This window comes from Microchirus variegatus, assembly GCF_963457635.1.
Source record: "Microchirus variegatus genome assembly, chromosome: 8".
Classification (NCBI taxonomy): domain Eukaryota; kingdom Metazoa; phylum Chordata; class Actinopteri; order Pleuronectiformes; family Soleidae; genus Microchirus; species Microchirus variegatus.
Window position 1 is genome coordinate 29,121,699 of NC_139809.1, and position 72,089 is coordinate 29,193,787.

The window sequence follows — 72,089 nt, forward strand, 5'->3', positions numbered from 1 at the left end:
TCTGTGCACTTCGGCAGTGACTTAACTTTTTATTCAAAAAAGACCCCAAAAGTATCTTGGAATGTCTTGAAATTGTACACAGTCATAGTCAAGCATGCCCTGAACAAGAATCCGTTGAATATATTTGCATATCTCTTGAAGAATATTTTTAATGAATTTTTGAAAATCCGAAAAGCGATCCATGCACTTGGACATTCCAAGTATGTTGGAATGTCTTGAAATTGTACTCAGTCATAGTCAACGACGCCCTGAACAAGAATCAATTGAAAATATTTGCATATCTCTTAAGGAATATTTTTAATGAATTTTTGAAAATGAGGAAAGTCTGTGCCCCTTCGGCAGTGACTTAACTTTTTATTCAAAAAAGACCCCAAAAGTATCTTGGAATGTCTTGAAATTGTACACAGTCATAGTCAAGCATGCCCTGAACAAGAATCCGTTGAATATATTTGCATATCTCTTGAAGAATATTTTTAATGAACTTTTGAAAATCAGGAAAGCGATCCATGCACTTGGACATTCCAAGTATGTTGGAATGTCTTGAAATTGTACTCAGTCATAGTCAACGACGCCCTGAACAAGAATCCGTTGAAAATATTTGCATATCGCTTAAGGAATATTTTTAATGAATTTTTGAAAATCAGGAAAGCGATCCATGCACTTAGGCAGTGACTTAACTTTTTCGTCAAAAAAGACCCCAAAAGTATCTTGGAATGTCTTGAAATTGTACACAGTCATAGTCAAGCATGCCCTGAACAAGAATCCGTTGAATATATTTGCATATCTCTTGAAGAATATTTTTAATGAATTTTTGAAAATCCGGAAAGCGATCCATGCACTTGGACATTCCAAGTATGTTGGAATGTCTTGAAATTGTACTCGGTCATAGTCAACGACGCCCTGAACAAGAATCCATTGAAAATATTTGCATATCTCTTAAGGAATATTTTTAATGAATTTTTGAAAATGATGAAAGTCTGTGCACTTAGGCAGTGACTTAACTTTTTATTCAAAAAAGACCCCAAAGGTATCTTGGAATGTCTTGAAATTGTACACAGTCATAGTCAAGCATGCCCTGTACAAGAATCCGTTGAATATATTTGCATATCTCTTGAAGAATATTTTTAATGAACTTTTGAAAATCAGGAAAGCGATCCATGCACTTGGACATTCCAAGTATGTTGGAATGTCTTGAAATTGTACTCAGTCATAGTCAACGACGCCCTGAACAAGAATCCGTTGAAAATATTTGCATATCGCTTAAGGAATATTTTTAATGAATTTTTGAAAATCAGGAAAGCAATCCATGCACTTAGGCAGTGACTTAACTTTTTTGTCAAAAAAGACCCCAAAAGTATCTTGGAATGTCTTGAAATTGTACACAGTCATAGTCAAGCATGCCCTGAACAAGAATCCGTTGAATATATTTGCATATCTCTTGAAGAATATTTTTAATGAATTTTTGAAAATCCGAAAAGCGATCCATGCACTTGGACATTCCAAGTATGTTGGAATGTCTTGAAATTGTACTCAGTCATAGTCAACGACACCCTGAACAAGAATCAATTGAAAATATTTGCATATCTCTTAAGGAATATTTTTAATGAATTTTTGAAAATGAGGAAAGTCTGTGCACTTAGGCAGTGACTTAACTTTTTATTCAAAAAAGACCCCAAAAGTATCTTGGAATGTCTTGAAATTGTACACAGTCATACTCAAGCATGCCCTGAACAAGAATCCGTTGAATATATTTGCATATCTTTTGAAGAATATTTTTAATGAACTTTTGAAAATCAGGAAAGCGATCCATGCACTTTGACATTCCAAGTATGTTGGAATGTCTTGAAATTGTACTCAGTCATAGTCAACGACGCCCTGAACAAGAATCCGTTGAAAATATTTGCATATCGTTTAAGGAATATTTTTAAAGAATTTCTGAAAATCATGAAAGCGATCCATGCACTTAGGCAGTGACTTAACTTTTTCGTCAAAAAAGACCCCAAAAGTATCTTGGAATGTCTTGAAATTGTACACAGTCATAGTCAAGCATGCCCTGAACAAGAATCCGTTGAATATATTTGCATATCTCTTGAAGAATATTTTTAATGAATTTTTGAAAATCCGGAAAGCGATCCATGCACTTGAACATTCCAAGTATGTTGGAATGTCTTGAAATTGTACTCGGTCATAGTCAACGACGCCCTGCACAAGAATCCATTGAAAATATTTGCATATCTCTTAAGGAATATTTTTAATGAATTTTTGAAAATGATGAAAGTCTGTGCACTTAGGCAGTGACTTAACTTTTTATTCAAAAAAGACCCCAAAGGTATCTTGGAATGTCTTGAAATTGTACACAGTCATAGTCAAGCATGCCCTGAACAAGAATCCGTTGAATATATTTGCATATCTCTTGAAGAATATTTTTAATGAACTTTTGAAAATCAGGAAAGCGATCCATGCACTTGGACATTCCAAGTATGTTGGAATGTCTTGAAATTGTACTCAGTCATAGTCAACGACGCCCTGAACAAGAATCCGTTGAAAATATTTGCATATCTCTTAAGGAATATTTTTAATGAATTTTTGAAAATGAGGAAAGTCTGTGCCCCTTCGGCAGTGACTTAACTTTTTATTCAAAAAAGACCCCAAAAGTATCTTGGAATGTCTTGAAATTGTACACAGTCATAGTCAAGCATGCCCTGAACAAGAATCCGTTGAATATATTTGCATATCTCTTGAAGAATATTTTTAATGAACTTTTGAAAATCAGGAAAGCGATCCATGCACTTGGACATTCCAAGTATGTTGGAATGTCTTGAAATTGTACTCAGTCATAGTCAACGACGCCCTGAACAAGAATCCGTTGAAAATATTTGCATATCGCTTAAGGAATATTTTTAATGAATTTTTGAAAATCAGGAAAGCGATCCATGCACTTAGGCAGTGACTTAACTTTTTCGTCAAAAAAGACCCCAAAAGTATCTTGGAATGTCTTGAAATTGTACACAGTCATAGTCAAGCATGCCCTGAACAAGAATCCGTTGAATATATTTGCATATCTCTTGAAGAATATTTTTAATGAATTTTTGAAAATCCGGAAAGCGATCCATGCACTTGGACATTCCAAGTATGTTGGAATGTCTTGAAATTGTACTCGGTCATAGTCAACGACGCCCTGAACAAGAATCCATTGAAAATATTTGCATATCTCTTAAGGAATATTTTTAATGAATTTTTGAAAATGATGAAAGTCTGTGCACTTAGGCAGTGACTTAACTTTTTATTCAAAAAAGACCCCAAAGGTATCTTGGAATGTCTTGAAATTGTACACAGTCATAGTCAAGCATGCCCTGTACAAGAATCCGTTGAATATATTTGCATATCTCTTGAAGAATATTTTTAATGAACTTTTGAAAATCAGGAAAGCGATCCATGCACTTGGACATTCCAAGTATGTTGGAATGTCTTGAAATTGTACTCAGTCATAGTCAACGACGCCCTGAACAAGAATCCGTTGAAAATATTTGCATATCGCTTAAGGAATATTTTTAATGAATTTTTGAAAATCAGGAAAGCAATCCATGCACTTAGGCAGTGACTTAACTTTTTTGTCAAAAAAGACCCCAAAAGTATCTTGGAATGTCTTGAAATTGTACACAGTCATAGTCAAGCATGCCCTGAACAAGAATCCGTTGAATATATTTGCATATCTCTTGAAGAATATTTTTAATGAATTTTTGAAAATCCGAAAAGCGATCCATGCACTTGGACATTCCAAGTATGTTGGAATGTCTTGAAATTGTACTCAGTCATAGTCAACGACGCCCTGAACAAGAATCAATTGAAAATATTTGCATATCTCTTAAGGAATATTTTTAATGAATTTTTGAAAATGAGGAAAGTCTGTGCACTTAGGCAGTGACTTAACTTTTTATTCAAAAAAGACCCCAAAAGTATCTTGGAATGTCTTGAAATTGTACACAGTCATACTCAAGCATGCCCTGAACAAGAATCCGTTGAATATATTTGCATATCTTTTGAAGAATATTTTTAATGAACTTTTGAAAATCAGGAAAGCGATCCATGCACTTTGACATTCCAAGTATGTTGGAATGTCTTGAAATTGTACTCAGTCATAGTCAACGACGCCCTGAACAAGAATCCGTTGAAAATATTTGCATATCGTTTAAGGAATATTTTTAAAGAATTTCTGAAAATCATGAAAGCGATCCATGCACTTAGGCAGTGACTTAACTTTTTCGTCAAAAAAGACCCCAAAAGTATCTTGGAATGTCTTGAAATTGTACACAGTCATAGTCAAGCATGCCCTGAACAAGAATCCGTTGAATATATTTGCATATCTCTTGAAGAATATTTTTAATGAATTTTTGAAAATCCGGAAAGCGATCCATGCACTTGAACATTCCAAGTATGTTGGAATGTCTTGAAATTGTACTCGGTCATAGTCAACGACGCCCTGCACAAGAATCCATTGAAAATATTTGCATATCTCTTAAGGAATATTTTTAATGAATTTTTGAAAATGATGAAAGTCTGTGCACTTAGGCAGTGACTTAACTTTTTATTCAAAAAAGACCCCAAAGGTATCTTGGAATGTCTTGAAATTGTACACAGTCATAGTCAAGCATGCCCTGAACAAGAATCCGTTGAATATATTTGCATATCTCTTGAAGAATATTTTTAATGAACTTTTGAAAATCAGGAAAGCGATCCATGCACTTGGACATTCCAAGTATGTTGGAATGTCTTGAAATTGTACTCAGTCATAGTCAACGACGCCCTGAACAAGAATCCGTTGAAAATATTTGCATATCGCTTAAGGAATATTTTTAATGAATTTTTGAAAATCAGGAAAGCGATCCATGCACTTAGGCAGTGACTTAACTTTTTTGTCAAAAAAGACCCCAAAAGTATCTTGGAATGTCTTGAAATTGTACACAGTCATAGTCAAGCATGCCCTGAACAAGAATCCGTTGAATATATTTGCATATCTCTTGAAGAATATTTTTAATGAATTTTTGAAAATCCGAAAAGCGATCCATGCACTTGGGCATTCCAAGTATGTTGGAATGTCTTGAAATTGTACTCAGTCATAGTCAACGACGCCCTGAACAAGAATCAATTGAAAATATTTGCATATCTCTTAAGGAATATTTTTAATGAATTTTTGAAAATGAGGAAAGTCTGTGCACTTAGGCAGTGACTTAACTTTTTATTCAAAAAAGACCCCAAAGGTATCTTGGAATGTCTTGAAATTGTACACAGTCATAGTCAAGCATGCCCTGAACAAGAATCCGTTGAATATATTTGCATATCTCTTGAAGAATATTTTTAATGAACTTTTGAAAATCAGGAAAGCGATCCATGCACTTGGACATTCCAAGTATGTTGGAATATCTTGAAATTGTACTCAGTCATAGTCAACGACGCCCTGAACAAGAATCGGTTGAAAATATTTGCATATCGCTTAAGGAATATTTTTAATGAATTTTTGAAAATCAGGAAAGCGATCCATGCACTTAGGCAGTGACTTAACTTTTTTGTCAAAAAAGACCCCAAAAGTATCTTGGAATGTCTTGAAATTGTACACAGTCATAGTCAAGCATGCCCTGAACAAGAATCCGTTGAATATATTTGCATATCTCTTGAAGAATATTTTTAATGAATTTTTGAAAATCCGAAAAGCGATCCATGCACTTGGACATTCCAAGTATGTTGGAATGTCTTGAAATTGTACTCAGTCATAGTCAACGACGCCCTGAACAAGAATCAATTGAAAATATTTGCATATCTCTTATGGAATATTTTTAATGAATTTTTGAAAATGAGGAAAGTCTGTGCACTTAGGCAGTGACTTAACTTTTTATTCAAAAAAGACCCCAAAAGTATCTTGGAATGTCTTGAAATTGTACACAGTCATAGTCAAGCATGCCCTGAACAAGAATCCGTTGAATATATTTGCATATCTCTTGAAGAATATTTTTAATGAATTTTTGAAAATCCGAAAAGCGATCCATGCACTTGGGCATTCCAAGTATGTTGGAATGTCTTGAAATTGTACTCAGTCATAGTCAACGACGCCCTGAACAAGAATCAATTGAAAATATTTGCATATCTCTTAAGGAATATTTTTAATGAATTTTTGAAAATGAGGAAAGTCTGTGCACTTAGGCAGTGACTTAACTTTTTATTCAAAAAAGACCCCAAAAGTATCTTGGAATGTCTTGAAATTGTACACAGTCATAGTCAAGCATGCCCTGAACAAGAATCCGTTGAATATATTTGCATATCTCTTGAAGAATATTTTTAATGAACTTTTGAAAATCAGGAAAGCGATCCGTGCACTTGGACATTCCAAGTATGTTGGAATGTCTTGAAATTGTACTCAGTCATAGTCAACGACGCCCTGAACAAGAATCCGTTGAAAATATTTGCATATCGTTTAAGGAATATTTTTAAAGAATTTCTGAAAATCAGGAAAGCGATCCATGCACTTAGGCAGTGACTTAACTTTTTCGTCAAAAAAGACCCCAAAAGTATCTTGGAATGTCTTGAAATTGTACACAGTCATAGTCAAGCATGCCCTGAACAAGAATCCGTTGAATATATTTGCATATCTCTTGAAGAATATTTTTAATGAACTTTTGAAAATCAGGAAAGCGATCCATGCACTTGGACATTCCAAGTATGTTGGAATGTCTTGAAATTGTACTCAGTCATAGTCAACAACGCCCTGAACAAGAATCAATTGAAAATATTTGCATATCTCTTAAGGAATATTTTTAAAGAATTTCTGAAAATGAGGAAAGTCTGTGCACTTAGGCAGTGACTTAACTTTTTATTCAAAAAAGACCCCAAAAGTATCTTGGAATGTCTTGAAATTGTACACAGTCATAGTCAAGCATGCCCTGAACAAGAATCCGTTGAATATATTTGCATATCTCTTGAAGAATATTTTTAATGAACTTTTGAAAATCAGGAAAGCGATCCATGCACTTGGACATTCCAAGTATGTTGGAATGTCTTGAAATTGTACTCAGTCATAGTCAACGACGCCCTGAACAAGAATCAATTGAAAATATTTGCATATCTCTTAAGGAATATTTTTAATGAATTTTTGAAAATGAGGAAAGTCTGTGCACTTAGGCAGTGACTTAACTTTTTATTCAAAAAAGACCCCAAAAGTATCTTGGAATGTCTTGAAATTGTACACAGTCATAGTCAAGCATGCCCTGAACAAGAATCCGTTGAATATATTTGCATATCTCTTGAAGAATATTTTTAATGAACTTTTGAAAATCAGGAAAGCGATCCGTGCACTTGGACATTCCAAGTATGTTGGAATGTCTTGAAATTGTACTCAGTCATAGTCAACGACGCCCTGAACAAGAATCCGTTGAAAATATTTGCATATCGTTTAAGGAATATTTTTAAAGAATTTCTGAAAATCAGGAAAGCGATCCATGCACTTAGGCAGTGACTTAACTTTTTCGTCAAAAAAGACCCCAAAAGTATCTTGGAATGTCTTGAAATTGTACACAGTCATAGTCAAGCATGCCCTGAACAAGAATCCGTTGAATATATTTGCATATCTCTTGAAGAATATTTTTAATGAACTTTTGAAAATCAGGAAAGCGATCCATGCACTTGGACATTCCAAGTATGTTGGAATGTCTTGAAATTGTACTCAGTCATAGTCAACAACGCCCTGAACAAGAATCAATTGAAAATATTTGCATATCTCTTAAGGAATATTTTTAAAGAATTTCTGAAAATGAGGAAAGTCTGTGCACTTAGGCAGTGACTTAACTTTTTATTCAAAAAAGACCCCAAAAGTATCTTGGAATGTCTTGAAATTGTACACAGTCATAGTCAAGCATGCCCTGAACAAGAATCCGTTGAATATATTTGCATATCTCTTGAAGAATATTTTTAATGAACTTTTGAAAATCAGGAAAGCGATCCATGCACTTGGACATTCCAAGTATGTTGGAATGTCTTGAAATTGTACTCAGTCATAGTCAACGACGCCCTGAACAAGAATCCGTTGAAAATATTTGCATATCGCTTAAGGAATATTTTTAAAGAATTTCTGAAAATCAGGAAAGCGATCCATGCACTTAGGCAGTGACTTAACTTTTTCGTCAAAAAAGACCCCAAAAGTATCTTGGAATGTCTTGAAATTGTACACAGTCATAGTCAAGAATGCCCTGAACAAGAATCCATTGAATATATTTGCATATCTCTTGAAGAATATTTTTAATGAATTTTTGAAAATCCGGAAAGCGATCCATGCACTTGGACATTCCAAGTATGTTGGAATGTCTTGAAATTGTACTCGGTCATAGTCAACGACGCCCTGAACAAGAATCCATTGAAAATATTTGCATATCTCTTAAGGAGTATTTTTAATGAACTTTTGAAAATGATGAAAGTCTGTGCACTTAGGCAGTGACTTAACTTTTTATTCAAAAAAGACCCCAAAGGTATCTTGGAATGTCTTGAAATTGTACACAGTCATAGTCAAGCATGCCCTGAACAAGAATCCGTTGAATATATTTGCATATCTCTTGAAGAATATTTTTAATGAACTTTTGAAAATCAGGAAAGCGATCCATGCACTTGGACATTCCAAGTATGTTGGAATGTCTTGAAATTGTACTCAGTCATAGTCAACGACGCCCTGAACAAGAATCCGTTGAAAATATTTGCATATCGCTTAAGGAATATTTTTAATGAATTTTTGAAAATCAGGAAAGCGATCCATGCACTTAGGCAGTGACTTAACTTTTTTGTCAAAAAAGACCCCAAAAGTATCTTGGAATGTCTTGAAATTGTACACAGTCATAGTCAAGCATGCCCTGAACAAGAATCCGTTGAATATATTCGCATATCTCTTGAAGAATATTTTTAATGAATTTTTGAAAATCCAAAAAGCGATCCATGCACTTGGACATTCCAAGTATGTTGGAATGTCTTGAAATTGTACTCAGTCATAGTCAACGACGCCCTGAACAAGAATCAATTGAAAATATTTGCATATCTCTTAAGGAATATTTTTAATGAATTTTTGAAAATGAGGAAAGTCTGTGCACTTAGGCAGTGACTTAACTTTTTATTCAAAAAAGACCCCAAAAGTATCTTGGAATGTCTTGAAATTGTACACAGTCATAGTCAAGCATGCCCTGAACAAGAATCCGTTGAATATATTTGCATATCTCTTGAAGAATATTTTTAATGAACTTTTGAAAATCAGGAAAGCGATCCATGCACTTGGACATTCCAAGTATGTTGGAATGTCTTGAAATTGTACTCAGTCATAGTCAACAACGCCCTGAACAAGAATCAATTGAAAATATTTGCATATCTCTTAAGGAATATTTTTAAAGAATTTCTGAAAATGAGGAAAGTCTGTGCACTTAGGCAGTGACTTAACTTTTTATTCAAAAAAGACCCCAAAAGTATCTTGGAATGTCTTGAAATTGTACACAGTCATAGTCAAGCATGCCCTGAACAAGAATCCGTTGAATATATTTGCATATCTCTTGAAGAATATTTTTAATGAACTTTTGAAAATCAGGAAAGCGATCCATGCACTTGGACATTCCAAGTATGTTGGAATGTCTTGAAATTGTACTCAGTCATAGTCAACGACGCCCTGAACAAGAATCAATTGAAAATATTTGCATATCTCTTAAGGAATATTTTTAATGAATTTTTGAAAATGAGGAAAGTCTGTGCACTTAGGCAGTGACTTAACTTTTTATTCAAAAAAGACCCCAAAAGTATCTTGGAATGTCTTGAAATTGTACACAGTCATAGTCAAGCATGCCCTGAACAAGAATCCGTTGAATATATTTGCATATCTCTTGAAGAATATTTTTAATGAACTTTTGAAAATCAGGAAAGCGATCCGTGCACTTGGACATTCCAAGTATGTTGGAATGTCTTGAAATTGTACTCAGTCATAGTCAACGACGCCCTGAACAAGAATCCGTTGAAAATATTTGCATATCGTTTAAGGAATATTTTTAAAGAATTTCTGAAAATCAGGAAAGCGATCCATGCACTTAGGCAGTGACTTAACTTTTTCGTCAAAAAAGACCCCAAAAGTATCTTGGAATGTCTTGAAATTGTACACAGTCATAGTCAAGCATGCCCTGAACAAGAATCCGTTGAATATATTTGCATATCTCTTGAAGAATATTTTTAATGAACTTTTGAAAATCAGGAAAGCGATCCATGCACTTGGACATTCCAAGTATGTTGGAATGTCTTGAAATTGTACTCAGTCATAGTCAACAACGCCCTGAACAAGAATCAATTGAAAATATTTGCATATCTCTTAAGGAATATTTTTAAAGAATTTCTGAAAATGAGGAAAGTCTGTGCACTTAGGCAGTGACTTAACTTTTTATTCAAAAAAGACCCCAAAAGTATCTTGGAATGTCTTGAAATTGTACACAGTCATAGTCAAGCATGCCCTGAACAAGAATCCGTTGAATATATTTGCATATCTCTTGAAGAATATTTTTAATGAACTTTTGAAAATCAGGAAAGCGATCCATGCACTTGGACATTCCAAGTATGTTGGAATGTCTTGAAATTGTACTCAGTCATAGTCAACGACGCCCTGAACAAGAATCCGTTGAAAATATTTGCATATCGCTTAAGGAATATTTTTAAAGAATTTCTGAAAATCAGGAAAGCGATCCATGCACTTAGGCAGTGACTTAACTTTTTCGTCAAAAAAGACCCCAAAAGTATCTTGGAATGTCTTGAAATTGTACACAGTCATAGTCAAGAATGCCCTGAACAAGAATCCATTGAATATATTTGCATATCTCTTGAAGAATATTTTTAATGAATTTTTGAAAATCCGGAAAGCGATCCATGCACTTGGACATTCCAAGTATGTTGGAATGTCTTGAAATTGTACTCGGTCATAGTCAACGACGCCCTGAACAAGAATCCATTGAAAATATTTGCATATCTCTTAAGGAGTATTTTTAATGAACTTTTGAAAATGATGAAAGTCTGTGCACTTAGGCAGTGACTTAACTTTTTATTCAAAAAAGACCCCAAAGGTATCTTGGAATGTCTTGAAATTGTACACAGTCATAGTCAAGCATGCCCTGAACAAGAATCCGTTGAATATATTTGCATATCTCTTGAAGAATATTTTTAATGAACTTTTGAAAATCAGGAAAGCGATCCATGCACTTGGACATTCCAAGTATGTTGGAATGTCTTGAAATTGTACTCAGTCATAGTCAACGACGCCCTGAACAAGAATCCGTTGAAAATATTTGCATATCGCTTAAGGAATATTTTTAATGAATTTTTGAAAATCAGGAAAGCGATCCATGCACTTAGGCAGTGACTTAACTTTTTTGTCAAAAAAGACCCCAAAAGTATCTTGGAATGTCTTGAAATTGTACACAGTCATAGTCAAGCATGCCCTGAACAAGAATCCGTTGAATATATTTGCATATCTCTTGAAGAATATTTTTAATGAATTTTTGAAAATCCAAAAAGCGATCCATGCACTTGGACATTCCAAGTATGTTGGAATGTCTTGAAATTGTACTCAGTCATAGTCAACGACGCCCTGAACAAGAATCAATTGAAAATATTTGCATATCTCTTAAGGAATATTTTTAATGAATTTTTGAAAATGAGGAAAGTCTGTGCACTTAGGCAGTGACTTAACTTTTTATTCAAAAAAGACCCCAAAAGTATCTTGGAATGTCTTGAAATTGTACACAGTCATAGTCAAGCATGCCCTGAACAAGAATCCGTTGAATATATTTGCATATCTCTTGAAGAATATTTTTAATGAACTTTTGAAAATCAGGAAAGCGATCCATGCACTTGGACATTCCAAGTATGTTGGAATGTCTTGAAATTGTACTCAGTCATAGTCAACGACGCCCTGAACTAGAATCCGTTGAAAATATTTGCATATCGCTTAAGGAATATTTTTAATGAATTTTTGAAAATCAGGAAAGCGATCCATGCACTTAGGCAGTGACTTAACTTTTTTGTCAAAAAAGACCCCAAAAGTATCTTGGAATGTCTTGAAATTGTACACAGTCATAGTCAAGCATGCCCTGAACAAGAATCCGTTGAATATATTTGCATATCTCTTGAAGAATATTTTTAATGAATTTTTGAAAATCCGAAAAGCGATCCATGCACATGGACATTCCAAGTATGTTGGAATGTCTTTAAATTGTACTCAGTCATAGTCAACGACGCCCTGAACAAGAATCAATTGAAAATATTTGCATATCTCTTAAGGAATATTTTTAATGAATTTTTGAAAATGAGGAAAGTCTGTGCACTTAGGCAGTGACTTAACTTTTTATTCAAAAAAGACCCCAAAAGTATCTTGGAATGTCTTGAAATTGTACACAGTCATAGTCAAGCATGCCCTGAACAAGAATCCGTTGAATATATTTGCATATCTCTTGAAGAATATTTTTAATGAACTTTTGAAAATCAGGAAAGCGATCCATGCACTTGGACATTCCAAGTATGTTGGAATGTTTTGAAATTGTACTCAGTCATAGTCAACGACGCCCTGAACAAGAATCCGTTGAAAATATTTGCATATCGCTTAAGGAATATTTTTAATGAATTTTTGAAAATCAGGAAAGCGAACCATGCACAGAGGCAGTGACTTAACTTTTTATTCAAAAAAGACCCCAAAAGTATCTTGGAATGTCTTGAAATTGTACACAGTCTTAGTCAAGCATGCCCTGAACAAGAATCCGTTGAATATATTTGCATATCTCTTGAAGAATATTTTTAATGAATTTTTGAAAATCCGGAAAGCGATCCATGCACTTGGACATTCCAAGTATATTGGAATGTCTTTAAATTGTACTCAGTCATAGTCAACGACGCCCTGAACAAGAATCCGTTGAAAATATTTGCATATCGCTTAAGGAATATTTTTAATGAATTTTTGAAAATCAGGAAAGCGATCCATGCACTTGGACATTCCAAGTATGTTGGAATGTCTTGAAATTGTACTCAGTCATAGTCAACGACGCCCTGAACAAGAATCCGTTGAAAATATTTGCACATCGCTTAAGGAATATTTTTAATGAATTTTTGAAAATCAGGAAAGCGATCCATGCACTGAGGCAGTGACTTAACTTTTTTGTCAAAAAAGACCCCAAAAGTATCTTGGAATGTCTTGAAATTGTACACAGTCATAGTCAAGCATGCCCTGAACAATAATCCGTTGAATATATTTGCATATCTCTTGAAGAATATTTTTAATGAGTTTTTGAAAATCCGAAAAGCGATCCATGCACTTGGACATTCCAAGTATGTTGGAATGTCTTGAAATTGTACTCAGTCATAGTCAACGACGCCCTGAACAAGAATCAATTGAAAATATTTGCATATCTCTTAAGGAATATTTTTAATGAATTTTTGAAAATGAGGAAAGTCTGTGCACTTAGGCAGTGACTTAACTTTTTATTCAAAAAAGACCCCAAAAGTATCTTGGAATGTCTTGAAATTGTACACAGTCATAGTCAAGCATGCCCTGAACAAGAATCCGTTGAATATATTTGCATATCTCTTGAAGAATATTTTTAATGAACTTTTGAAAATCAGGAAAGCGATCCATGCACTTGGACATTCCAAATATGTTGGAATGTCTTGAAATTGTACTCAGTCATAGTCAACGACGCCCTGAACAAGAATCCGTTGAAAATATTTGCATATCGTTTAAGGAATATTTTTAAAGAATTTCTGAAAATCAGGAAAGCGATCCATGCACTTAGGCAGTGACTTAACTTTTTCGTCAAAAAAGACCCCAAAAGTATCTTGGAATGTCTTGAAATTGTACACAGTCATAGTCAAGAGTGCCCTGAACAAGAATCCGTTGAATATATTTGCATATCTCTTGAAGAATATTTTTAATGAATTTTTGAAAATCCGGAAAGCGATTCATGCACTTGGACATTCCAAGTATGTTGGAATGTCTTGAAATTGTACTCGGTCATAGTCAACGACGCCCTGAACAAGAATCCATTGAAAATATTTGCATATCTCTTAAGGAATATTTTTAATGAATTTTTGAAAATGATGAAAGTCTGTGCACTTAGGCAGTGACTTAACTTTTTATCCAAAAAAGACCCCAAAGGTATCTTTGAATGTCTTGAAATTGTACACAGTCATAGTCAAGCATGCCCTGAACAAGAATCCGTTGAATATATTTGCATATCTCTTGAAGAATATTTTTAATGAACTTTTGAAAATCAGGAAAGCGATCCATGCACTTGGACATTCCAAGTATGTTGGAATGTCTTGAAATTGTACTCAGTCATAGTCAACGACGCCCTGAACAAGAATCCGTTGAAAATATTTGCATATCGCTTAAGGAATATTTTTAATGAATTTTTGAAAATCAGGAAAGCGATCCATGCACTTAGGCAGTGACTTAACTTTTTTGTCAAAAAAGACCCCAAAAGTATCTTGGAATGTCTTGAAATTGTACACAGTCATAGTCAAGCATGCCCTGAACAAGAATCCGTTGAATATATTTGCATATCTCTTGAAGAATATTTTTAATGAATTTTTGAAAATCCGAAAAGCGATCCATGCACTTGGACATTCCAAGTATGTTGGAATGTCTTTAAATTGTACTCAGTCATAGTCAACGACGCCCTGAACAAGAATCAATTGAAAATATTTGCATATCTCTTAAGGAATATTTTTAATGAATTTTTGAAAATGAGGAAAGTCTGTGCACTTAGGCAGTGACTTAACTTTTTATTCAAAAAAGACCCCAAAAGTATCTTGGAATGTCTTGAAATTGTACACAGTCATAGTCAAGCATGCCCTGAACAAGAATCCGTTGAATATATTTGCATATCTCTTGAAGAATATTTTTAATGAACTTTTGAAAATCAGGAAAGCGATCCATGCACTTGGACATTCCAAGTATGTTGGAATGTCTTGAAATTGTACTCAGTCATAGTCAACGACGTCCTGAACAAGAATCCGTTGAAAATATTTGTATATCGTTTAAGGAATATTTTTAAAGAATTTCTGAAAATCAGGAAAGCGATCCATGCACTTAGGCAGTGACTTAACTTTTTATTCAAAAAAGACCCCAAAAGTATCTTGGAATGTCTTGAAATTGTACACAGTCATAGTCAAGCATGCCCTGAACAAGAATCCGTTGAATATATTTGCATATCTCTTGAAGAATATTTTTAATGAACTTTTGAAAATCAGGAAAGCGATCCATGCACTTGGACATTCCAAGTATGTTGGAATGTCTTGAAATTGTACTCAGTCATAGTCAATGACGCCCTGAACAAGAATCCGTTGAAAATATTTGCATATCGCTTAAGGAATATTTTTAATGAATTTTTGAAAATCAGGAAAGCGATCCATGCACTTAGGCAGTGACTTAACTTTTTCGTCAAAAAAGACCCCAAAAGTATCTTGGAATGTCTTGAAATTGTACACAGTCATAGTCAAGCATGCCCTGAACAAGAATCCGTTGAATATATTTGCATATCTCTTGAAGAATATTTTTAATGAATTTTTGAAAATCCGGAAAGCGATCCATGCACTTGGACATTCCAAGTATGTTGGAATGTCTTGAAATTGTACTCAGTCATAGTCAACGACGCCCTGAACAAGAATCCGTTGAAAATATTTGCATATCGCTTAAGGAATATTTTTAATGAATTTTTGAAAATCAGGAAAGCGGTCCATGCACTTAGGCAGTGACTTAACTTTTTTGTCAAAAAAGACCCCAAAAGTATCTTGGAATGTCTTGAAATTGTACACAGTCATAGTCAAGCATGCCCTGAACAAGAATCCGTTGATTATATTTGCATATCTCTGGAAGAATATTTTTAATGAATTTTTGAAAATCCGGAAAGCGATCCATGCACTTGGACATTCCAAGTATGTTGGAATGTCTTGAAATTGTACTCAGTCATAGTCAACAACGCCCTGAACAAGAATCGATTGAAGATATTTGCATATCTCTTAAGGAATATTTTTAATGAATTTTTGAAAATCAGGAAAGTCTGTGCACTTAGGCAGTGACTTAACTTTTTATTCAAAAAAGACCCCAAAAGTATCTTGGAATGTCTTGAAATTGTACACAGTCATAGTCAAGCATGCCCTGAACAAGAATCCGTTGAATATATTTGCATATCTCTTGAAGAATATTTTTAATGAACTTTTGAAAATCAGGAAAGCGATCCATGCACTTGGACATTCCAAGTATGTTGGAATGTCTTGAAATTGTACTCAGTCATAGTCAACGATGCCCTGAACAAGAATCCGTTGAAAATATTTGCATATCGCTTAAGGAATATTTTTAATGAATTTTTGAAAATCAGGAAAGCGATCCATGCACTTAGGCAGTGACTTAACTTTTTATTCAAAAAAGACCCCAAAAGTATCTTGGAATGTCTTGAAATTGTACACAGTCATAGTCAAGCATGCCCTGAACAAGAATCCGTTGAATATATTTGCATATCTCTTGAAGAATATTTTTAATGAATTTTTGAAAATCCGAAAAGCGATCCATGCACTTGGACATTCCAAGTATGTTGGAATGTCTTGAAATTGTACTCAGTCATAGTCAACGACGCCCTGAACAAGAATCAATTGAAAATATTTGCATATCTCTTAAGGAATATTTTTAATGAATTTTTGAAAATCAGGAAAGCGATCCATGCACTTAGGCAGTGACTTAACTTTTTCGTCAAAAAAGACCCCAAAAGTATCTTGGAATGTCTTGAAATTGTACACAGTCATAGTCAAGAATGCCCTGAACAAGAATCCGTTGAATATATTTGCATATCTCTTGAAGAATATTTTTAATGAATTTTTGAAAATCCGGAAAGCGATCCATGCACTTGGACATTCCAAGTATGTTGGAATGTCTTGAAATTGTACTCGGTCATAGTCAACGACGCCCTGAACAAGAATCCATTGAAAATATTTACATATCTCTTAAGGAATATTTTTAATGAATTTTTGAAAATGATGAAAGTCTGTGCACTTAGGCAGTGACTTAACTTTTTATTCAAAAAAGACCCCAAAGGTATCTTGGAATGTCTTGAAATTGTACACAGTCATAGTCAAGCATGCCCTGAACAAGAATCCGTTGAATATATTTGCATATCTCTTGAAGAATATTTTTAATGAACTTTTGAAAATCAGGAAAGCGATCCATGCACTTAGGCAGTGACTTAACTTTTTTGTCAAAAAAGACCCCAAAAGTATCTTGGAATGTCTTGAAATTGTACACAGTCATAGTCAAGCATGCCCTGAACAAGAATCCGTTGAATATATTTGCATATCTCTTGAAGAATATTTTTAATGAATTTTTGAAAATCCGAAAAGCGATCCATGCACTTGGACATTCCAAGTATGTTGGAATGTCTTGAAATTGTACTCAGTCATAGTCAACGATGCCCTGAACAAGAATCAATTGAAAATATTTGCATATCTCTTAAGGAATATTTTTAATGAATTTTTGAAAATGAGGAAAGTCTGTGCACTTAGGCAGTGACTTAACTTTTTATTCAAAAAAGACCCCAAAAGTATCTTGGAATGTCTTGAAATTGTACACAGTCATAGTCAAGCATGCCCTGAACAAGAATCCGTTGAATATATTTGCATATCTCTTGAAGAATATTTTTAATGAATTTTTGAAAATCAGGAAAGCGATCCATGCACTTAGGCAGTGACTTAACTTTTTTGTCAAAAAAGACCCCAAAAGTATCTTGGAATGTCTTGAAATTGTACACAGTCATAGTCAAGCATGTCCTGAACAAGAATCCGTTGAATATATTTGCATATCTCTTGAAGAATATTTTTAATGAATTTTTGAAAATCCGGAAAGCGATCCATGCACTTGGACATTCCAAGTATGTTGGAATGTCTTGAAATTGTACTCAGTCATAGTCAACAACGCCCTGAACAAGAATCCATTGAAAATATTTGCATATCTCTTAAGGAATATTTTTAATGAATTTTTGAAAATGAGGAAAGTCTGTGCACTTAGGCAGTGACTTAACTTTTTATTCAAAACAGACCCCAAAGGTATCTTGGAATGTCTTGAAATTGTACACAGTCATAGTCAAGCATGCCCTGAACAAGAATCCGTTGAATATATTTGCATATCTCTTGAAGAATATTTTTAATGAATTTTTGAAAATCAGGAAAGCAATCCATGCACTTAGGCAGTGACTTAACTTTTTATTCAAAAAAGACCCCAAAAGTATCTTGGAATGTCTTGAAATTGTACACAGTCATAGTCAAGCATGCCCTGAACAAGAATCCGTTGAATATATTTGCATATCTCTTGAAGAATATTTTTAATGAATTTTTGAAAATCAGGAAAGCGATCCATGCACTTAGGCAGTGACTTAACTTTTTTGTCAAAAAAGACCCCAAAAGTATCTTGGAATGTCTTGAAATTGTACACAGTCATAGTCAAGCATGTCCTGAACAAGAATCCGTTGAATATATTTGCATATCTCTTGAAGAATATTTTTAATGAATTTTTGAAAATCCGGAAAGCGATCCATGCACTTGGACATTCCAAGTATGTTGGAATGTCTTGAAATTGTACTCAGTCATAGTCAACAACGCCCTGAACAAGAATCCATTGAAAATATTTGCATATCTCTTAAGGAATATTTTTAATGAATTTTTGAAAATGAGGAAAGTCTGTGCACTTAGGCAGTGACTTAACTTTTTATTCAAAACAGACCCCAAAGGTATCTTGGAATGTCTTGAAATTGTACACAGTCATAGTCAAGCATGCCCTGAACAAGAATCCGTTGAATATATTTGCATATCTCTTGAAGAATATTTTTAATGAATTTTTGAAAATCCGGAAAGCGATCCATGCACTTGGACATTCCAAGTATGTTGGAATGTCTTGAAATTGTACTCAGTCATAGTCAACGACGCCCTGAACAAGAATCCGTTGAAAATATTTGAATATCGCTTAAGGAATATTTTTAATGAATTTTTGAAAATCAGGAAAGCGATCCATGCACTTAGGCAGTGACTTAACTTTTTTGTCAAAAAAGACCCCAAAAGTATCTTGGAATGTCTTGAAATTGTACACAGTCATAGTCAAGCATGCCCTGAACAAGAATCCGTTGAATATATTTGCATATCTCTTGAAGAATATTTTTAATGAATTTTTGAAAATCCGAAAAGCGATCCATGCACTTGGACATTCCAAGTATGTTGGAATGTCTTGAAATTGTACTCAGTCATAGTCAACGACGCCCTGAACAAGAATCAATTGAAAATATTTGCATATCTCTTAAGGAATATTTTTAATGAATTTTTGAAAATGAGGAAAGTCTGTGCACTTAGGCAGTGACTTAACTTTTTATTCAAAAAAGACCCCAAAAGTATCTTGGAATGTCTTGAAATTGTACACAGTCATAGTCAAGCATGCCCTGAACAAGAATCCGTTGAATATATTTGCATATCTCTTGAAGAATATTTTTAATGAACTTTTGAAAATCAGGAAAGCGATCCATGCACTTGGACATTCCAAGTATGTTGGAATGTCTTGAAATTGTACTCAGTCATAGTCAACGACGCCCTGAACAAGAATCCGTTGAAAATATTTGCATATCGTTTAAGGAATATTTTTAAAGAATTTCTGAAAATCAGGAAAGCGATCCATGCACTTAGGCAGTGACTTAACTTTTTCGTCAAAAAAGACCCCAAAAGTATCTTGGAATGTCTTGAAATTGTACACAGTCATAGTCAAGAATGCCCTGAACAAGAATCCGTTGAATATATTTGCATATCTCTTGAAGAATATTTTTAATGAATTTTTGAAAATCCGGAAAGCGATCCATGCACTTGGACATTCCAAGTATGTTGGAATGTCTTGAAATTGTACTCGGTCATAATCAACGACGCCCTGAACAAGAATCCATTGAAAATATTTGCATATCTCTTAAGGAATATTTTTAATGAATTTTTGAAAATGATGAAAGTCTGTGCACTTAGGCAGTGACTTAACTTTTTATTCAAAAAAGACCCCAAAGGTATCTTGGAATGTCTTGAAATTGTACTCAGTCATAGTCAACGACGCCCTGAACAAGAATCAATTGAAAATATTTGCATATCTCTTAAGGAATATTTTTAATGAATTTTTGAAAATGAGGAAAGTCTGTGCACTTAGGCAGTGACTTAACTTTTTATTCAAAAAAGACCCCAAAAGTATCTTGGAATGTCTTGAAATTGTACACAGTCATAGTCAAGCATGCCCTGAACAAGAATCCGTTGAATATATTTGCATATCTCTTGAAGAATATTTTTAATGAACTTTTGAAAATCAGGAAAGCGATCCATGCACTTGGACATTCCAAGTATGTTGGAATGTCTTGAAATTGTACTCAGTCATAGTCAACGACGCCCTGAACAAGAATCCGTTGAAAATATTTGCATATCGTTTAAGGAATATTTTTAAAGAATTTCTGAAAATCAGGAAAGCGATCCATGCACTTAGGCAGTGACTTAACTTTTTCGTCAAAAAAGACCCCAAAAGTATCTTGGAATGTCTTGAAATTGTACACAGTCATAGTCAAGAATGCCCTGAACAAGAATCCGTTGAATATATTTGCATATCTCTTGAAGAATATTTTTAATGAATTTTTGAAAATCCGGAAAGCGATCCATGCACTTGGACATTCCAAGTATGTTGGAATGTCTTGAAATTGTACTCAGTCATAGTCAACAACGCCCTGAACAAGAATCCATTGAAAATATTTGCATATCTCTTAAGGAATATTTTTAATGAATTTTTGAAAATGAGGAAAGTCTGTGCACTTAGGCAGTGACTTAACTTTTTATTCAAAACAGACCCCAAAGGTATCTTGGAATGTCTTGAAATTGTACACAGTCATAGTCAAGCATGCCCTGAACAAGAATCCGTTGAATATATTTGCATATCTCTTGAAGAATATTTTTAATGAATTTTTGAAAATCCGGAAAGCGATCCATGCACTTGGACATTCCAAGTATGTTGGAATGTCTTGAAATTGTACTCAGTCATAGTCAACGACGCCCTGAACAAGAATCCGTTGAAAATATTTGAATATCGCTTAAGGAATATTTTTAATGAATTTTTGAAAATCAGGAAAGCGATCCATGCACTTAGGCAGTGACTTAACTTTTTTGTCAAAAAAGACCCCAAAAGTATCTTGGAATGTCTTGAAATTGTACACAGTCATAGTCAAGCATGCCCTGAACAAGAATCCGTTGAATATATTTGCATATCTCTTGAAGAATATTTTTAATGAATTTTTGAAAATCCGAAAAGCGATCCATGCACTTGGACATTCCAAGTATGTTGGAATGTCTTGAAATTGTACTCAGTCATAGTCAACGACGCCCTGAACAAGAATCAATTGAAAATATTTGCATATCTCTTAAGGAATATTTTTAATGAATTTTTGAAAATGAGGAAAGTCTGTGCACTTAGGCAGTGACTTAACTTTTTATTCAAAAAAGACCCCAAAAGTATCTTGGAATGTCTTGAAATTGTACACAGTCATAGTCAAGCATGCCCTGAACAAGAATCCGTTGAATATATTTGCATATCTCTTGAAGAATATTTTTAATGAACTTTTGAAAATCAGGAAAGCGATCCATGCACTTGGACATTCCAAGTATGTTGGAATGTCTTGAAATTGTACTCAGTCATAGTCAACGACGCCCTGAACAAGAATCCGTTGAAAATATTTGCATATCGTTTAAGGAATATTTTTAAAGAATTTCTGAAAATCAGGAAAGCGATCCATGCACTTAGGCAGTGACTTAACTTTTTCGTCAAAAAAGAACCCAAAAGTATCTTGGAATGTCTTGAAATTGTACACAGTCATAGTCAAGAATGCCCTGAACAAGAATCCGTTGAATATATTTGCATATCTCTTGAAGAATATTTTTAATGAATTTTTGAAAATCCGGAAAGCGATCCATGCACTTGGACATTCCAAGTATGTTGGAATGTCTTGAAATTGTACTCGGTCATAGTCAACGACGCCCTGAACAAGAATCCATTGAAAATATTTGCATATCTCTTAAGGAATATTTTTAATGAATTTTTGAAAATGATGAAAGTCTGTGCACTTAGGCAGTGACTTAACTTTTTATTCAAAAAAGACCCCAAAGGTATCTTGGAATGTCTTGAAATTGTACTCAGTCATAGTCAACGACGCCCTGAACAAGAATCAATTGAAAATATTTGCATATCTCTTAAGGAATATTTTTAATGAATTTTTGAAAATGAGGAAAGTCTGTGCACTTAGGCAGTGACTTAACTTTTTATTCAAAAAAGACCCCAAAAGTATCTTGGAATGTCTTGAAATTGTACACAGTCATAGTCAAGCATGCCCTGAACAAGAATCCGTTGAATATATTTGCATATCTCTTGAAGAATATTTTTAATGAACTTTTGAAAATCAGGAAAGCGATCCATGCACTTGGACATTCCAAGTATGTTGGAATGTCTTGAAATTGTACTCAGTCATAGTCAACGACGCCCTGAACAAGAATCCGTTGAAAATATTTGCATATCGTTTAAGGAATATTTTTAAAGAATTTCTGAAAATCAGGAAAGCGATCCATGCACTTAGGCAGTGACTTAACTTTTTCGTCAAAAAAGACCCCAAAAGTATCTTGGAATGTCTTGAAATTGTACACAGTCATAGTCAAGAATGCCCTGAACAAGAATCCGTTGAATATATTTGCATATCTCTTGAAGAATATTTTTAATGAATTTTTGAAAATCCGGAAAGCGATCCATGCACTTGGACATTCCAAGTATGTTGGAATGTCTTGAAATTGTACTCGGTCATAGTCAACGACGCCCTGAACAAGAATCCGTTGAAAATATTTGCATATCGTTTAAGGAATATTTTTAAAGAATTTCTGAAAATCAGGAAAGCGATCCATGCACTTAGGCAGTGACTTAACTTTTTCGTCAAAAAAGACCCCAAAAGTATCTTGGAATGTCTTGAAATTGTACACAGTCATAGTCAAGAATGCCCTGAACAAGAATCCGTTGAATATATTTGCATATCTCTTGAAGAATATTTTTAATGAATTTTTGAAAATCCGGAAAGCGATCCATGCACTTGGACATTCCAAGTATGTTGGAATGTCTTGAAATTGTACTCGGTCATAGTCAACGACGCCCTGAACAAGAATCCATTGAAAATATTTGCATATCTCTTAAGGAATATTTTTAATGAATTTTTGAAAATGATGAAAGTCTGTGCACTTAGGCAGTGACTTAACTTTTTATTCAAAAAAGACCCCAAAGGTATCTTGGAATGTCTTGAAATTGTACACAGTCATAGTCAAGCATGCCCTGAACAAGAATCCGTTGAATATATTTGCATATCTCTTGAAGAATATTTTTAATGAACTTTTGAAAATCAGGAAAGCGATCCATGCACTTGGACATTCCAAGTATGTTGGAATGTCTTGAAATTGTACTCAGTCATAGTCAACGACGCCCTGAACAAGAATCCGTTGAAAATATTTGAATATCGCTTAAGGAATATTTTTAATGAATTTTTGAAAATCAGGAAAGCGATCCATGCACTTAGGCAGTGACTTAACTTTTTTGTCAAAAAAGACCCCAAAAGTATCTTGGAATGTCTTGAAATTGTACACAGTCATAGTCAAGCATGCCCTGAACAAGAATCCGTTGAATATATTTGCATATCTCTTGAAGAATATTTTTAATGAACTTTTGAAAATCAGGAAAGCGATCCATGCACTTGGACATTCCAAGTATGTTGGAATGTCTTGAAATTGTACTCAGTCATAGTCAACGACGCCCTGAACAAGAATCCGTTGAAAATATTTGCATATCGCTTAAGGAATATTTTTAATGAATTTTTGAAAATCAGGAAAGCGATCCATGCACTTAGGCAGTGACTTAACTTTTTCGTCAAAAAAGACCCCAAAAGTATCTTGGAATGTCTTGAAATTGTACTCGGTCATAGTCAACGACGCCCTGAACAAGAATCCGTTGATAATATTTGCATATCTCTTAAGGAATATTTTTAATGAATTTTTGGAAATGAGGAATTTCTGTGCACTTAGGCAGTGACTTAACTTTTTCGTCAAAAAAGACCCCAAAAGTATCTTGGAATGTATTGAAATTGTACACAGTCATAGTCAAGCATGCCCTGAACAAGAACCTGTTGAATATATTTGCATATCTCTTGAATAATATTTTTAATGAATTTTTGAAAATCCGGAAAGCGATCCATGCACTTAGGCAGTGACTTAACTTTTTCGTCAAAAAAGACCCCAAAAGTATCTTGGAATGTCTTGAAATTGTACACAGTCATAGTCAAGCATGCCCTGAACAAGAACCTGTTGAATATATTTGCATATCTCTTGAAGAATATTTTTAATGAATTTTTGAAAATCCGGAAAGCTATCCATGCACTTGGACATTCCAAGTAAGTTGGAATGTCTTGAAATTGTACTCAGTCATAGTCAACGACGCCCTGAACAAGAATCTATTGAAAATATTTGCATATCTCTTAAGGAATATTTTTAATGAATTTTTGAAAATGAGGAATTTCTGTGCACTGAGGCAGTGACTTAACTTTTTATTCAAAAAAGACCCCAAAAGTATCTTGGAATGTCTTGAAATTGTACAAAGTCATAGTCAAGCATGCTCTGAACAAGAATCCGTTGAATATATTTGCATATCGCTTAAGGAATATTTTTAATGAATTTTTGAAAATCAGGAAAGCGATCCATGCACTTGGACATTCCAAGTATGTTGGAATGTCTTGAAATTGTACTCAGTCATAGTCAACGACGCCCTGAACAAGAATCAATTGAAAATTTTTGCATATCTCTTAAGGAATATTTTTAATGAATTTTTGAAAATGAGGAAAGTCTGTGCACTTCGGCAGTGACTTAACTTTTTATTCAAAAAAGACCCCAAAAGTATCTTGGAATGTCTTGAAATTGTACACAGTCATAGTCAAGCATGCCCTGAACAAGAATCCGTTGAATATATTTGCATATCTCTTGAAGAATATTTTTAATGAACTTTTGAAAATCAGGAAAGCGATCCATGCACTTGGACATTCCAAGTATGTTGGAATGTCTTGAAATTGTACTCAGTCATAGTCAACGACGCCCTGAACAAGAATCCGTTGAAAATATTTGCATATCGCTTCAGGAATATTTTTAAATGAATTTTTGAAAATCATGAAAGCGATCCATGCACTTAGGCAGTGACTTAACTTTTTTGTCAAAAAAGACCCCAAAAGTATCTTGGAATGTCTTGAAATTGTACACAGTCATAGTCAAGCATGCCCTGAACAAGAATCCGTTGAATATATTTGCATATCTCTTGAAGAATATTTTTAATGAACTTTTGAAAATCAGGAAAGCGATCCATGCACTTGGACATTCCAAGTATGTTGGAATGTCTTGAAATTGTACTCAGTCATAGTCAACGACGCCCTGAACAAGAATCCGTTGAAAATATTTGCATATCTCTTAAGGAATATTTTTAATGAATTTTTGAAAATCAGGAAAGCGATCCATGCACTTAGGCAGTGACTTAACTTTTTCTTCAAAAAAGACCCCAAAAGTATCTTGGAATGTCTTGAAATTGTACACAGTCATAGTCAAGCATGCCCTGAACAAGAATCAGTTGAATATATTTGCATATCTCTTGAAGAATATTTTTAATGAATTTTTGAAAATCCGAAAAGTGATCCATGCACTTGGACATTCCAAGTATGTTGGAATGTCTTGAAATTGTACTCAGTCATAGTCAACGACGCCCCGAACAAGAATCAATTGAAAATATTTGCATATCTCTTAAGGAATATTTTTAATGAATTTTTGAAAATGAGGAAAGTCTGTGCACTTAGGCAGTGACTTAACTTTTTATTCAAAAAAGACCCCAAAAGTATCTTGGAATGTCTTGAAATTGTACACAGTCATAGTCAAGCATGCCCTGAACAAGAATTTGTTGAATATATTTGCATATCGCTTAAGGAATATTTTTAATGAATTTTTGAAAATCAGGAAAGCGATCCATGCACTTGGACATTCCAAGTATGTTGGAATGTCTTGAAATTGTACTCAGTCATAGTCAACGACGCCCTGAACAAGAATCAATTGAAAATTTTTGCATATCTCTTAAGGAATATTTTTAATGAATTTTTGAAAATGAGGAAAGTCTGTGCACTTCGGCAGTGACTTAACTTTTTATTCAAAAAAGACCCCAAAAGTATCTTGGAATGTCTTGAAATTGTACACAGTCATAGTCAAGCATGCCCTGAACAAGAATCCGTTGAATATATTTGCATATCTCTTGAAGAATATTTTTAATGAAATTTTGAAAATCAGGAAAGCGATCCATGCACTTGGACATTCCAAGTATGTTGGAATGTCTTGAAATTGTACTCAGTCATAGTCAACGACGCCCTGAACAAGAATCCGTTGAAAATATTTGCATATCGCTTCAGGAATATTTTAAATGAATTTTTGAAAATCAGGAAAGCGATCCATGCACTTAGGCAGTGACTTAACTTTTTTGTCAAAAAAGACCTCAAAAGTATCTTGGAATGTCTTGAAATTGTACACAGTCATAGTCAAGCATGCCCTGAACAAGAATCCGTTGAATATATTTGCATATCTCTTGAAGAATATTTTTAATGAACTTTTGAAAATCAGGAAAGCGATCCATGCACTTGGACATTCCAAGTATGTTGGAATGTCTTGAAATTGTACTCAGTCATAGTCAACGACGCCCTGAACAAGAATCCGTTGAAAATATTTGCATATCGCTTAAGGAATATTTTTAATGAATTTTTGAAAATCAGGAAAGCGATCCATGCACTTAGGCAGTGACTTAACTTTTTCGTCAAAAAAGACCCCAAAAGTATCTTGGAATGTCTTGAAATTGTACACAGTCATAGTCAAGCATGCCCTGAACAAGAATCCGTTGAATATATTTGCATATCTCTTGAAGAATATTTTTAATGAATTTTTGAAAATCCGAAAAGTGATCCATGCACTTGGACATTCCAAGTATGTTGGAATGTCTTGAAATTGTACTCAGTCATAGTCAACGACGATCTGAACAAGAATCAATTGAAAATATTTGCATATCTCTTAAGGAATATTTTTAATGAATTTTTGAAAATGAGGAAAGTCTGTGCACTTAGGCAGTGACTTAACTTTTTATTCAAAAAAGACCCCAAAAGTATCTTGGAATGTCTTGAAATTGTACACAGTCATAGTCAAGCATGCCCTGAACAAGAATCCGTTGAATATATTTGCATATCTCTTGAAGAATATTTTTAATGAACTTTTGAAAATCAGGAAAGCGATCCATGTACTTGGACATTCAAAGTATGTTGGAATGTCTTGAAATTGTACTCGGTCATAGTCAACGACGCCCTGAACAAGAATCCGTTGAAAATATTTGCATATCGCTTAAGGAATATTTTTAATGAATTTTTGAAAATCAGGAAAGCGATCCATGCACTTAGGCAGTGACTTAACTTTTTTGTCAAAAAAGACCCCAAAAGTATCTTGGAATGTCTTGAAATTGTACACAGTCATAGTCAAGCATGCCCTGAACAAGAATCCGTTGAATATATTTGCATATCTCTTGAAGAATATTTTTAATGAATTTTTGAAAATCCGGAAAGCGATCCATGCACTTGGACATTCCAAGTATGTTGGAATGTCTTGAAATTGTACTCGGTCATAGTCAACGACGCCCTGAACAAGAATCCATTGAAAATATTTGCATATCTCTTAAGGAATATTTTTAATGAATTTTTGAAAATGATGAAAGTCTGTGCACTTAGGCAGTGACTTAACTTTTTATTCAAAAAAGACCCCAAAGGTATCTTGGAATGTCTTGAAATTGTACACAGTCATAGTCAAGCATGCCCTGAACAAGAATCAGTTGAATATATTTGCATATCTCTTGAAGAATATTTTTAATGAACTTTTGAAAATCAGGAAAGCGATCCATGCACTTGGACATTCCAAGTATGTTGGAATGTCTTGAAATTGTACTCAGTCATAGTCAACGACGCCCTGAACAAGAATCGGTTGAAAATATTTGCATATCGTTTAAGGAATATTTTTAAAGAATTTCTGAAAATCAGGAAAGCGATCCATGCACTTAGGCAGTGACTTAACTTTTTCGTCAAAAAAGACCCCAAAAGTATCTTGGAATGTCTTGAAATTGTACACAGTCATAGTCAAGAATGCCCTGAACAAGAATCCGTTGAATATATTTGCATATCTCTTGAAGAATATTTTTAATGAATTTTTGAAAATCAGGAAAGCGATCCATGCACTTGGACATTCCAAGTATGTTGGAATGTCTTGAAATTGTACTCGGTCATAGTCAACGACGCCCTGAACAAGAATCCATTGAAAATATTTGCATATCTCTTAAGGAATATTTTTAATGAATTTTTGAAAATGATGAAAGTCTGTGCACTTAGGCAGTGACTTAACTTTTTATTCAAAAAAGACCCCAAAGGTATCTTGGAATGTCTTGAAATTGTACACAGTCATAGTCAAGCATGCCCTGAACAAGAATCCGTTGAATATATTTGCATATCTCTTGAAGAATATTTTTAATGAACTTTTGAAAATCAGGAAAGCGATCCATGCACTTGGACATTCCAAGTATGTTGGAATGTCTTGAAATTGTACTCAGTCATAGTCAACGACGCCCTGAACAAGAATCCGTTGAAAATATTTGCATATCGCTTAAGGAATATTTTTAATGAATTTTTGAAAATCAGGAAAGCGATCCATACACTTAGGCAGTGACTTAACTTTTTTGTCAAAAAAGACCCCAAAAGTATCTTGGAATGTCTTGAAATTGTACACAGTCATAGTCAAGCATGCCCTGAACAAGAATCCGTTGAATATATTTGCATATCTCTTGAAGAATATTTTTAATGAATTTTTGAAAATCCGAAAAGCGATCCATGCACTTGGACATTCCAAGTATGTTGGAATGTCTTTAATTTGTACTCAGTCATAGTCAACGACGCCCTGAACAAGAATCAATTGAAAATACTTGCATATCTCTTAAGGAATATTTTTAATGAATTTTTGAAAATGAGGAAAGTCTGTGCACTTAGGCAGTGACTTAACTTTTTATTCAAAAAAGACCCCAAAAGTATCTTGGAATGTCTTGAAATTGTACACAGTCATAGACAAGCATGCCCTGAACAAGAATCTGTTGAATATATTTGCATATCTCTTGAAGAATATTTTTAATGAACTTTTGAAAATCAGGAAAGCGATCCATGCACTTGGACATTCCAAGTATGTTGGAATGTCTTGAAATTGTACACAGTCATAGTCAAGCATGCCCTGAACAAGAATCCGTTGAATATATTTGCATATCTCTTGAAGAATATTTTTAATGAACTTTTGAAAATCAGGAAAGCGATCCATGCACTTGGACATTCCAAGTATGTTGGAATGTCTTGAAATTGTACTCAGTCATAGTCAACGACGCCCTGAACAAGAATCCGTTGAAAATATTTGCATATCGCTTAAGGAATATTTTTAATGAATTTTTGAAAATCAGGAAAGCGATCCATACACTTAGGCAGTGACTTAACTTTTTTGTCAAAAAAGACCCCAAAAGTATCTTGGAATGTCTTGAAATTGTACACAGTCATAGTCAAGCATGCCCTGAACAAGAATCCGTTGAATATATTTGCATATCTCTTGAAGAATATTTTTAATGAATTTTTGAAAATCCAAAAAGCGATCCATGCACTTGGACATTCCAAGTATGTTGGAATGTCTTGAAATTGTACTCAGTCATAGTCAACGACGCCCTGAACAAGAATCAATTGAAAATATTCGCATATCTCTTAAAGAATATTTTTAATGAATTTTTGAAAAAGAGGAAAGTCTGTGCACTTAGGCAGTGACTTAACTTTTTATTCAAAAAAGACCCCAAAAGTATCTTGGAATGTCTTGAAATTGTACACAGTCATAGTCAAGCATGCCCTGAACAAGAATCCGTTGAATATATTTGCATATCTCTTGAAGAATATTTTTAATGAACTTTTGAAAATCAGGAAAGCGATCCATGCACTTGGACATTCCAAGTATGTTGGAATGTTTTGAAATTGTACTCAGTCATAGTCAACGACGCCCTGAACAAGAATCCGTTGAAAATATTTGCATATCGCTTAAGGAATATTTTTAATGAATTTTTGAAAATCAGGAAAGCGATCCATGCACTTAGGCAGTGACTTAACTTTTTATTCAAAAAAGACCCCAAAAGTATCTTGGAATGTCTTGAAATTGTACACAGTCATAGTCAAGCATGCCCTGAACAAGAATCCGTTGAATATATTTGCATATCTCTTGAAGAATATTTTTAATGAACTTTTGAAAATCAGGAAATTGATCCATGCACTTGGACATTCCAAGTATGTTGGATTGTCTTGAAATTGTACTCGGTCATAGTCAACGACGCCCTGAACAAGAATCCATTGAAAATATTTGCATATCTCTTAAGGAATATTTTTAATGAATTTTTGAAAATGATGAAAGTCTGTGCACTTAGGCAGTGACTTAACTTTTTATTCAAAAAAGACCCCAAAGGTATCTTGGAATGTCTTGAAATTGTACACAGTCATAGTCAAGCATGCCCTGAACAAGAATCCGTTGAATATATTTGCATATCTCTTGAGGAATATTTTTAATGAACTTTTGAAAATCCGAAAGCGATCCATGCACTTGGACATTCCAAGTATGTTGGAATGTCTTGAAATTGTACTCAGTCATAGTCAACGACGCCCTGAACAAGAATCCGTTGAAAATATTTGCATATCGCTTAAGGAATATTTTTAATGAATTTTTGAAAATCAGGAAAGCGATCCATGCACTTAGGCAGTGACTTAACTTTTTTGTCAAAAAAGACCCCAAAAGTATCTTGGAATGTCTTGAAATTGTACACAGTCATAGTCAAGCATGCCCTGAACAAGAATCCGTTGAATATATTTGCATATCTCTTGAAGAATATTTTTAATGAATTTTTGAAAATCCGAAAAGCGATCCATGCACTTGGACATTCCAAGTATGTTGGAATGTCTTGAAATTGTACTCAGTCATAGTCAACGACGCCCTGAACAAGAATCCGTTGAAAATATTTGCATATCGTTTAAGGAATATTTTTAAAGAATTTCTGAAAATCAGGAAAGCGATCCATGCACTTAGGCAGTGACTTAACTTTTTCGTCAAAAAAGACCCCAAAAGTATCTTGGAATGTCTTGAAATTGTACACAGTCATAGTCAAGCATGCCCTGAACAAGAATCCGTTGAATATATTTGCATATCTCTTAAAGAATATTTTTAATGAACTTTTGAACATGACATAGTTTGGCATGGGTTAACCCATGTCATGACAAACATGACATGTTTGTCCACCAGAGGGCAGTCTGAAGAATCCAGCAGCCAAAAGTCAAATTTGACCTTACATGTAATGACACCTTTATCCACTAGAGGGCAGTCTGAAGAATTTAACAGCCATAAATCAGATTTGAGCTTACATGTAATGACACATTTGTCCACCAGAGGGCAGTCTGACCAATCCAGCAGCCATAAATCAGATTTGACCTTACTTGTAATGTCAAACTTGTCCACTAGAGGGCAGTTGAAATAATTTATCAGCTATAAATCAAATTTGAGCGTGCATGTAATGACATGTTTATCCACCAGAGGGCAGTCTGAAGAATCCAGCAGCCAAAAGTCAAATTTGACCTTACATGTAATGACATCTTTTTCCACTAGAGGGCAGTCTGAAGAATTTAGCAGCCATAAATCAGATTTGACCTTACATGTAATAACACATTTGTCCACCAGAGGGCAGTCTGACCAATCCAGCACCCATAAATCAGATTTGAACTTACTTGTGATGTCAAACTTGTCCACTAGAGGGCAGTTGAAATAATTAAGTATCCATACATCAAATTTGAGCTTACATGTAACGACATGTTTGTCCACTAGAGGGCAGTTTGAAGAACCCAGCAGCCATGAATCAGATTTGACCTTACTTGTAATGTCAAACTTGTCCACTAGAGGGCAGTTGAAATAATTAAGTATCCATACATCAAATTTGAGCTTACATGTAATGACATGTTTGTCCACTTGAGGCCTGTTTGAAGAACCCAGCAGCCATGAATCAGATTTGACCTTACTTGTAATGTCAAACTTGTCCAATAGAGGGCAGTTGAAATAATTAAGTATCCATACATCAAATTTGAGCTTACATGTAATGACACCTTTATCCACTAGAGGGCAATTTGAAGAACCCAGCAGCCATAAATCAGATTTGACCTTACATGTAATAACAACTTTGTCCACCAGAGAGCAGTCTGAATAATTCAGCAGCCATAAATCAAATGTGACCCTCCTTGTAAAAACACATTGGTTCACCAGGAAGCTGTTACACCATGTGAACCAATCCATTACCCATAATGCTTTGTGAAAACTTAAAAGTGAAGAAAACAGTGTCAGCCAATCGGCTTTTTCAGCCAATCAGCTGACGATCACAGAGAATACACATGGCTAATTATACGGAGAGAGAGAGAGACAGGGAGAGGGAGAGAGAGTGTGTCGAATGTCCAGCGTAGTGCAGTGTGTGTGTGTGCAGTGCGAAATTAAAGCGTGAATATCATCAAAGCAGTCATCATCAAAGCTTTATTTGACAAAGGAAGACAAAGAGAAAAGGACAATAAGTCTGTGGCTGAGCAGCTTCTTCACGGACAAGGACAGCGAACGTACAGAGACTGCTGTGTGTGGACTGTTAGCATTTTAAGCTAGCGATCTTTATGCTAACGTGTTAGCAGACTTCATCGTCACAAAAACAACAAACAGATGATTATTCCGCGGCTGAAAGAGAGCAGGACACACACGGTAGTTGTCTGAGATGATGACATGACGCCAGCACCGGCATAAGGATTGACTTTTGGAGGCGAACAGACGTAAAACTGCAACGAAAAGGGAGCAAGCCCGGACCTCTTATGATCAGAGGAACTGATGTTCTTATGGGGTGAGTTTTCCTTAACGTTGTTAATCGATGTTATGTTAGTGTTCATTCAAAGTCACATACAGACGCACATAGGGAAGCTGTCTTTTAATAATCCACTGTGCGTTTCATAACGCCGTTTGGCTACATTGTTATTAGCCATGCTTGCTTAGCTCGCTAGCTTAGCTCGCTAGCTCGGTACTGTATTATTACAATGAGAATGATGCGCACATCGAAACTTTTGTTCGGTCAGATGAGCGTATTATAAGCCGTAAGAGGAGCATGTCACGGCCCTCTTTGAGATTTTGTACACCCGCAGGTTCAGTTTGATAATTCAAATGCTTTGAGACGAAACTCCCGTGTTCGAAACCTAACATTGCATTGAATGATGTGTGAATGCCACACCTTTGCATGCATGAATCACACATGATTAACACAATGTGTGATGAACGTGTTAATTACACGTGCAATTCATGCACATAAAGGTGTGGCATTCACACATAATTCAAGCAATACTACTGATCAATCTATACTGATTCAGTGATTAAATGCCTTTTAACATGAACCATGATCTGAAATAAGTATTTTTTATTTTTTTTTCAGAATCCTGGGCATAAGGATTGGCATGTGAAGTTGCTGCCAACCCATATGTCCAAGGCCTCAGTGTGGCGTCAATACATGAGGTCGGCTAAGGCTCTTGGTATGTGTATAAATTGATTTCTATACAATAGCCAAATGCTTATATAGACTGCAATATGTAATGTGTAAAATGTGATTTTTTTGGAAAAATAAAATCATTATTTTCATTGTGGTTCTTGCTGTCAACAGGTAGTGGAACACAGCTCTGCTGAAAGTCGCCTCAATATTCCGCAGCTTGTTGGAACGGCAGATGGCAGAGTGATAGTAAAGACCATCGACTGGCAGACACATCTGAGTCCCTACTTTTAAAAGCTCCCACAGATCAAGAGTTATCAGAACTTTAGGTATTTATATTAAAAATTCTGCATTTTATGAATAAAAAAATCACGAATGAACATAATAGTGTTCCATGTGAACAGTGAGCCATGTTTTAAATATCCTGTTGTGTGCTTCTATTCTGTCACAGCTTTGATGCCAACAGACCAGGTGTGGTGCTTGCTCAAACTCACAGTGATGCAGAGCCTATCGAGTTTCAGCTACTGCGCAACCCAGGAGTTCTGCCCCCTGTTGACAGTCTCCCCGTCCTGGCCCCACCTGGACTGACCATGGACAGGCAGACGTATCTTTTTGAAAAAATCCGGCCTTTCTGTTCTGATGAGGCAAAATTCTTCACATGCCCAGCACCAAAGGTTACAGCACAGAAGAGGGTGCGTTTGTGATGTCATCATTTAGTCCGCATATCAACTGTGATGGACAGAGTGGGTACAGCCACATTGTGGGGGAGGAACTGGTATTGAAGATGATAATATAGTCCATGGTCTGGAAAATATTCCTTCACACACTTAGATATATTTTATTTCTTTATTTTAGTTCTATGCACCATATATCTGGAACAAACTCCCAGAAAACTGTAGGTCTGCTGAAACTCTCACCTCTTTTAAATCAAGAGTGAAGACTTTTCTGTTTGCCGCTGCATTTCAGTCATTTCCAATACTGCACTGTAACCTTTATTCCTTATATATACTCTTGATTTTATTTGTTATCTTTTTATTTTATTTGTATCTATTTTATTTTTTAATCTTAATCTTTAAATTTTACCTGCTTGTTTTTATTTTGATGTTATATCTGATTTTATAAATGTCTCTTTTCTATGCTTTTTAATGCTTTATGTAAAGCACTTTGAATTACCTTGTTGTTGAAATGTGCTATACAAATAAACTTGCCTTGCCTTGCCTTACATTGACATGAACTACATTCATTCCTTTTTTTTTTCCAAACTGCTACACTGTTACTGTCCTGTGGGCTAACAGACATCAGATGTCACTGACAGCTAGACTGGGTGGGGGGTTGTGACCATGTTAATGTCATGCAAATGAGCAGCTATTGGCCTGGCTCCTCAAGAGGGTCGAAATCTTTCAGGCTGAATTTCTCCCTAAAGCAGTTTGAGGAGTGTCTACATTCAAATGACCACATCTTCTTCAAAAATGATCAGATGGACATGGGTTTGACATTGTTGGAAAGCTTAGATATCACACTTTCGGAATCTGTAAATAACTCCAAATGTCCCGAAGTAGACATGTGAACCCGTTTGCCATGGCTGGACACATTTCTGTTCCAGAATCGAGACCCGACATGGACCTTGTGATGGAACGGTCACGCCTGGTGTATGTCCAGGACAACGTTGACGAACTCTGAACACCAGCTGTCAGAAGAGGATGAGTATTGTAAGTTGTTGTGTTTGCTGCGTTTGTCTCTGTTAATTTGTTTGTTGTTCCTAATCTGTTCCAGAATGGAGACCCAACATGGTCGACCTCGAGCCGGGGCTTGGTGGACGTTCTGGACAACTTCGACGAACTCTGAACACAGACTGTTGGAAGAGGATGAGTATGGTGATATTTTTGTTTGAGTTATTGTTGACCTCTACTTTCGTCTACAGTCGCCTCTTCCCTGATCTGGTCGGTGACTCCCACTGCACAAGAAGAACCTACAGTGGTGAGTATATCAGATTCCTTATGACATCAATGACAGTTTGATACTGCTTTTCAGTTTTGTTTTTCCTAATCTGTTTCAGAATGGAGACCCAAGGCTTGGTGGACTTCCTAGGTCCTTGACAACTTCAAACTCTAAACACTAGCTGTCGGAAGAGGATGAGTATTGTTAGTAGTTGTGTTTGCTGCTGCTTTTGTCTCTGTTAATTTGTTTGTTTTTCCTAATCTGTTCCAGAAGGGTGACCCAACATGGTCGACCTCAAGGTGGTGCTTGTTGGACGTTCTACCCTACAGTCGCATCTTCCCTGATCTCATCGGTGACTCCTACTGCACAAGAAGAACCTGCAGTGGTGAGTATATCAGATTCCTTTGGACATCAATGACAGTTTGATACTGCTTTTCAGTTTTGTTTTTCCTAATCTGTTCCAGAATGGAGACCCAACATGGTCGACCTCGAGGCGGTGCTTGGTGGACGTTCTGGACAACTTCGACGAACTCTGAACACAGATTGTCGGAAGAGGAGGAGAATGGTGATATTTATTTTTCTTTGCGTCATTGTTGTTGACTCAACTCAACTCAACTCAACTTTATTTATAGAGCGCTTTAGGCAGCTAAAGCTGGTACAAAGTGCTTAACAGTACAATAAATAAAACATGGCACATAAAACATAGGAGACAAAATAAAAACAATAAAACTATAAAACAGTAACAATGTTTAAATAATAAAAAAAACAATAAAACTATAAAACAATAAAAATGTTTAAACAATAAAACACTAAAACAAGAGCAGAGTCTCATGCTGAGTTGAACGCAGAAGAATAAAAATGTGTTTTAAGATGAGTTTTAAAAATGGACAGTGAGGGGGCCTGTCTAATATGAAGCGGGAGGGCGTTCCAAAGTTTGGGACCGGCAATGGAGAAAGCTCTTAACCCCTCTGAGCTTCCGTTTAGACCTCGGTACCTCCAGGAGCAGCTGGTCAGCTGACCTGAGGCACCGAGCAGGAGTGTAAGGATGGAGAAGCTCAGAGAGGTAAGGCGGGGCAAGACCATTTAAAGATTTAAAAACAAATAAAAGAATCTTAAAATGGACTCTAAAATGCACAGGCAGCCAGTGAAGGGAGGCCAAAATGGGAGTAATGTGCTCCCTCTTACGTGCTCCAGTTAAGAGGCGAGCAGCAGCGTTCTGGACCAACTGGAGACGTGAGAGGGAGGACTGGCTGACTCCAAGATAAAGAGCGTTACAGTAATCCAGCCGAGATGTAACAAAGGCATGGATTACTGTTTCAAAGTGCTTTTGTGAGAGAAAGGGCCTCACCTTTGCCAGCTGCCTGAGGTGAAAAAAGCTGGACTTTACTGTTGCCCCAATTTGCCGGTCCAATTTAAAATCACTGTCCATAATAAAACCTAAGTTTGTCACTAAAGGCTTCACATACGATGCCAAAGGGCCCAAATCAGCAGGGGGGGGTTCACTAGAGCCGCTAGGACCAAACATTATGACTTCCGTCTTCTTTTCATTAAATTTTAAAAAGTTCAGTGACATCCATGCTTTTATGTCATCAAGACATAATAGAAGTGGTTGCAGACAGGCATTTTTCTTACTCAGTGGGACATAAATCTCACTGTCGTCTGCATAAAAATGAAATGAGATGCCATGTTTTCTCAAGATGGAGCCCAGGGGAAGCAGATACAGGGAGAAGAGCAGGGGCCCTAAAATTGAGCCCTGTGGAACCCCATATGACAGTGGAGCAGAGCGGGACTCAGAGCCACCGAGGCGTACACACATAGATCTTCCCTCAAGATACGATCTAAACCACTTAAGGGCGCTACCACTAATGCCCACTAGGTGCTGCAAGCGTGCCACTAAAATATTGTGGTCCACAGTGTCAAACGCTGCAGTTAGGTCCAGCAGGACAAGGATCACAGAGTCTCCAGAATCAACCGTCAGGAGGATGTCATTGAACACTCTTAATAAAGCTGACTCTGTACTATGCCTTGTTTTAAAGCCAGACTGGAAAATCTCCAGAATATCATGCTCGTCCAGGAACGACTGCAACTGGGCGTGGACAACTTTTTCCAGGATCTTTGAAATAAAAGGCAGCTTGGAGATAGGTCTATAATTGGCTAGCATAACACGATCAAGGCCAGGTTTCTTAAGCAGGGGTTGTACAACAGCATGTTTAAAACATTGGGGGACAACACCAGAAGACAGACTGCTGTTAATAATGGCCAGGACTGACTGCCCTATACAAGGAAATACCTCTTTAAAAAAGTGAGGCGGGACAGTGTCACAGGGAGAGCCTGATGGCTTCATCTGGGCAACCACTTTTTCTAAGGCAATCAGAGACACGGGCTCAAACGAATCAAGCACAGCTGAGAAAAGCACACTGTCAGAGGGGTCAGACACAGGTGTGGTGATTAGAGCCCTTGTGGTAGCAACCTTATCAATGAAGAACTGCAGGAAGCTATTGCACATTTCAGGGGATTCCTCTGTGCACACAGGCTGAGGTGAGCCAAGAACAGACTCTATGGTTTTAAATAACACACGTGGGTTGTGAGAGTTTGATTCAATAATATTTGACAGGTGCTCTCTTCTGGACTCTTTGACAGTGCTCTGGTAGCAGCGCCAGCTGTCTTTTAGGATTTGGCGAGAAACCTGCAGCTTGTCCTTTTTCCACCTGCGTTCAGCTTTGCGGCAATCCTGTCTGGCTGCGCGAGTTCTCGCATTGAACCAGGGCTCAGGTTTAGCTTTGGGCTGCACGGTTTTAAATGGAGCCACAGAGTCCAATATGGTTCGGCAGGAGGAGTGAAACGAAGAACTGAGCACCTCCGTGTTTGGTAATAATTCAGAGGGGACACAGAGCTGGTTAAAGGCAGCAGAAAACTGGCCGGAAAACTGACCTCTACTTTTGTCTACAGTCGCCTCTTCCCTGATCTCATCGGTGACTCCCACTGCACAAGAAGAACCTACAGTGGTGAGTATATCAGATTCCTTTGAACATCAATGAAAGTTTGATGCTGCTTTTCAGTTTCGTTTTTCCTAATCTGTTTCAGAATGGAGACCCAAGGCTTGGTGGATTTCTGACGTCCAGGACAACTTTGAACATCTGAACACCAACTGTCAGAAGAAGATGAGTATTGTTGTTTTCTGCTGCTCTCGTCCCTTTTCATTATTTAGTTTTTTCCATTATTTTTTAAGTGTACAAAAATCACTATAGTCACAAAGCACTGAATACGATTCAAACACAGGTTGTTTTTTGATATATAAACAGACTCAGGGTTCAAGTTTGTTTCATTTTTGAAATGAAATGTTTGGTGTGGTTTAAGGAATATTTGGTTGTTATTAGACCCTGAGATGGGTCAGTGACTAGGAGAAACATTGATTTTGATGCATTATTACTTTTTTGTAGTAGCAGATCCAATGTAATCTTATTTTGTGATATATGATGGATTTTGAATCGGTCTCCGACTACAAGTAAAACATTTTTTTCCTACTAACCCAATTATAACCTGGTTTTGTTTTAAGATAAATAAACATACAATAATAGTTTGAACCTAAAAAAACATTTATTTTGCAAAGGACACTGAATGATGAACACTTAAATATGAACATTGAATATGAAACATGGGGCAGTTTGGTGTGTTGTTGGCGATGGGGAGAAGGGAAAAGATGGAGATGGTGAGTGAGTTCATCATGTGTGAATGTGAGAGTTCAGCTCAGGTGGAGCAGAGACTCCAAATCTCGCTCGTTCACTCGCAGTCACGCTCGCTCACTCTCGCTCGCTCACTCACTCACTCACAGTCACTCACTCACTCTCGCTCGCTCGCTCACTCGCTCACTCGCTCCCTCACTCCCTCACTCCCTCACTCAGTCACACATGATGCACTCACTCACCATCGCTCTTTTCCTTTCTCCCCATCTCCAACAACACACCCAACTGCCCCATGTTTCATATTCAATGTTTATATTTCAGTCTTCATCATTCAGGGTCGTCTTTGCAAAATAAATATTTGTTCAGGTTGAACCTATTCTTGTTTATTTATCTTAAAACAAAACAGGGTAATAATTATTTAGTAGGAAAAAAAGTTTGCTTATATAAGGAGACGATTCAAAATCCATCATATCACAAGATTATTAAATTGCATCTGCCACTACAGAAACTAACAATGCATCAAAATCAATGTTTCTTCCAATCACTGACCATCTCAGGGCCTGATAATAATAAATAGTCCTTGAAAGGTATTTTATGATTGATTGGAAAGGATTGTAGTTTTTTTGTTGATTTAAAGAGTTGCATAAACATTATAGCCTTTAAAGGGTTAGAATTTTTAAAAATATAATTTGATGAGTATATCTCAGTCTGAAGTAGCGTTAAAAGAGTGACAATTTAAAGTTGAAAAAAATATGAACAATATTTTTGTAGGATACTGTTTTTAGAAAAATCTGACATTGCAAAAAATAAGAATGCATCAGAATCAAAAGTTGTAGTTTTTTTTTCCCAATAAAAACAGTGTAGTTGCGTAAACAATATGGCCTTTAAAAGGTGAACCTTTAAAAAATAATATTTTTAAAAGGTTCACCTTTTAAAAATATTAATATTTGATATGCATATTTCAGGATGAATTAGCTTCAAAAGACTGACTCATTTAAAGTGGAAATAAATATTAAGATATTTTTACAGCAGTTTTTGGCAAGGGGCCGTTTTCTGCAACAAGGAACAAATGAGGGGGTTAGGGTTAGCTAACCTTAGTTAGTTATCCCCAAAACACCTGGTTCAGGTGCACAGGTTATCAGAGTTCTGCAGAGCTCGTTAACCACTTCCACTACACAAGAACCTACAGTGGTGAGTATATTAGACTCCTTTTGACATCAATGACACTTTGCTACTGCTTTTCAGTTTTGTTTTTCCTAATCTGTTCCAGAATTGAGACCCTAACACTTGGTGGACTTCTTACGTCCTGGACAACTTAGACGAACTCTGAACACCGGCTGTCAAAACAAGATGAGTGTTTTTTTGTTTGTGTCAATATGCACTTCTACTTTGGTCTGTCGTTTCATCTTCCTGTGTTGTCGTTGTTACACAAATGTGTACACTTAGCAAAACTTAGTTGACAGTAAACGGGTGCAGGTGTCGGAGGATTGATAACTCTGATTGGACGGAACTCTCCATACGTGACAGCAAAACAAAAATCTGCTCACAAGGATGGACAAACTGGAATCATGGCTTGGAAATGCAAAAGTAACTTTCTGGACAACTTTGTCAACACGATGATGCAGCAAATGGAGGAATTCATTCACCTCAGTGAATCTACTCTTGGAAAATGGATGGATCTGCATGATGATCTTTGAGGAAATGGGATCAGTGGATTCAAAACCTGGAGGAACGGAACACAAGAATCTGAAAAAAACCCAACATGAACTGCACAAAATGGCCTCCTTGTGGTCGTCCAACCAAAACCACTGACTAACAAAAGTTACCACCTCTTGTCCTTTCTGTTCCCCTCCCATTCCCCCCAACCGGTCGAGGCAGACGGCCGCACACTTTGAGTCTGGTTCTGCCAGAGATTTCTTCCTGTTAAAAGGGAGTTTTTTCTCTCCACTGTTGCCACGATTGCTTGCTCATTGTGTGAATTGTTGGGTTTCTCTTCTCTCTAATATTATGAATGATTTAAAAAAAAAAAAAAAAAAAAAAGGAGTGCAAGTCCGACTGTCACCTCCACGTGGTGCACTCTGGGTAACGCTAACGACGGCGGCAAACGATAAGTTTACCCGGACATTTGTGACTTATTTGAAAAGTTGATCTTTTTGAGTAAATGTTAATGTGTAGAATGTGTTTGAATGTTTGTCATTGTTGTGACGATAGTCAAGTTAATTTTCACTTCATGTGTTTTCATGTGTCCAGAAACGGCAGCAAAACATGGACTGGATTTCACCGACTGGACTTGATGTGGTTTCCCTGTGAGTCGACAAACTCATTTATTTCCTTGCTGTCCTTTTATTGCTTTCCTTTTCTCTTTCCTTCCATTCTTTTTCATGTCTTTCAGCCCTTTCTTTTTGCCATTTCCTCCATCCCTGTGTTCTCTCCTTCTCTAATGGACTTTATTGCTTCCTTCCTTTTTCTGATTAAATGAGGTTTTAGTCCAACCAGCAGGGGGCGTCACAGCCACTTCAGCCTCAGTGGGTGAAGCTGAGTCTTTTTTCTTTTCCATTTCTAATTCACAGTGTAAGTGGGGTTTAAAGCCAACAGGGTTTATGAAGAATAAGTTCTTGTTTTTATTGTTATTTAAAGCTAACTGTATTTTCTTCTCTGTATTGTTTTATTGCGTTGAAGAAAAGAGCCTGTGATTGTTTGACTTTAATTTCTACTTAACCTTTATATGTTTCTTTGATGCCGTTTTGTTTCTTTTCTGCTTTGTGTTGATGTTTTTTCCATCTTGAATCTTTTGTGTTAAATAAATAAATAAGTCACTTATTTGAAGTCTCTCGCTCTTTCACTCACACTCACTCTGCTGAACTGGCTGAACAAATGTGTGCCACAGTCTGGCCCTCGGTGAAACTCTGTATGGCCTGAACCCTGAATGTTTTCTCAAGTTATTTATGGGCTGGCAGTGACTTAAATTCAGCAGCTTTGAATACATTTTTCATCTACACGTAATGTCACCTTTGTCCACTGGAGGTCAGGTTTTTGCAGTTCTGTTTTATGATGAATTATTTATGGCCTGGCAGGGTCTTAAACATAAAAAAACTGTTTCCCTCACAAAAGTTACTATTTATTTCACCAGTTTAGCAGCTCTAAATCTCATGTGACCTTACATGTAATGTCAAACGTGTCCACCAGAGGGCAGTTTCAACATGTAAACACATTTCAAGATCCTCTTCACCACCTACAAATCCTTCTTACCTTCAGACCTCCTCCATCGCCCCATTCACTCACACCGAACACGCTACACCGTCAAACATCTGTGTAGCCCCAGTTAAGCCCCTCAAGCATTTTATTTTAGATTTTATAAAATATATAATATAGATATATGTTTTTTTGAAGTTTAACATTTAAAAAGTTCAAGTAGCCATTCTGTTCCAATCCAATCCCTGTGTGTGTGAGTAAGAGTGGAATAGGTGAGGGCGGGTCGCTACGGTAACTGTGGAGCTTCGGGCGCTGTCCGTGGTGCTGAAAGGCTGCTTTGTTGGATGAGTGTGTGACTTTGTTTTCTTTTTTTTCCCCTCTACATGTAAAGTGACTTTTGTGATAGAGGAGGGAAGTGTGATGGAGCCTTGAGGGATTCTGGACTCATCACCAGGCTCGCTTCTCCTCGGCCTCAAATCTCCATGGACCTGAAACACAAGGAAAAGCAGCTGAAGCCACTTTCACTCATGACAATCCATCATTATTGAGTCACTGTGATGAAAGGAAGAAACTGTAGGGATGTTTTTAAGGTAGAACATTAGCTGAAAGGATGTTGTCGATGAATTCGTTCTTCATTGATGAAGCAGAGCATGAGAGAGAATAGATCAAAGCAGGAGAAACATCTTCTACATACGTAGAGTAAGATTAGAAGTAAGAGGAAGATTCTATTGAATAATATCTCAAATATCCAATGCCTTACCTGAACATTACTGGGCTCAGAGATGGAGAAGCTGGTCTCTTGAAAGTTGCTGCCATCTGCTGGTTTACCAGACAACGCCAGATCGGTCCTGCTGGATCTCAGTGCAGCATTTGATACGATAGATCATGAGATCCTGCTACATAGACTAGAACAAGATGTTGTGATTAGAGGATCTGCACTTGTCTGGTTCAAGTCCTATTTATGGGACAGATTTCAGTTTGTTAGTGTTAACGAGGACTACTCCATATTCACTAAGGTCAACTACGGAGTTCCTCAGGGTTCCGTGCTCGGACCTATTCTTTTTACCCTGTACATGCTGCCATTAGGCAACATTATCAGGAAACACAACATAGATTTCCATTGTTATGCAGACGACACCCAGCTATATGTATCTGTACGACCGGATGACCCAAACCCATCTATAAAACTCCAGGATTGTCTCATAGACATACAGACGTGGATGACTCTGAACTTTCTGATGCTTAACACAGAAAAAACTGAGGTCATGGTCCTTGGGCCAAAAGATATAAGAGCAGCACTTTTAAGTGGAGCTCTAAACCGAGGCAGTAACACTTCAGTCCCTTGCACTACAGTAAGGAACCTAGGAGTCCTGTTTGACCAGGATTTATCACTGGATGAACATATTAAGCATATATGTAGAACAGCCTTCTTCCACCTTCGCAACATTAAGACAATTAGAAATATTATATCACGACAAGACTCTGAGAAACTTATCCACGCCTTTATAACCTCTAGGCTGGATTACTGTAACTCCTTACTGTCTGGATGTCCTAGTAAGTCCTTGAGAAGCCTTCAACTTGTTCAGAACGCAGCAGCACGGATACTGACTGGAACCAGACGACGTGATTATACAACTCCTGTCTTGGCTTCTCTTCACTGGCTCCCAGTGAAAAGTAGAATAGATTTTAAAATACTTCTACTCACATACAAGGCCCTGAATAATCAGGCACCTTCTTATATTTGTGACTTAATCACTTTATATCAACCCAATAGACCCTGAACTCAGGTCTACTGGTTATTCCTAAAATAACTAGAAGTAGAATCGGTGGTAGAACATTTATCTACCAGGCTCCTCTCCTGTGGAACCAACTTCTGCTTTCAGTCAGACAGTCTGACTCTGTCTCTGCCTTTAAGGTGAGACTGAAAACCTACCTTTTTAACATAGACTATAGTCGAAGCTAGATCAGGTATGTCCTGATTAGAATAGTCTATCTTATGCTGCCATAGGCTTAGACTGCTGGAGGAATTTCCCATCATGCACTTAGAATGAGCACACAGACTTTGCACGAGCCGCACTTTCTCTACCCCGTCCTCAATTTCTCAACCCTCACCACTTACCCGATGTCCCCCATGACATGTAGACCATAAATCCACATTTAGACCATAAATCCACATGTAGCACATAAATCCACATGTACACCATACATCCACATGTACACCATAAATCCACATGTAGACCATAAATCCACATTTAGACCATAAATCCACATGTAGCACATAAATCCACATGTACACCATACATCCACATGTACACCATAAATCCACATGTAGACCATAAATCCACATGTAGCACATAAATCCACATGTAGACCATAAATCCACATGTAGACCATAAATCCACATGTAGACCATAAATTCACATGTAGACCTTCTCTAACTGATGTTTAATCTCTTACAGTTCTGCTGACACCAGTGAACGACATGAGGTCAGGACAGGAAAGAGGACTCCGTCATCTTCAAGTCTCTGACCACAACAGCCTTCACGACAGGCTGTGACAGATGATCCTGGCATTTAAAGACTTTTCACTTTTTATTCTTTGTCATTGTGTATTGTATGTTTTTGGTAACATCTACTGCACGTCTGTCCGTCCAGGGAGTGGATCCCTCAACTGTGGTTCTCCCTAAGGTTTCTACCCTTTTCCCTGTTAGAAGAGTTTTTTCGCTGGTAGTTTTTCCTTACCCTGGTCGAAGGTCTAAGGACAGAGGATGTTACCAACCCTGTGAAGTCCCTGAGACAAACTATGGTTTGTAAACTGTGGGCTATACAAAAAATGATTGATTGATTGATTGATTTAACAGAAAAAAAACAAAAGTATCTTGGAATGTCTTGAAATTGTACACAGTCATAGTCAACGACACCCTGAACAAGAATCCGTTGAAAATATTTGCATATCTCTTAAGGAATATTTTTAATGAATTTTTGAAAATTAGGAAAGCGATCCATGCACTTAGGCAGTGACTTAACTTTTGATGTTTTTGGTTTGTTTTTAAAGCATTAAAGCTGCAGGAGTTCATCCATGTCGCCCAGTCGCTGGAAACAAACGTTTGGACACCATGGATCACACAGCAGAAAATAAGGTGAGACGGAGGAAACGATCCATTTGCCCTGATGCACTTAGTGACTTGACTTTTTTTTCAAAAAAGACCCCAAAAGTATCTTGGAATGTCTTGAAATTGTACACAGTCATAGTCAAGCATGCCCTGAACAAGAATCCGTTGAATATATTTGCATATCTCTTGAAGAATATTTTTAATGAACTTTTGAAAATCAGGAAAGCGATCCATGCACTTGGACATTCCAAGTATGTTGGAATGTCTTGAAATTGTACTCAGTCATAGTCAACGACGCCCTGAACAAGAATCAATTGAAAATATTTGCATATCTCTTAAGGAATATTTTTAATGAATTTTTGAAAATGAGGAAAGTCTGTGCACTTAGGCAGTGACTTAACTTTTTATTCAAAAAAGACCCCAAAAGTATCTTGGAATGTCTTGAAATTGTACACAGTCATAGTCAAGCATGCCCTGAACAAGAATCCGTTGAATATATTTGCATATCTCTTGAAGAATATTTTTAATGAATTTTTGAAAATCCGGAAAGCGATCCATGCACTTGGACATTCCAAGTATGTTGGAATGTCTTGAAATTGTACTCAGTCATAGTCAACGACGCCCTGAACAAGAATCCGTTGAAAATATTTGCATATCGCTTAAGGAATATTTTTAATGAATTTTTGAAAATCAGGAGAGCAATCCATGCACTTAGGCAGTGACTTAACTTTTTTGTCAAAAAAGACCCCAAAAGTATCTTGGAATGTCTTGAAATTGTACACAGTCATAGTCAAGCATGCCCTGAACAAGAAACCGTTGAATATATTTGCTTATCTCTTGAAGAATATTTTTAATTAATTTTTGAAAATCCGAAAAGCGATCCATGCACTTGGACATTCCAAGTATGTTGGAATGTTTTGAAATTGTACTCAGTCATAGTCAACGACGCCCTGAACAAGAATCAATTGAAAATATTCGCATATCTCTTAAGGAATATTTTTAATGAATTTTTGAAAATCAGGAAAGCAATCCATGCACTTAGGCAGTGACTTAACTTTTTTGTCAAAAAAGACCCCAAAAGTATCTTGGAATGTCTTGAAATTGTACACAGTCATAGTCAAGCATGCCCTGAACAAGAATCCGTTGAATATATTTGCATATCTCTTGAAGAATATTTTTAATGAACTTTTGAAAATCAGGAAAGCGATCCATGCACTTGGACATTCCAAGTATGTTGGAATGTTCTGAAATTGTACTCAGTCATAGTCAACGACGCCCTGAACAAGAATCCGTTGAAAATATTTGCATATCGCTTAAGGAATATTTTTAATGAATTTTTGAAAATCAGGAAAGCGATCCATGCACTTAGGCAGTGACTTAACTTTTTTGTCAAAAAAGACCCCAAAAGTATCTTGGAATGTCTTGAAATTGTACACAGTCATAGTCAAGCATGCCCTGAACAAGAATCCGTTGAATATATTTGCATATCTCTTGAAGAATATTTTTAATGAACTTTTGAAAATCAGGAAAGCGATCCATGTAATTGGACATTCAAAGTATGTTGGAATGTCTTGAAATTGTACTCGGTCATAGTCAACGACGCCCTGAACAAGAATCCGTTGAAAATATTTGCATATCGCTTAAGGAATATTTTTAATGAATTTTTGAAAATCAGGAAAGCGATCCATGCACTTAGGCAGTGACTTAACTTTTTCGTCAAAAAAGACCCCAAAAGTATCTTGGAATGTCTTGAAATTGTACACAGTCATAGTCAAGCATGCCCTGAACAAGAATCCGTTGAATATATTTGCATATCTCTTGAAGAATATTTTTAATGAATTTTTGAAAATCCGGAAAGCGATCCATGCACTTGGACATTCCAAGTATGTTGGAATGTCTTGAAATTGTACTCGGTCATAGTCAACGACGCCCTGAACAAGAATCCATTGAAAATATTTGCATATCTCTTAAGGAATATTTTTAATGAATTTTTGAAAATGATGAAAGTCTGTGCACTTATGCAGTGACTTAACTTTTTATTCAAAAAAGACCCCAAAGGTATCTTGGAATGTCTTGAAATTGTACACAGTCATAGTCAAGCATGCCCTGAACAAGAATCCGTTGAATATATTTGCATATCTCTTGAAGAATATTTTTAATGAACTTTTGAAAATCAGGAAAGCGATCCATGCACTTGGACATTCCAAGTATGTTGGAATGTTCTGAAATTGTACTCAGTCATAGTCAACGACGCCCTGAACAAGAATCCGTTGAAAATATTTGCATATCGCTTAAGGAATATTTTTAATGAATTTTTGAAAATCAGGAAAGCGATCCATGCACTTAGGCAGTGACTTAACTTTTTTGTCAAAAAAGACCCCAAAAGTATCTTGGAATGTCTTGAAATTGTACACAGTCATAGTCAAGCATGCCCTGAACAAGAATCCGTTGAATATATTTGCATATCTCTTGAAGAATATTTTTAATGAATTTTTGAAAATCCGAAAAGCGATCCATGCACTTGGACATTCCAAGTATGTTGGAATGTCTTGAAATTGTACTCGGTCATAGTCAACGACGCCCTGAACAAGAATCAATTGAAAATATTTGCATATCTCTTAAGGAATATTTTTAATGAATTTTTGAAAATGAGGAAAGTCTGTGCACTTAGGCAGTGACTTAACTTTTTATTCAAAAAAGACCCCAAAAGTATCTTGGAATGTCTTGAAATTGTACACAGTCATAGTCAAGCATGCCCTGAACAAGAATCCGTTGAATATATTTGCATATCTCTTGAAGAATATTTTTAATGAACTTTTGAAAATCAGGAAAGCGATCCATGCACTTGGACATTCCAAGTATGTTGGAATGTCTTGAAATTGTACTCAGTCATAGTCAACGACGCCCTGAACAAGAATCCGTTGAAAATATTTGCATATCGTTTAAGGAATATTTTTAAAGAATTTCTGAAAATCAGGAAAGCGATCCATGCACTTAGGCAGTGACTTAACTTTTTCGTCAAAAAAGACCCCAAAAGTATCTTGGAATGTCTTGAAATTGTACACAGTCATAGTCAAGAATGCCCTGAACAAGAATCCGTTGAATATATTTGCATATCTCTTGAAGAATATTTTTAATGAATTTTTGAAAATCCGGAAAGCGATCCATGCACTTGGACATTCCAAGTATGTTGGAATGTCTTGAAATTGTACTCGGTCATAGTCAACGACGCCCTGAACAAGAATCCATTGAAAATATTTGCATATCTCTTAAGGAATATTTTTAATTAATTTTTGAAAATGATGAAAGTCTGTGCACTTAGGCAGTGACTTAACTTTTTATTCAAAAAAGACCCCAAAGGTATCTTGGAATGTCTTGAAATTGTACACAGTCATAGTCAAGCATGCCCTGAACAAGAATCCGTTGAATATATTTGCATATCTCTTGAAGAATATTTTTAATGAACTTTTGAAAATCAGGAAAGCGATCCATGCACTTGGACATTCCAAGTATGTTGGAATGTCTTGAAATTGTACTCAGTCATAGTCAACGACGCCCTGAACAAGAATCCGTTGAAAATATTTGCATATCGCTTAAGGAATATTTTTAATGAATTTTTGAAAATCAGGAAAGCGATCCATGCACTTAGGCAGTGACTTAACTTTTTTGTCAAAAAAGACCCCAAAAGTATCTTGGAATGTCTTGAAATTGTACACAGTCATAGTCAAGCATGCCCTGAACAAGAATCCGTTGAATATATTTGCATATCTCTTGAAGAATATTTTTAATGAATTTTTGAAAATCAGGAAAGCGATCCATGCTCTTAGGCAGTGACTTAACTTTTTTGTCAAAAAAGACCCCAAAAGTATCTTGGAATGTCTTGAAATTGTACACAGTCATAGTCAAGCATGCCCTGAACAAGAATCCGTTGAATATATTTGCATATCTCTTGAAGAATATTTTTAATGAATTTTTGAAAATCCGAAAAGCGATCCATGCACTTGGACATTCCAAGTATGTTGGAATGTCTTGAAATTGTACTCAGTCATAGTCAACGACGCCCTGAACAAGAATCAATTGAAAATATTTGCATATCTCTTAAGGAATATTTTAAATGAATTTTTGAAAATGAGGAAAGTCTGTGCACTTAGGCAGTGACTTAACTTTTTATTCAAAAAAGACCCCAAAAGTATCTTGGAATGTCTTGAAATTGTACACAGTCATAGTCAAGCATGCCCTGAACAAGAATCCGTTGAATATATTTGCATATCTCTTGAAGAATATTTTTAATGAACTTTTGAAAATCAGGAAAGCGATCCATGCACTTGGACATTCCAAGTATGTTGGAATGTCTTGAAATTGTACTCAGTCATAGTCAACGACGCCCTGAACAAGAATCCGTTGAAAATATTTGCATATCGTTTAAGGAATATTTTTAAAGAATTTCTGAAAATCAGGAAAGCGATCCATGCACTTAGGCAGTGACTTAACTTTTTCGTCAAAAAAGACCCCAAAAGTATCTTGGAATGTCTTGAAATTGTACACAGTCATAGTCAAGAATGCCCTGAACAAGAATCCGTTGAATATATTTGCATATCTCTTGAAGAATATTTTTAATGAATTTTTGAAAATCCGAAAAGCGATCCATGCACTTGGACATTCCAAGTATGTTGGAATGTCTTGAAATTGTACTCAGTCATAGTCAACGACGCCCTGAACAAGAATCAATTGAAAATATTTGCATATCTCTTAAGGAATATTTTAAATGAATTTTTGAAAATGAGGAAAGTCTGTGCACTTAGGCAGTGACTTAACTTTTTATTCAAAAAAGACCCCAAAAGTATCTTGGAATGTCTTGAAATTGTACACAGTCATAGTCAAGCATGCCCTGAACAAGAATCCGTTGAATATATTTGCATATCTCTTGAAGAATATTTTTAATGAACTTTTGAAAATCAGGAAAGCGATCCATGCACTTGGACATTCCAAGTATGTTGGAATGTCTTGAAATTGTACTCAGTCATAGTCAACGACGCCCTGAACAAGAATCCGTTGAAAATATTTGCATATCGTTTAAGGAATATTTTTAAAGAATTTCTGAAAATCAGGAAAGCGATCCATGCACTTAGGCAGTGACTTAACTTTTTCGTCAAAAAAGACCCCAAAAGTATCTTGGAATGTCTTGAAATTGTACACAGTCATAGTCAAGAATGCCCTGAACAAGAATCCGTTGAATATATTTGCATATCTCTTGAAGAATATTTTTAATGAATTTTTGAAAATCCGGAAAGCGATCCATGCACTTGGACATTCCAAGTATGTTGGAATGTCTTGAAATTGTACTCGGTCATAGTCAACGACGCCCTGAACAAGAATCCATTGAAAATATTTGCATATCTCTTAAGGAATATTTTTAATGAATTTTTGAAAATGATGAAAGTCTGTGCACTTAGGCAGTGACTTAACTTTTTATTCAAAAAAGACCCCAAAGGTATCTTGGAATGTCTTGAAATTGTACACAGTCATAGTCAAGCATGCCCTGAACAAGAATCCGTTGAATATATTTGCATATCTCTTGAAGAATATTTTTAATGAACTTTTGAAAATCAGGAAAGCGATCCATGCACTTGGACATTCCAAGTATGTTGGAATGTCTTGAAATTGTACTCAGTCATAGTCAACGACACCCTGAACAAGAATCCGTTGAAAATATTTGCATATCGCTTAAGGAATATTTTTAATGAATTTTTGAAAATCAGGAAAGCGATCCATGCACTTAGGCAGTGACTTAACTTTTTTGTCAAAAAAGACCCCAAAAGTATCTTGGAATGTCTTGAAATTGTACACAGTCATAGTCAAGCATGCCCTGAACAAGAATCCGTTGAATATATTTGCATATCTCTTGAAGAATATTTTTAATGAATTTTTGAAAATCCGAAAAGCGATCCATGCACTTGGACATTCCAAGTATGTTGGAATGTCTTGAAATTGTACTCAGTCATAGTCAACGACGCCCTGAACAAGAATCAATTGAAAATATTTGCATATCTCTTAAGGAATATTTTTAATGAATTTTTGAAAATGATGAAAGTCTGTGCACTTAGGCAGTGACTTAACTTTTTATTCAAAAAAGACCCCAAAGGTATCTTGGAATGTCTTGAAATTGTACACAGTCATAGTCAAGCATGCCCTGAACAAGAATCCGTTGAATATATTTGCATATCTCTTGAAGAATATTTTTAATGAACTTTTGAAAATCAGGAAAGCGATCCATGCACTTGGACATTCCAAGTATGTTGGAATGTCTTGAAATTGTACTCAGTCATAGTCAACGACGCCCTGAACAAGAATCCGTTGAAAATATTTGCATATCGCTTAAGGAATATTTTTAATGAATTTTTGAAAATCAGGAAAGCGATCCATGCACTTAGGCAGTGACTTAACTTTTTTGTCAAAAAAGACCCCAAAAGTATCTTGGAATGTCTTGAAATTGTACACAGTCATAGTCAAGCATGCCCTGAACAAGAATCCGTTGAATATATTTGCATATCTCTTGAAGAATATTTTTAATGAATTTTTGAAAATCCGAAAAGCGATCCATGCACTTGGACATTCCAAGTATGTTGGAATGTCTTGAAATTGTACTCAGTCATAGTCAACGACGCCCTGAACAAGAATCCATTGAAAATATTTGCATATCTCTTAAGGAATATTTTTAATGAATTTTTGAAAATGATGAAAGTCTGTGCACTTAGGCAGTGACTTAACTTTTTATTCAAAAAAGACCCCAAAGGTATCTTGGAATGTCTTGAAATTGTACACAGTCATAGTCAAGCATGCCCTGAACAAGAATCCGTTGAATATATTTGCATATCTCTTGAAGAATATTTTTAATGAACTTTTGAAAATCAGGAAAGCGATCCATGCACTTGGACATTCCAAGTATGTTGGAATGTCTTGAAATTGTACTCAGTCATAGTCAACGACGCCCTGAACAAGAATCCGTTGAAAATATTTGCATATCGCTTAAGGAATATTTTTAATGAATTTTTGAAAATCAGGAAAGCGATCCATGCACTTAGGCAGTGACTTAACTTTTTTGTCAAAAAAGACCCCAAAAGTATCTTGGAATGTCTTGAAATTGTACACAGTCATAGTCAAGCATGCCCTGAACAAGAATCCGTTGAATATATTTGCATATCTCTTGAAGAATATTTTTAATGAATTTTTGAAAATCCGGAAAGCGATCCATGCACTTGGACATTCCAAGTATGTTGGAATGTCTTGAAATTGTACTCCGTCATAGTCAACGACGCCCTGATCAAGAATCCATTGAAAATATTTGCATATCTCTTAAGGAATATTTTTAATGAATTTTTGAAAATGATGAAAGTCTGTGCACTTAGGCAGTGACTTAACTTTTTATTCAAAAAAGACCCCAAAGGTATCTTGGAATGTCTTGAAATTGTACACAGTCATAGTCAAGCATGCCCTGAACAAGAATCCGTTGAATATATTTGCATATCTCTTGAAGAATATTTTTAATGAACTTTTGAAAATCAGGAAAGCGATCCATGCACTTGGACATTCCAAGTATGTTGGAATGTCTTGAAATTGTACTCAGTCATAGTCAACGACGCCCTGAACAAGAATCCGTTGAAAATATTTGCATATCGTTTAAGGAATATTTTTAAAGAATTTCTGAAAATCAGGAAAGCGATCCATGCACTTAGGCAGTGACTTAACTTTTTCGTCAAAAAAGACCCCAAAAGTATCTTGGAATGTATTGAAATTGTACACAGTCATAGTCAAGAATGCCCTGAACAAGAATCCGTTGAATATATTTGCATATCTCTTGAAGAATATTTTTAATGAATTTTTGAAAATCCGGAAAGCGATCCATGCACTTGGACATTCCAAGTATGTTGGAATGTCTTGAAATTGTACTCGGTCATAGTCAACGACGCCCTGAACAAGAATCCATTGAAAATATTTGCATATCTCTTAAGGAATATTTTTAATGAATTTTTGAAAATGATGAAAGTCTGTGCACTTAGGCAGTGACTTAACTTTTTATTCAAAAAAGACCTCAAAGGTATCTTGGAATGTCTTGAAATTGTACACAGTCATAGTCAAGCATGCCCTGAACAAGAATCCGTTGAATATATTTGCATATCTCTTGAAGAATATTTTTAATGAACTTTTGAAAATCAGGAAAGCGATCCATGCACTTGGACATTCCAAGTATGTTGGAATGTCTTGAAATTGTACTCAGTCATAGTCAACGACGCCCTGAACAAGAATCCGTTGAAAATATTTGCATATCGCTTAAGGAATATTTTTAATGAATTTTTGAAAATCAGGAAAGCGATCCATGCACTTAGGCAGTGACTTAACTTTTTTGTCAAAAAAGACCCCAAAAGTATCTTGGAATGTCTTGAAATTGTACACAGTCATAGTCAAGCATGCCCTGAACAAGAATCCGTTGAATATATTTGCATATCTCTTGAAGAATATTTTTAATGAATTTTTGAAAATCCGAAAAGCGATCCATGCACTTGGACATTCCAAGTATGTTGGAATGTCTTGAAATTGTACTCAGTCATAGTCAACGACGCCCTGAACAAGAATCAATTGAAAATATTTGCATATCTCTTAAGGAATATTTTTAATGAATTTTTGAAAATGAGGAAAGTCTGTGCACTTAGGCAGTGACTTAACTTTTTATTCAAAAAAGACCCCAAAAGTATCTTGGAATGTCTTGAAATTGTACACAGTCATAGTCAAGCATGCCCTGAACAAGAATCCGTTGAATATATTTGCATATCTCTTGAAGAATATTTTTAATGAACTTTTGAAAATCAGGAAAGCGATCCATGCACTTGGACATTCCAAGTATGTTGGAATGTCTTGAAATTGTACTCAGTCATAGTCAACGACGCCCTGAACAAGAATCCGTTGAAAATATTTGCATATCTTTTAAGGAATATTTTTAAAGAATTTCTGAAAATCAGGAAAGCGATCCGTGCACTTAGGCAGTGACTTAACTTTTTCGTCAAAAAAGACCCCAAAAGTATCTTGGAATGTATTGAAATTGTACACAGTCATAGTCAAGAATGCCCTGAACAAGAATCCGTTGAATATATTTGCATATCTCTTGAAGAATATTTTTAATGAATTTTTGAAAATCCGGAAAGCGATCCATGCACTTGGACATTCCAAGTATGTTGGAATGTCTTGAAATTGTACTCGGTCATAGTCAACGACGCCCTGAACAAGAATCCATTGAAAATATTTGCATATCTCTTAAGGAATATTTTTAATGAATTTTTGAAAATGATGAAAGTCTGTGCACTTAGGCAGTGACTTAACTTTTTATTCAAAAAAGACCTCAAAGGTATCTTGGAATGTCTTGAAATTGTACACAGTCATAGTCAAGCATGCCCTGAACAAGAATCCGTTGAATATATTTGCATATCTCTTGAAGAATATTTTTAATGAACTTTTGAAAATCAGGAAAGCGATCCATGCACTTGGACATTCCAAGTATGTTGGAATGTCTTGAAATTGTACTCAGTCATAGTCAACGACGCCCTGAACAAGAATCCGTTGAAAATATTTGCATATCGCTTAAGGAATATTTTTAATGAATTTTTGAAAATCAGGAAAGCGATCCATGCACTTAGGCAGTGACTTAACTTTTTTGTCAAAAAAGACCCCAAAAGTATCTTGGAATGTCTTGAAATTGTACACAGTCATAGTCAAGCATGCCCTGAACAAGAATCCGTTGAATATATTTGCATATCTCTTGAAGAATATTTTTAATGAATTTTTGAAAATCCGAAAAGCGATCCATGCACTTGGACATTCCAAGTATGTTGGAATGTCTTGAAATTGTACTCAGTCATAGTCAACGACGCCCTGAACAAGAATCAATTGAAAATATTTGCATATCTCTTAAGGAATATTTTTAATGAATTTTTGAAAATGAGGAAAGTCTGTGCACTTAGGCAGTGACTTAACTTTTTATTCAAAAAAGACCCCAAAAGTATCTTGGAATGTCTTGAAATTGTACACAGTCATAGTCAAGCATGCCCTGAACAAGAATCCGTTGAATATATTTGCATATCTCTTGAAGAATATTTTTAATGAACTTTTGAAAATCAGGAAAGCGATCCATGCACTTGGACATTCCAAGTATGTTGGAATGTCTTGATATTGTACTCAGTCATAGTCAACGACGCCCTGAACAAGAATCCATTGAAAATATTTGCATATCGTTTAAGGAATATTTTTAAAGAATTTCTGAAAATCAGGAAAGCGATCCATGCACTTAGGCAGTGACTTAACTTTTTCGTCAAAAAAGACCCCAAAAGTATCTTGGAATGCATTGAAATTGTACACAGTCATAGTCAAGCATGCCCTGAACAAGAATCCGTTGAATATATTTGCATATCTCTTGAAGAATATTTTTAATGAATTTTTGAAAATCCGGAAAGCGATCCATGCACTTGGACATTCCAAGTATGTTGGAATGTCTTGAAATTGTACTCGGTCATAGTCAACGACGCCCTGAACAAGAATCCATTGAAAATATTTGCATATCTCTTAAGGAATATTTTTAATGAATTTTTGAAAATGATGAAAGTCTGTGCACTTAGGCAGTGACTTAACTTTTTATTCAAAAAAGACCTCAAAGGTATCTTGGAATGTCTTGAAATTGTACACAGTCATAGTCAAGCATGCCCTGAACAAGAATCCGTTGAATATATTTGCATATCTCTTGAAGAATATTTTTAATGAACTTTTGAAAATCAGGAAAGCGATCCATGCACTTGGACATTCCAAGTATGTTGGAATGTCTTGAAATTGTACTCAGTCATAGTCAACGACGCCCTGAACAAGAATCCGTTGAAAATATTTGCATATCGCTTAAGGAATATTTTTAATGAATTTTTGAAAATCAGGAAAGCGATCCATGCACTTAGGCAGTGACTTAACTTTTTTGTCAAAAAAGACCCCAAAAGTATCTTGGAATGTCTTGAAATTGTACACAGTCATAGTCAAGCATGCCCTGAACAAGAATCCGTTGAATATATTTGCATATCTCTTGAAGAATATTTTTAATGAATTTTTGAAAATCCGAAAAGCGATCCATGCACTTGGACATTCCAAGTATGTTGGAATGTCTTGAAATTGTACTCAGTCATAGTCAACGACGCCCTGAACAAGAATCAATTGAAAATATTTGCATATCTCTTAAGGAATATTTTTAATGAATTTTTGAAAATGAGGAAAGTCTGTGCACTTAGGCAGTGACTTAACTTTTTATTCAAAAAAGACCCCAAAAGTATCTTGGAATGTCTTGAAATTGTACACAGTCATAGTCAAGCATGCCCTGAACAAGAATCCGTTGAATATATTTGCATATCTCTTGAAGAATATTTTGAATGAACTTTTGAAAATCAGGAAAGCGATCCATGCACTTGGACATTCCAAGTATGTTGGAATGTCTTGAAATTGTACTCAGTCATAGTCAACGACGCCCTGAACAAGAATCCGTTGAAAATATTTGCATATCGCTTAAGGAATATTTTTAATGAATTTTTGAAAATCAGGAAAGCGATCCATGCACTTAGGCAGTGACTTAACTTTTTTGTCAAAAAAGACCCCAAAAGTATCTTGGAATGTCTTGAAATTGTACACAGTCATAGTCAAGCATGCCCTGAACAAGAATCCGTTGAATATATTTGCATATCTCTTGAAGAATATTTTTAATGAATTTTTGAAAATCCGGAAAGCGATCCATGCACTTGGACATTCCAAGTATGTTGGAATGTCTTGAAATTGTACTCAGTCATAGTCAACAACGCCCTGAACAAGAATCCATTGAAAATATTTGCATATCTTTTAAGGAATATTTTTAATGAATTTTTGAAAATGAGGAAAGTCTGTGCACTTAGGCAGTGACTTAACTTTTTATTCAAAAAAGACCCCAAAAGTATCTTGGAATGTCTTGAAATTGTACACAGTCATAGTCAAGCATGCCCTGAACAAGAAACCGTTGAATATATTTGCATATCTCTTGAAGAATATTTTTAATGAACTTTTGAAAATCAGGAAAGCGATCCATGCACTTGGACATTCCAAGTATGTTGGAATGTTTTGAAATTGTACTCAGTCATAGTCAACGACGCCCTGAACAAGAATCCGTTGAAAATATTTGCATATCGCTTAAGGAATATTTTTAATGAATTTTTGAAAATCAGGAAAGCGATCCATGCACTTAGGCAGTGACTTAACTTTTTATTCAAAAAAGACCCCAAAAGTATCTTGGAATGTCTTGAAATTGTACACAGTCATAGTCAAGCATGCCCTGAACAAGAATCCGTTGAATATATTTGCATATCTCTTGAAGAATATTTTTAATGAATTTTTGAAAATCCGAAAAGCGATCCAAGCACTTGGACATTCCAAGTATGTTGGAATGTCTTGAAATTGTACTCAGTCATAGTCAACGACACCCTGAACAAGAATCAATTGAAAATATTTGCATATCTCTTAAGGAATATTTTTAATGAATTTTTGAAAATGAGGAAAGTCTGTGCACTTCGGCAGTGACTTAACTTTTTATTCAAAAAAGACCCCAAAAGTATCTTGGAATGTCTTGAAATTGTACACAGTCATAGTCAAGCATGCCCTGAACAAGAATCCGTTGAATATATTTGCATATCTCTTGAAGAATATTTTTAATGAACTTTTGAAAATCAGGAAAGCGATCCATGCACTTGGACATTCCAAGTATGTTGGAATGTCTTGAAATTGTACTCAGTCATAGTCAACAACGCCCTGAACAAGAATCCATTGAAAATATTTGCATATCGCTTAAGGAATATTTTTAATGAATTTTTGAAAATCAGGAAAGCGATCCATGCACTGAGGCAGTGACTTAACTTTTTATTCAAAAAAGACCCCAAAATATCTTGGAATGTCTTGAAATTGTACACAGTCATAGTCAAGCATGCCCTGAACAACAATCCGTTGAATATATTTGCATATCTCTTGAAGAATATTTTTAATTAACTTTTGAAAATCAGGAAAGCGATCCATGCACTTGGACATTCCAAGTATGTTGGAATGTCTTGAAATTGTACTCAGTCATAGTCAACGACGCCCTGAACAAGAATCCGTTGAAAATATTTGCATATCGCTTAAGGAATATTTTTAATGAATTTTTGAAAATAAGGAAAGCGATCCATGCACTTAGGCAGTGACTTAACTTTTTTGTCAAAAAAGACCCCAAAAGTATCTTGGAATGTCTTGAAATTGTACACAGTCATAGTCAAGCATGCCCTGAACAAGAATCCGTTGAATATATTTGCATATCTCTTGAAGAATATTTTTAATGAATTTTTGAAAATCCGAAAAGCGATCCATGCACTTGGACATTCCAAGTATGTTGGAATGTCTTGAAATTGTACTCAGTCATAGTCAACGACGCCCTGAACAAGAATCAATTGAAAATATTTGCATATCTCTTAAGGAATATTTTTAATGAATTTTTGAAAATGAGGAAAGTCTGTGCACTTAGGCAGTGACTTAACTTTTTATTCAAAAAAGACCCCAAAAGTATCTTGGAATGTCTTGAAATTGTACACAGTCATAGTCAAGCATGCCCTGAACAAGAATCCGTTGAATATATTTGCATATCTCTTGAAGAATATTTTTAATGAACTTTTGAAAATCCGAAAAGCGATCCATGCACTTGGACATTCCAAGTATGTTGGAATGTCTTGAAATTGTACTCAGTCATAGTCAACGACGCTCTGAACAAGAATCCGTTGAAAATATTTGCATATCTCTTAAGGAATATTTTTAATGAATTTTTGAAAATGAGGAAAGTCTGTGCACTTAGGCAGTGACTTAACTTTTTATTCAAAAAAGACCCCAAAAGTATCTTGGAATGTCTTGAAATTGTACACAGTCATAGTCAAGCATGCCCTGAACAAGAATCCGTTGAATATATTTGCATATCTCTTGAAGAATATTTTTAATGAATTTTTGAAAATCCGAAAAGCGATCCATGCACTTGGACATTCCAAGTATGTTGGAATGTCTTGAAATTGTACACAGTCATAGTCAAGCATGCCCTGAACAAGAATCCGTTGAATATATTTGCATATCTCTTGAAGAATATTTTTAATGAATTTTTGAAAATCCGAAAAGCGATCCATGCACTTGGACATTCCAAGTATGTTGGAATGTCTTGAAATTGTACTCAGTCATAGTCAACGACGCTCTGAACAAGAATCAATTGAAAATATTTGCATATCTCTTAAGGAATATTTTTAATGAATTTTTGAAAATGAGGAAAGTCTGTGCACTTAGGCAGTGACTTAACTTTTTATTCAAAAAAGACCCCAAAAGTATCTTGGAATGTCTTGAAATTGTACACAGTCATAGTCAAGCATGCCCTGAACAAGAATCCGTTGAATATATTTGCATATCTCTTGAAGAATATTTTTAATGAACTTTTGAAAATCAAGAAAGCGATCCATGTACTTGGACATTCAAAGTATGTTGGAATGTCTTGAAATCGTACTCGGTCATAGTCAACGACGCCCCGAACAAGAATCCGTTGAAAATATTTGCATATCGCTTAAGGAATATTTTTAATGAATTTTTGAAAATCAGGAAAGCAATCCATGCACTTAGGCAGTGACTTAACTTTTTCGTCAAAAAAGACCCCAAAAGTATCTTGGAATGTCTTGAAATTGTACACAGTTATAGTCAAGCATGCCCTGAAAAAGAATCCGTTGAATATATTTGCATATCTCTTGAAGAATATTTTTAATGAACTTTTGAAAATCAGGAAAGCGATCCATGCACTTGGACATTCCAAGTATGTTGGAATGTCTTGAAATTGTACTCAGTCATAGTCAACGACGCCCTGAACAAGAATCCGTTGAAAATATTTGCATATCGCTTAAGGAATATTTTTAATGAATTTTTGAAAATCAGGAAAGCGATCCATGCACTTAGGCAGTGACTTAACTTTTTTGTCAAAAAAGACCCCAAAAGTATCTTGGAATGTCTTGAAATTGTACACAGTCATAGTCAAGCATGCCCTGAACAAGAATCCGTTGAATATATTTGCATATCTCTTGAAGAATATTTTTAATGAACTTTTGAAAATCCGAAAAGCGATCCATGCACTTGGACATTCCAAGTATGTTGGAATGTCTTGAAATTGTACACAGTCATAGTCAAGCATGCCCTGAACAAGAATCCGTTGAATATATTTGCATATCTCTTGAAGAATATTTTTAATGAATTTTTGAAAATCCGAAAAGCGATCCATGCACTTGGACATTCCAAGTATGTTGGAATGTCTTGAAATTGTACTCAGTCATAGTCAACGACGCCCTGAACAAGAATCCGTTGAAAATATTTGCATATCGCTTAAGGAATATTTTTAATGAATTTTTGAAAATCAGGAAAGCGATCCATGCACTTAGGCAGTGACTTAACTTTTTTGTCAAAAAAGACCCCAAAAGTATCTTGGAATGTCTTGAAATTGTACACAGTCATAGTCAAGCATGCCCTGAACAAGAATCCGTTGAATATATTTGCATATCTCTTGAAGAATATTTTTAATGAATTTTTGAAAATCCGAAAAGCGATCCATGCACTTGGACATTCCAAGTATGTTGGAATGTCTTTAAATTGTACTCAGTCATAGTCAACGACGCCCTGAACAAGAATCAATTGAAAATATTTGCATATCTCTTAAGGAATATTTTTAATGAATTTTTGAAAATGAGGAAAGTCTGTGCACTGAGGCAGTGACTTAACTTTTTATTCAAAAAAGACCCCAAAAGTATCTTGGAATGTCTTGAAATTGTACACAGTCATAGTCAAGCATGCCCTGAACAAGAATCCGTTGAATATATTTGCATATCTCTTGAAGAATATTTTTAATGAATTTTTGAAAATCCGAAAAGCGATCCATGCACTTGGACATTCCAAGTATGTTGGAATGTCTTGAAATTGTACACAGTCATAGTCAAGCATGCCCTGAACAAGAATCCGTTGAATATATTTGCATATCTCTTGAAGAATATTTTTAATGAATTTTTGAAAATCCGAAAAGCGATCCATGCACTTGGACATTCCAAGTATGTTGGAATGTCTTGAAATTGTACTCAGTCATAGTCAACGACGCTCTGAACAAGAATCAATTGAAAATATTTGCATATCTCTTAAGGAATATTTTTAATGAATTTTTGAAAATGAGGAAAGTCTGTGCACTTAGGCAGTGACTTAACTTTTTATTCAAAAAAGATCCCAAAAGTATCTTGGAATGTCTTGAAATTGTACACAGTCATAGTCAAGCATGCCCTGAACAAGAATCCGTTGAATATATTTGCATATCTCTTGAAGAATATTTTTAATGAACTTTTGAAAATCAGGAAAGCGATCCATGCACTTGGACATTCCAAGTATGTTGGAATGTCTTGAAATTGTACTCAGTCATAGTCAACGACGCCCTGAACAAGAATCCGTTGAAAATATTTGCATATCGCTTAAGGAATATTTTTAATGAATTTTTGAAAATCAGGAAAGCGATCCATGCACTTAGGCAGTGACTTAACTTTTTTGTCAAAAAAGACCCCAAAAGTATCTTGGAATGTCTTGAAATTGTACACAGTCATAGTCAAGCATGCCCTGAACAAGAATCCGTTGAATATATTTGCATATCTCTTGAAGAATATTTTTAATGAATTTTTGAAAATCCGAAAAGCGATCCATGCACTTGGACATTCCAAGTATGTTGGAATGTCTTTAAATTGTACTCAGTCATAGTCAACGACGCCCTGAACAAGAATCAATTGAAAATATTTGCATATCTCTTAAGGAATATTTTTAATGAATTTTTGAAAATGAGGAAAGTCTGTGCACTGAGGCAGTGACTTAACTTTTTATTCAAAAAAGACCCCAAAAGTATCTTGGAATGTCTTGAAATTGTACACAGTCATAGTCAAGCATGCCCTGAACAAGAATCCGTTGAATATATTTGCATATCTCTTGAAGAATATTTTTAATGAACTTTTGAAAATCAGGAAAGCGATCCATGCACTTGGACATTCCAAGTATGTTGGAATGTCTTGAAATTGTACTCAGTCATAGTCAACGACGCCCTGAACAAGAATCCGTTGAAAATATTTGCATATCGTTTAAGGAATATTTTTAAAGAATTTCTGAAAATCAGGAAAGCGATCCATGCACTTAGGCAGTGACTTAACTTTTTCGTCAAAAAAGACCCCAAAAGTATCTTGGAATGTCTTGAAATTGTACACAGTCATAGTCAAGCATGCCCTGGACAAGAATCCGTTGAATATATTTGCATATCTCTTGAAGAATATTTTTAATGAATTTTTGAAAATCCGAAAAGCGATCCATGCACTTGGACATTCCAAGTATGTTGGAATGTCTTGAAATTGTACTCAGTCATAGTCAACGACGCTCTGAACAAGAATCCGTTGAAAATATTTGCATATCTCTTAAGGAATATTTTTAATGAATTTTTGAAAATGAGGAAAGTCTGTGCACTTAGGCAGTGACTTAACTTTTTATTCAAAAAAGACCCCAAAAGTATCTTGGAATGTCTTGAAATTGTACACAGTCATAGTCAAGCATGCCCTGAACAAGAATCCGTTGAATATATTTGCATATCTCTTGAAGAATATTTTTAATGAATTTTTGAAAATCCGAAAAGCGATCCATGCACTTGGACATTCCAAGTATGTTGGAATGTCTTGAAATTGTACACAGTCATAGTCAAGCATGCCCTGAACAAGAATCCGTTGAATATATTTGCATATCTCTTGAAGAATATTTTTAATGAATTTTTGAAAATCCGAAAAGTGATCCATGCACTTGGACATTCCAAGTATGTTGGAATGTCTTGAAATTGTACTCAGTCATAGTCAACGACGCTCTGAACAAGAATCAATTGAAAATATTTGCATATCTCTTAAGGAATATTTTTAATGAATTTTTGAAAATGAGGAAAGTCTGTGCACTTAGGCAGTGACTTAACTTTTTATTCAAAAAAGATCCCAAAAGTATCTTGGAATGTCTTGAAATTGTACACAGTCATAGTCAAGCATGCCCTGAACAAGAATCCGTTGAATATATTTGCATATCTCTTGAAGAATATTTTTAATGAACTTTTGAAAATCAGGAAAGCGATCCATGTACTTGGACATCCAAAGTATGTTGGAATGTCTTGAAATTGTACTCGGTCATAGTCAACGACGCCCTGAACAAGAATCCGTTGAAAATATTTGCATATCGCTTAAGGAATATTTTTAATGAATTTTTGAAAATCAGGAAAGCGATCCATGCACTTAGGCAGTGACTTAACTTTTTCGTCAAAAAAGACCCCAAAAGTATCTTGGAATGTCTTGAAATTGTACACAGTCATAGTCAAGCATGCCCTGAACAAGAATCCGTTGAATATATTTGCATATCTCTTGAAGAATATTTTTAATGAATTTTTGAAAATCCGGAAAGCGATCCATGCACTTGGACATTCCAAGTATGTTGGAATGTCTTGAAATTGTACTCGGTCATAGTCAACGACGCCCTGAACAAGAATCCATTGAAAATATTTGCATATCTCTTAAGGAATATTTTTAATGAATTTTTGAAAATGAGGAAAGTCTGTGCACTTAGGCAGTGACTTAACTTTTTATTCAAAAAAGACCCCAAAGGTATCTTGGAATGTCTTGAAATTGTACACAGTCATAGTCAAGCATGCCCTGAACAAGAATCCGTTGAATATATTTGCATATCTCTTGAAGAATATTTTTAATGAACTTTTGAAAATCAGGAAAGCGATCCATGCACTTGGACATTCCAAGTATGTTGGAATGTCTTGAAATTGTACTCAGTCATAGTCAACGACGCATTGAACAAGAATCTGTTGAAAATATTTGCATATCGCTTAAGGAATATTTTTAATGAATTTTTGAAAATCAGGAAAGCGATCCATGCACTTAGGCAGTGACTTAACTTTTTTGTCAAAAAAGACCCCAAAAGTATCTTGGAATGTCTTGAAATTCTACACAGTCATAGTCAAGCATGCCCTGAACAAGAATCCGTTGAATATATTTGCATATCTCTTGAAGAATATTTTTAATGAATTTTTGAAAATCCGAAAAGCGATCCATGCACTTGGACATTCCAAGTATGTTGGAATGTCTTGAAATTGTACTCAGTCATAGTCAACGACGCCCTGAACAAGAATCAATTGAAAATATTTGCATATCTCTTAAGGAATATTTTTAATGAATTTTTGAAAATGAGGAAAGTCTGTGCACTTAGGCAGTGACTTAACTTTTTATTCAAAAAAGACCCCAAAAGTATCTTGGAATGTCTTGAAATTGTACACAGTCATAGTCAAGCATGCCCTGAACAAGAATCCGTTGAATATATTTGCATATCTCTTGAAGAATATTTTTAATGAACTTTTGAAAATCCGAAAAGCGATCCATGCACTTGGACATTCAAAGTATGTTGGAATGTCTTGAAATTGTACTCAGTCATAGTCAACGACGCTCTGAACAAGAATCAATTGAAAATATTTGCATATCTCTTAAGGAATATTTTTAATGAATTTTTGAAAATGAGGAAAGTCTGTGCACTTAGGCAGTGACTTAACTTTTTATTCAAAAAAGACCCCAAAAGTATCTTGGAATGTCTTGAAATTGTACACAGTCATAGTCAAGCATGCCCTGAACAAGAATCCGTTGAATATATTTGCATATCTCTTGAAGAATATTTTTAATGAACTTTTGAAAATCAGGAAAGCGATCCATGTACTTGGACATTCAAAGTATGTTGGAATGTCTTGAAATTGTACTCAGTCATAGTCAACGACGCTCTGAACAAGAATCAATTGAAAATATTTGCATATCTCTTAAGGAATATTTTTAATGAATTTTTGAAAATGAGGAAAGTCTGTGCACTTAGGCAGTGACTTAACTTTTTATTCAAAAAAGACCCCAAAAGTATCTTGGAATGTCTTGAAATTGTACACAGTCATAGTCAAGCATGCCCTGAACAAGAATCCGTTGAATATATTTGCATATCTCTTGAAGAATATTTTTAATGAACTTTTGAAAATCAGGAAAGCGATCCATGTACTTGGACATTCAAAGTATGTTGGAATGTCTTGAAATTGTACTCGGTCATAGTCAACGACGCCCTGAACAAGAATCCGTTGAAAATATTTGCATATCGCTTAAGGAATATTTTTAATGAATTTTTGAAAATCAGGAAAGCGATCCATGCACTTAGGCAGTGACTTAACTTTTTCGTCAAAAAAGACCCCAAAAGTATCTTGGAATGTCTTGAAATTGTACACAGTCATAGTCAAGCATGCCCTGAACAAGAATCCGTTGAATATATTTGCATATCTCTTGAAGAATATTTTTAATTAATTTTTGAAAATCCGAAAAGTGATCCATGCACTTGGACATTCCAAGTATGTTGGAATGTCTTGAAATTGTACTCAGTCATAGTCAACGACGCTCTGAACAAGAATCAATTGAAAATATTTGCATATCTCTTAAGGGAATATTTTTAATGAATTTTTGAAAATGAGGAAAGTCTGTGCACTTAGGCAGTGACTTAACTTTTTATTCAAAAAAGATCCCAAAAGTATCTTGGAATGTCTTGAAATTGTACACAGTCATAGTCAAGCATGCCCTGAACAAGAATCCGTTGAATATATTTGCATATCTCTTGAAGAATATTTTTAATGAACTTTTGAAAATCAGGAAAGCGATCCATGTACTTGGACATTCAAAGTATGTTGGAATGTCTTGAAATTGTACTCGGTCATAGTCAACGACGCCCTGAACAAGAATCCGTTGAAAATATTTGCATATCGCTTAAGGAATATTTTTAATGAATTTTTGAAAATCAGGAAAGCGATCCATGCACTTAGGCAGTGACTTAACTTTTTCGTCAAAAAAGACCCCAAAAGTATCTTGGAATGTCTTGAAATTGTACACAGTCATAGTCAAGCATGCCCTGAACAAGAATCCGTTGAATATATTTGCATATCTCTTGAAGAATATTTTTAATGAATTTTTGAAAATCCGGAAAGCGATCCATGCACTTGGACATTCCAAGTATGTTGGAATGTCTTGAAATTGTACTCGGTCATAGTCAACGACGCCCTGAACAAGAATCCATTGAAAATATTTGCATATCTCTTAAGGAATATTTTTAATGAATTTTTGAAAATGAGGAAAGTCTGTGCACTTAGGCAGTGACTTAACTTTTTATTCAAAAAAGACCCCAAAGGTATCTTGGAATGTCTTGAAATTGTACACAGTCATAGTCAAGCATGCCCTGAACAAGAATCCGTTGAATATATTTGCATATCTCTTGAAGAATATTTTTAATGAACTTTTGAAAATCAGGAAAGCGATCCATGCACTTGGACATTCCAAGTATGTTGGAATGTCTTGAAATTGTACTCAGTCATAGTCAACGACGCATTGAACAAGAATCTGTTGAAAATATTTGCATATCGCTTAAGGAATATTTTTAATGAATTTTTGAAAATCAGGAAAGCGATCCATGCACTTAGGCAGTGACTTAACTTTTTTGTCAAAAAAGACCCCAAAAGTATCTTGGAATGTCTTGAAATTCTACACAGTCATAGTCAAGCATGCCCTGAACAAGAATCCGTTGAATATATTTGCATATCTCTTGAAGAATATTTTTAATGAATTTTTGAAAATCCGAAAAGCGATCCATGCACTTGGACATTCCAAGTATGTTGGAATGTCTTGAAATTGTACTCAGTCATAGTCAACGACGCTCTGAACAAGAATCAATTGAAAATATTTGCATATCTCTTAAGGAATATTTTTAATGAATTTTTGAAAATGAGGAAAGTCTGTGCACTTAGGCAGTGACTTAACTTTTTATTCAAAAAAGATCCCAAAAGTATCTTGGAATGTCTTGAAATTGTACACAGTCATAGTCAAGCATGCCCTGAACAAGAATCCGTTGAATATATTTGCATATCTCTTGAAGAATATTTTTAATGAACTTTTGAAAATCAGGAAAGCGATCCATGTACTTGGACATTCAAAGTATGTTGGAATGTCTTGAAATTGTACTCGGTCATAGTCAACGACGCCCTGAACAAGAATCCGTTGAAAATATTTGCATATCGCTTAAGGAATATTTTTAATGAATTTTTGAAAATCAGGAAAGCGATCCATGCACTTAGGCAGTGACTTAACTTTTTCGTCAAAAAAGACCCCAAAAGTATCTTGGAATGTCTTGAAATTGTACACAGTCATAGTCAAGCATGCCCTGAACAAGAATCCGTTGAATATATTTGCATATCTCTTGAAGAATATTTTTAATGAATTTTTGAAAATTCGGAAAGCGATCCATGCATTTGGACATTCCAAGTATGTTGGAATGTCTTGAAATTGTACTCGGTCATAGTCAACGACGCCCTGAACAAGAATCCATTGAAAATATTTGCATATCTCTTAAGGAATATTTTTAATGAATTTTTGAAAATGAGGAAAGTCTGTGCACTTAGGCAGTGACTTAACTTTTTATTCAAAAAAGACCCCAAAGGTATCTTGGAATGTCTTGAAATTGTACACAGTCATAGTCAAGCATGCCCTGAACAAGAATCCGTTGAATATATTTGCATATCTCTTGAAGAATATTTTTAATGAACTTTTGAAAATCAGGAAAGCGATCCATGCACTTGGACATTCCAAGTATGTTGGAATGTCTTGAAATTGTACTCAGTCATAGTCAACGACGCCCTGAACAAGAATCTGTTGAAAATATTTGCATATCGCTTAAGGAATATTTTTAATGAATTTTTGAAAATCAGGAAAGCGATCCATGCACTTGGACATTCAAAGTATGTTGGAATGTCTTGAAATTGTACTCAGTCATAGTCAACGACGCTCTGAACAAGAATCAATTGAAAATATTTGCATATCTCTTAAGGAATATTTTTAATGAATTTTTGAAAATGAGGAAAGTCTGTGTACTTAGGCAGTGACTTAACTTTTTATTCAAAAAAGACCCCAAAAGTATCTTGGAATGTCTTGAAATTGTACACAGTCATAGTCAAGCATGCCCTGAACAAGAATCCGTTGAATATATTTGCATATCTCTTGAAGAATATTTTTAATGAACTTTTGAAAATCAGGAAAGCGATCCATGTACTTGGACATTCAAAGTATGTTGGAATGTCTTGAAATTGTACTCAGTCATAGTCAACGACGCTCTGAACAAGAATCAATTGAAAATATTTGCATATCTCTTAAGGAATATTTTTAATGAATTTTTGAAAATGAGGAAAGTCTGTGCACTTAGGCAGTGACTTAACTTTTTATTCAAAAAAGACCCCAAAAGTATCTTGGAATGTCTTGAAATTGTACACAGTCATAGTCAAGCATGCCCTGAACAAGAATCCGTTGAATATATTTGCATATCTCTTGAAGAATATTTTTAATGAACTTTTGAAAATCAGGAAAGCGATCCATGTACTTGGACATTCAAAGTATGTTGGAATGTCTTGAAATTGTACTCAGTCATAGTCAACAACGCCCTGAACAAGAATCCATTGAAAATATTTGCATATCGCTTAAGGAATATTTTTAATGAATTTTTGAAAATCAGGAAAGCGATCCATGCACTGAGGCAGTGACTTAACTTTTTATTCAAAAAAGACCCCAAAAGTATCTTGGAATGTCTTGAAATTGTACACAGTCATAGTCAAGCATGCCCTGAACAACAATCCGTTGAATATATTTGCATATCTCTTGAAGAATATTTTTAATTAACTTTTGAAAATCAGGAAAGCGATCCATGCACTTGGACATTCCAAGTATGTTGGAATGTCTTGAAATTGTACTCAGTCATAGTCAACGACGCCCTGAACAAGAATCCGTTGAAAATATTTGCATATCGCTTAAGGAATATTTTTAATGAATTTTTGAAAATAAGGAAAGCGATCCATGCACTTAGGCAGTGACTTAACTTTTTTGTCAAAAAAGACCCCAAAAGTATCTTGGAATGTCTTGAAATTGTACACAGTCATAGTCAAGCATGCCCTGAACAAGAATCCGTTGAATATATTTGCATATCTCTTGAAGAATATTTTTAATGAATTTTTGAAAATCCGAAAAGCGATCCATGCACTTGGACATTCCAAGTATGTTGGAATGTCTTGAAATTGTACTCAGTCATAGTCAACGACGCCCTGAACAAGAATCAATTGAAAATATTTGCATATCTCTTAAGGAATATTTTTAATGAATTTTTGAAAATGAGGAAAGTCTGTGCACTTAGGCAGTGACTTAACTTTTTATTCAAAAAAGACCCCAAAAGTATCTTGGAATGTCTTGAAATTGTACACAGTCATAGTCAAGCATGCCCTGAACAAGAATCCGTTGAATATATTTGCATATCTCTTGAAGAATATTTTTAATGAACTTTTGAAAATCCGAAAAGCGATCCATGCACTTGGACATTCCAAGTATGTTGGAATGTCTTGAAATTGTACTCAGTCATAGTCAACGACGCTCTGAACAAGAATCCGTTGAAAATATTTGCATATCTCTTAAGGAATATTTTTAATGAATTTTTGAAAATGAGGAAAGTCTGTGCACTTAGGCAGTGACTTAACTTTTTATTCAAAAAAGACCCCAAAAGTATCTTGGAATGTCTTGAAATTGTACACAGTCATAGTCAAGCATGCCCTGAACAAGAATCCGTTGAATATATTTGCATATCTCTTGAAGAATATTTTTAATGAATTTTTGAAAATCCGAAAAGCGATCCATGCACTTGGACATTCCAAGTATGTTGGAATGTCTTGAAATTGTACACAGTCATAGTCAAGCATGCCCTGAACAAGAATCCGTTGAATATATTTGCATATCTCTTGAAGAATATTTTTAATGAATTTTTGAAAATCCGAAAAGCGATCCATGCACTTGGACATTCCAAGTATGTTGGAATGTCTTGAAATTGTACTCAGTCATAGTCAACGACGCTCTGAACAAGAATCAATTGAAAATATTTGCATATCTCTTAAGGAATATTTTTAATGAATTTTTGAAAATGAGGAAAGTCTGTGCACTTAGGCAGTGACTTAACTTTTTATTCAAAAAAGACCCCAAAAGTATCTTGGAATGTCTTGAAATTGTACACAGTCATAGTCAAGCATGCCCTGAACAAGAATCCGTTGAATATATTTGCATATCTCTTGAAGAATATTTTTAATGAACTTTTGAAAATCAAGAAAGCGATCCATGTACTTGGACATTCAAAGTATGTTGGAATGTCTTGAAATCGTACTCGGTCATAGTCAACGACGCCCCGAACAAGAATCCGTTGAAAATATTTGCATATCGCTTAAGGAATATTTTTAATGAATTTTTGAAAATCAGGAAAGCAATCCATGCACTTAGGCAGTGACTTAACTTTTTCGTCAAAAAAGACCCCAAAAGTATCTTGGAATGTCTTGAAATTGTACACAGTTATAGTCAAGCATGCCCTGAAAAAGAATCCGTTGAATATATTTGCATATCTCTTGAAGAATATTTTTAATGAACTTTTGAAAATCAGGAAAGCGATCCATGCACTTGGACATTCCAAGTATGTTGGAATGTCTTGAAATTGTACTCAGTCATAGTCAACGACGCCCTGAACAAGAATCCGTTGAAAATATTTGCATATCGCTTAAGGAATATTTTTAATGAATTTTTGAAAATCAGGAAAGCGATCCATGCACTTAGGCAGTGACTTAACTTTTTTGTCAAAAAAGACCCCAAAAGTATCTTGGAATGTCTTGAAATTGTACACAGTCATAGTCAAGCATGCCCTGAACAAGAATCCGTTGAATATATTTGCATATCTCTTGAAGAATATTTTTAATGAACTTTTGAAAATCCGAAAAGCGATCCATGCACTTGGACATTCCAAGTATGTTGGAATGTCTTGAAATTGTACACAGTCATAGTCAAGCATGCCCTGAACAAGAATCCGTTGAATATATTTGCATATCTCTTGAAGAATATTTTTAATGAATTTTTGAAAATCCGAAAAGCGATCCATGCACTTGGACATTCCAAGTATGTTGGAATGTCTTGAAATTGTACTCAGTCATAGTCAACGACGCCCTGAACAAGAATCCGTTGAAAATATTTGCATATCGCTTAAGGAATATTTTTAATGAATTTTTGAAAATCAGGAAAGCGATCCATGCACTTAGGCAGTG